Source organism: Falco rusticolus, chromosome 1, assembly GCF_015220075.1.
Source record: "Falco rusticolus isolate bFalRus1 chromosome 1, bFalRus1.pri, whole genome shotgun sequence".
Lineage (NCBI taxonomy): Eukaryota > Metazoa > Chordata > Aves > Falconiformes > Falconidae > Falco > Falco rusticolus.
The window spans coordinates 79,273,630-79,345,074 of NC_051187.1; the positions used below are offsets into that span (position 1 = coordinate 79,273,630).

At 39.0% G+C, this 71,445-nt stretch overlaps 1 protein-coding gene across 2 annotated transcripts; it reads right to left on the minus strand.

Moving 5' to 3' along the window:
• Window positions 1–10,634: 10,634 nt before the first annotated feature.
• FAM193A (family with sequence similarity 193 member A) lies at window positions 10,635–59,883 on the minus strand. 2 transcript variants are annotated; one of them, XM_037386342.1, is made up of 21 exons: window positions 59,819–59,883; window positions 56,890–57,135; window positions 55,711–55,877; window positions 55,271–55,438; window positions 52,612–52,846; window positions 49,237–49,361; window positions 41,815–41,959; window positions 36,889–36,966; window positions 35,184–35,296; window positions 34,794–35,036; window positions 32,691–32,844; window positions 32,410–32,589; window positions 29,118–29,369; window positions 26,460–26,658; window positions 25,003–25,275; window positions 24,382–24,664; window positions 21,972–22,158; window positions 19,842–20,072; window positions 17,127–17,970; window positions 14,291–14,372; window positions 10,635–11,516 (listed from the first exon to the last, which is right to left on the minus strand). In XM_037386342.1, exons 2-21 carry the CDS (start codon window positions 56,977–56,979, stop codon window positions 11,423–11,425), a joined length of 4,143 nt encoding a protein of 1,380 aa, XP_037242239.1. In that variant the 5' UTR covers window positions 56,980–57,135; window positions 59,819–59,883; the 3' UTR covers window positions 10,635–11,422. The 2 variants fall into 2 exon arrangements, with proteins under 2 accessions (XP_037242239.1, XP_037242229.1); XM_037386332.1 differs by lacking the exons at window positions 36,889–36,966; window positions 59,819–59,883 and having other exon boundaries at window positions 56,890–57,089.
• Window positions 59,884–71,445: the final 11,562 nt, after the last annotated feature.

Genomic DNA, 71,445 nt, shown 5'->3' on the forward strand with positions numbered 1-71,445 from the left:
TTGGCCACAAAGCACACGAACCTCTGTACTGGTCACGTGGCTCTCACTACGGCCAGAGCATTTCCTTTCTGAGCAGCTTCTCCATCAAGGGAACAGTAGAATGCCACTACAGAAGGCAGCAGAAGTATTTCAGCAACTCATTCTAGAGAAGAAGCAGGACATAACCTCCACGCTCCAAAAGGACAGAATCCACACAAATTATTTTTGTGATTCCCACCAGTGAAATTCAGACCTACTGTTCTGAAACTCAAGTTTCCAATGACCGAGCTTCTGCTTTAGTTGCAGACGAAAGGCAAACCAAATTGCACCTAAATGAACATTACCCTCAAACAGCACATTAACCTTTCAGGTTAACCTTTGAATCTAGTCACCACTAAAAAAGTTACAGCTTTTGTAATCCTGGCGAGTTCACTTTGGCTGAAACACAGCAAGTGATATGTTTCAATATTCTGCAGATTAAGGCAAATATTAAGTGATCGAAATCTACCAGTCAGTATCCTGTCTTGCTGGTTAAAGGGAAGATTATTTTCTCATCTGAAGACCAAATCACTGGAATTTTTTTTTTTATTTTTTAAAACAAAGTGTCAGATTTCATAGTCACTTCTCAATAAAAAGCTTTAAGAGGTAACTTTTCATTCTATTGGAATAAAGCCATCCCACCAGACCAACGTGCTTATACACACTTGGCCAAGCTCTTCACATATACCTGGTCTCCTTCCCCAGGTTTGCACAGCAGTAGATGATTTCAGCTCCCTCTACACTTCTCACAGGAAGTGCCAGATTTAGTACTTCAATTAGATGAAACCATTCTGTGCTGATCATTGGAAATTAGCCCGCTCCCATGCAAATGAGTACATCTGCTATGAGACAAGGATCCGCACTCAATGCAAAACCTGCTGCTGCTGCTGAAAGCTCTCAGTTTCTTTCTATTAGGAAAAGTAAGGTGAACGAAGTCATGTGCTTTCCTGGAAATTCATGTCTAGTGAGCAGAAACTATCGCCATTCTATACAGCAAACAATCACTGCTAGAGATCACATTTATACCATAGTTGAACTACACGAGTTGAACTGTCTTTAGCATTTAAGCATTAAACATGTAAGCCAGCTGGTTCACTTCCTCATACAACAGGAAGGTGATATTGCACTAGGTAGCGAGTCCATTCGATGCTGATCTCAGAATGTAACCTACACCATTAATTAGCATTTAATGGTCCCATCACCCCACTTAATAGTTGCTGCTAAACTTCTGCATGACATATTTCAGACGAAAATTCCCCCCACATGCCTGTTCCATACTCTGAAGACCAAGGATCCTTCAGGAGTATGAAAGTAGTGTTTAATAACCACTAAACCATCTTTCAGAAGTACAAAACTGATACTTGGTTTCGGGGTCACTTCACAGACCCTGCTCCCACAAGTAAACACTGTCACATGTGATAGAAAACAGCAACCAGATTAACCTCATACCCTGACAAGGCAAGACAAATTTACTAAAACCAGAGGTGAAAGTGACCCACAGAAAACTAAGCACTAAGTGTCTGGATTGCAGTCTGATCACAGCCGAGCTACCTGCCTCCCAATTTGTGAGAATCTACCAAGACAGATTACAACAGACCAGGAAATCCACAGCTCCCATCCATCCCAGTGACTGCCTCTAGCACAGGACATGCTGTTACTGTGCCTGGAATGAATGAGCTAAGAAACACCAGATCCCTCCTCCTTCTCTCATCCAACACTCTTAAGAGAACAGCTAAGAGTTTTACTTCCCTCTGACCCTACCAAGCTCGGTTGCAACATGGTCTGACTACAGCACAGGGCACTTCATCCGTTTGCAGCCTCACAGCTGTCCACACATGATAAGAAACACTACTGCGTGATGGTGGCATTTCAGGCGTGCATGAGATAACAGTTTAACAGAACAAACTAAGCTCCCGGTATTAATTCCTAAGTTCTGCTGTCAAAAAGCCTCAGGAGCACATTACAACTTATACAACGCAATCACTCCAGTATTTGCAGGGAACCTCAGCCACAAGACCTGTAGCAACAAGAAGGATCAATGAGATGGTCTGGGATGTGGTATGAGTAAACAGATGAGGAAAACATCTAGTGCAAAAATCATCATGAAGAGGCTAATGCTTCACAGTGCTTCTCTCTTATATCCAGGGGTAGTTCTTGCATAAATCCTCATGACATAAGATTATGTAAATCAACCATGGACTCAGGCCTCTGGATAACTGGGTTCAGTTTCCAACTTCATTTCAGACTTTAATGGTAGCTGGGGCAAAGCTGCTTCATATCTGCGATGATGCCTCTTCCGTAAAATGGAGTAAAGTCATAGCTGCCTCACATCTTTCCTGCCACGTGTATTCCAGTTGTACATTAGCGTGGGACACCAGTGTCAGCTTGGAGACAGCTTTACCACAGTTCAGATATCCATTAATAAACCTCCTAAGGAAAGACCAGCTCTCAGTGCAGTGATGAACTGATGAACTGCATGGGTAACAAGAAACCAGAAATACTATGAGCAGGTTAAAGCAAAAGCTATTTAAGAAAACAAGTGGATCAAATCAGTCCTTTACCAAAAGGAAGTAACACATTTCCTAAGAGCTGCAGGACACAAGAGTTTGCACTAAAGATTTAGAACAAACTTCTTTTACATGCTTTACAAATCAAGTTAAAACGCAAAAAAATTAAATAATTACTAAAGACCTTCGGATGAAGAAAAAGATATCTTTTTTTTAAAAAAAGTACTTTAAAAAAGCTATTTTCCCCTTCTTCATTTACCCACAGCTACCTAGTTTTGGTTATCACAGAAGATACAATGACTGACGTCGTGCAGAGCACACCACTTGCTCAGCATGGCCATGAAATGACACAATTTACAGAGTTCAGGCCTATAAAAATGTTACCATAACAACAAAAAAAAAAATTAAAGAGGAAGTAGAATTTTAAGAAGTCATCTCTGTGCAACATTTAAGATTTACACATTTAAAACAATGTTGCCTTTAAGGCAAGTACCATTTTAGTCCATTACACATTACAACAGGGCATCCATATTTACACACATAACTGAAGTAACACACTTGTTCATTCTTATACTGCATTATCTCTTGCAATCTAAGACACAGAATGCATTCCAGTGTATACCCCAAAAGAATTAGAGGTTTTGTGTTGTGTGGTTTGTTTTTTTTTTTTCTTTCCTCCCAGTCATTTCAAAACACTATCACTTCCACAATTTCTCAGCCAGCTGCACTGTTTCCTCATTGGGCTACTTTTGTTTGGGTGATTCTATATTACAGCAACATTCAAGATTGCTTAAATTGCAAATGGCTAACCATTATAAAGCGTCAATTGGCATAAAAACCAAATCCAGAGTATAGATGATAATCCCCCAGATTAAATACATTAGTATTTGGGGGTGTGTGTCTGTGTGTGTTGGTTGGTTGGTTTTGCTTTTGAAAGAAACTCAGCAATAAGGAAAATAAGCCAGCCTGGAGACTCTGATCTACAGCTGTATTTGTGTTTCAGCTGTTTTTAATAAATGCTTCTCCTACATCATACCATGTCATGCTAATATATTGCTGGGATGAGAAAAGGGAAATGGCAGCAGGTGATGCCAGAGCTTATCTGTCCCTACACCACATCATTTTAAGGGTTCCAACCCAAGGACAAACACACCTTTGTATGGGTAATGACTTCAGCATTTTAAGACTTCTCTTCCACATTTAGTCTATTGGCATGCATCACGCAGATTATCACATCCTAGTTTAAGGCACTGCCACAGTCTACATCTCTGCCAATGCCTAATCCATTCAAGCCCCCGAATCCTACACCTAAGATGTTCCAAGGCATGAAAAGATGATGCTCCTATTGCACAAGTGTAGGTTAGTGTCCAAAAAAAGGCATCTGCATGGAGAAAACCAGGCTATACTGGCTAGCACTGACAAAATCAAAGAGACTAAAGTTCAGATCACATGAGAACATGCCAACTCTCTCCAGTAACTCGGCTCTGACCAGTTTGGATTGCCTTCTTGTTGAGATGGGTTAAAAATGGGATTTCAGAAGAGCAGTTACAATAATGATCACAATTGGTGGTCTTTGTTCCAAAATATTCCTTCAGTTCATTCAGAGTAACAGTTCTGATGTATTAAGATGATTATTTCTCACACCACATAATCAGTACACTGACCTGCTTAATTCCTACATTTCCACTTGTTCACCTCACTATCTAGCATTATGTCCACAGCTGTAGATCAGCAGAGAACTTCAAAAACAGCTGAAGCTCTTACACCTTTACACATGCATTCACCTATCTCACCAGCACTCAACTGCCAATTATGTTTTCGTACCACTTTACAAAGCAACAACACACAGTACAGAGTGGGTAATGTACATACAACTTTCTCTGGCAGGTTGTTCAGTTAACTACTTTGCTAAGTGTTAAACAAAAGTCCTGTAATATGAATAAGGAGCAACACAGATTTAAGCCTTTTGCCTTCTAATTCTGTTCTTACCCAGTCAGTTTATCTTCACTGACATTATGCCAGCTCCTCCCAGAATTACACTTGAAGTCCACAGGCAGTCCTAGATTTATTTTTTTAAAAAAAAAAACATAGACCAGTCAATACACAATTTCATGCCTCTTACGTAAAGAGCATTACTCGTGATACAAAAAGGATAGAATTTTTTCAAGACAACTTTCAGAGAATTTCCTCACCTGGTGAAGTATGTAAAGTATGACCAATGTAAATGACACAAAGGCTCAGAGGCAACTGGGGACAATGAAATTTCATTATAGAACATAAAATGGCTTGTAACTGCGGTGCATGCCACTTGCCCATTACTGAAAAGGTTCATTAATTCTTTAAAGGGGCTTTTCAGACACGCACTCTGACTCTGGGAAGGAAAGAGAAATCTTTTAAAGCTTATAAGCTAGACTGATGGCACAGAAAGGAATAGTAGAAGCCCCATATAAGAGCAGCAAACTGCATTTTCATTACTCTTCAGATGGAAAAGTTTGTTTACTTGTTAACTAGAAGATGAAGACTTTAGCTGCAGACTGTTACAGAAGGTAGGAGTACGCCCAATTAAGAAACCTAAGAGATGACCTTGCATGAAAGGATAAAGGCAACAATACTGTTGCTATGTTCGGTACTAGTGTACTAGGACACTCTCTTCCCCTCCCACTTCAAGAAACAGTTCTAGCAATGACATCTTTCAGTCACCAAGACTATACAACCATGGTTCTGCTTCCAGCCTCTAGAATTCACTCAACAGAGCAAACAGCTCATACCCTGATATAATCAACAAATGCAAGTGAAGAGGCTGATGTAATGTTGCTTAAACTTGTCTTTCCCTGTTAGTCTGTGAAGACTGTCTTCAGACAGGGGTCCTCAAACTTTTTAACCAGGGGGCCGGCGTGCGGATGCAGTGGCAGGATGTCATCTGCGGCTGCTTCATTTCCCCCCCCAACCCCCGGCAGGGGGTTCTGTAAATAACGGGGGCCGGACTGAGGACTCTGGGGGGCCGTATCCAGCCCACGGGCCGTAGTTTGAGGACCCCTGTCCTAAGAGGACCTCTCACAAACTGGCTACCTCTAATTTGCCCTCAACATAAAATAAACAAACCAAAAAAACCTTGAAAACCTTAACTGCCCTTAGCAATACTGTGCAACCCATTTAGTGGTCAAGCAACAGATGGGCAAAAACTTGTACAAGGTCTTGAAGACAAGAGTGCTTGACATATAGTATATATGATTAATTATCTGATTTCAAATACCTTGATTCCTACCTTTTTGCCCCCTTTTGGAGGAAAAAGGTTTTGCTGATTATCTATTTCCAGATACTATAGAACCACTCTCCCATGAGCTGACACTGAGTGGCTGGCAGCATGAAGTCTGTTGAAGCAACAGCAGGCAGCAATTATCTGGTCTGATGAGTTCAGCATTCCAGCTTTTCTGCTCCAGAATGCAGGATTAAAAATCTTGTATTTCAGTAACAAGCAAAACAACCTTAGTCAACATCATGTTGCCTGAAAGCAAGCCCCCTCCCAAACCAGTGCAAAACACTGTACTAACTTCATTTGTGTCCATAACCTGTTTAAAGGCTGGGAAAACTAGTCTAGACATCTTTCCCTGTGAAAAAATCTAACATGTATAATAAGCTGGTTCAGTGACATACTTGGTATGGAATGCATGTTAGTTTATGCAATATAAGTGTCCTAATTATACTGATGCACTCAGAAATTGATTTTTATTTATTCTTCGATTTAATACTAAGCATCAGTTTTTCTTCATGACATCTTTCTTCTACTCCATCTGCCCTCTCTCTACTCTCTCCAAACACGGCAAGCTGGACATAAGTATTATTTGCAGAAAGAATATTACCTTCTCACATGTTGCTTGTCAGTTAAGAATCTGAAATTGTCAGCTTATGGGTATTACAGCATTGTCAAAGATACGTCGGTTTTACTTTTCGGTTCAGCTTCCAGAAAAACTGGTGAAGAAAATGGAGGTTAAGAGTTGACAAGAGATACCTGAACGCTCATCACTGGCAGAGGTTTCCTTTGGCCAATTTCTAGAAAAGAACTGTCCAGCAGATCCCTCTTCACACATTGCATCTATGCAGTTCTGTGGATTGCTGTACTTCTGGAACACAGCCACACTGGAAGAAAAACTGAGGTTAAACAAGCATCTAGACTACAGACAGTCTGATCTCCTGGCAACTCTGCCTGAAAAGCCACTAATGTCACAATAAAACTACATATTTCTGATCAAATAATACCTGGTGAAACAGCAATGTTAAAGGCTATGAACCTGTGATTGAAGAGTGAAAACATGCTTCAAGCCATCCTAAATCGAGACATTCAAATAGTGGAAGGGTTTGTATATAAAAAAAAAAATTAAAAAAATCATTAAGGAAAACGTATCAGAGGAGACACAATCAATATATACCTTCTCTCCTTTCACATCTTCCCCAGAGATAGAAATTGGACACCACCCACTTCAAAATCCCTTTTATCTTTATAAGCAAACCCCAGTAAACCCCCAAAAGTTACATGAAAACCCATGTTTAGCTGGCATGTTTTTCACCAATGTATGTAGATCCATAGTGTACCAATAGGTAATTTCTTCCACATCTGTAAGCACTGGGCTGGGAGAGCCCCACCTGTATAGCTAAAAGCAGCAGCAGAGCTGAAACTGGACACACAGACCTGTGAAGAATACAAACGAGGCCCTAAGTTGCATATTGTTACTGCTTTGCTCAACGGGAAAAAGAAGAGAAAAACATCCTTCTTTCAATGACAGTTCAGTTACATAAGCTGCCCGTAGCAGCACTTAAGATACAACAATTTTATGATCATTTAACATTTCCAGTCAATGACTTACAGGGCAACACAGGACAGACATGTTGCTGGCAATTAGGAAGGCATTTAAAATTTGGAAAACTGGAATTTTGAAAGGTTCTTTCTGATGGACAGGAAGAGGAAGGGAGACATTCAATCAACACTTTTGTGACTTCACTTCAAAGAATTCCCCTACCAAACATTTCAGTCTCCAGATTTCCTGGAGGTTTAAATACAGAGAAAGAACCAAAGACAACAAATATAATGTACACCTAATCTTGCTCAGATGTATGTTACAACATAGCAAGCACAGAAAATTATTTTTTTTTTCAGAATAGCTTCTGCAATTACAAGTTGCACACCTTCATTTGTACTGGAGATATGTGAAATTGTAATAATTAGTGTAAAAATTTATGCTAGTAACCCTTAATTTCTCCACCATGATAGAACAGGATCCACACTAAAGGTGAGCTAACTTTTCACCAAAACAGAAAGCTACTTGCAAAGCCTTTTTGAGCAGCAATGAGCACACAGAACTCCTACACATTAATTAATAATCTTTAACATATCAGTCCTCTCAGGCTATGGCGAGATTTGTGTGGCCAGCATGCTCAATCTCAGCTACACAGTTTTAAGTACCGACGATGCCACATGAAAAATGCACGCTGAAGACTCTTGAATTCTGTTGCCTTGGAAAGCAGCAATAGTGAACGACAAGCAGAGATGAGACAACCCTGTGTTAAGAGATGTCCTAAGAGTCTCCAATATCAACACTGTCCAAGATACAAAACTGCAGTGCAATTATGCCCTCTTCCATTACGAAAATGTCTGAAGTACCACCACACACTCAGATTCAGGAGCACGGATATCAGACAGGCCTAAAACAGATAATGCCACTAGCCACCTCCAGAGCTTAAATACTCATCTTTCACACAGGTTACGATGAGTAAGGAATAGGAGGTCAACTTACACTACAGTTAAAGTGACCTACTCAAAGGTGGAATTTTTCTCCCTTCCAAATCTTCGGAAGCATTAAAATTTATTCAGTCATGATGTTGTTATTTATACAGGTCTCTTCTATTCAAAGTTACCTTTGAACCTATTTATCTGGATTGAATGCATCTGAACTACACAAATACCAGTGTTAGACCATTTGCACTTCCAATAGGTTATAGTGTTGCACCTAAGCAGGCTCCACATCGCTACTTACGTTTAGGCATTAAGAAACATGCTTATAATTCCGAAAACGCTTAACAAAACCATTTAATGAATGGAGTAACAATAACTAACTTATTTGCCCAAGGTCAAAAAAGTGGTAGAAGTAAAGCCAGTACTTTCAAATCTCCTGGCTCCCAGACTAATCCACACTTAACCTCACTTAATTATGAATTTATAAAAATACGACTTGCCTTTAAGTTCTCACCAAGGTGCAACAGCAGATCCCTAGAGACTCATCCTTCATGCTTTCTGTGTAGTGTGTGGAATCATGTCAGTTGAACTAATACACCATGATGGATCTTAAGGCATATCTCTGAAGGATATTACAAATACATATATATATATATATGCAAATACATATATATATTGCAAAAGGATTTCTTCTGTAGTCTTAACCCAGGACTTCAAAATAAAGAGAAGCAGTCATATTCATGTTAGCTTTGTTAGTACAGAATAAAGTCAACTTTCTTCCCCATTTACTAGTGAAAACAAACGCTATGAAATGAGTTTTCTAGCACCGTTAAATATCTCAGTACTTTCAAAGCGTTCCTACTCTAGAGAGGCTGGGATCTGCACCAATATTCACCCATGTGACATCAACTAGTTTTTCCATCCCAGGACTCAATTTGTTGAGATCAATGACGTAGAAGTAACTAATGATGACATACACTGCCATCTTGTGTTACGGTTTAGAACTGAAAAAACGTGAAAAGGATTTCACACAAACATCAGCTTGAGCTATTTCAAGAGCTTTTTTCCCCTCCCCCACAGCCACTGTCCCACATGAGAAGCCTCTCCACTTTTACAAAACTAAGATCTAACTCAGGCTGCAACAGATGCAAGCCTTCATGATCCCAAGAAACAAAGTTCATTCTTCTCCACTAACTGATGCAGGCACTTTCAATCGTACACAGTTTTGCAGAGACGGTTTGTGCTAAGTGGCATAGATATTACCTTTTATGTTTGAGATGTTATTCCTCCAGCACAAGCAAATAAATGCACAGGCTACAGTACAGCATTGACAAAAAAGCAAGGCTAAGCTATTAATCCCTTTCTCAACCTGCATCTGAAGAAGAGTAATACAAGTTGTCCGATATACATCCCTGGACTATATTTTGAGAAGTACTGTGTCATTCTCTCCTCTACAAGATGAAACTGAGGGCTCTTACCTACAGTGGCTGGGTGTAAGCCGAGCAACTATATTCTGTGTCAGCAGCACACACTGGGGTAGGAGCTCCAGGACCAACAACAGGGATGTGAAGTTGTAAATATCTCAGTGGTCTGTAGGCAACCCAACTCTACTGCTAGATCTGGGCACCACAGAGCACATGAAAGCATTCATCCATTAAACCTCCTCAAGTCCAAAGCTAAGTGTAACTACACCGTGCCTTGCAAAGCAGTCCCAAGCCCAGTGGGTGTATCACAGAAAAATATGTGTTAACAAGTAGAAGAAAGAAAAACGTGGAATGGTTCTAGAAAAGAATGTTTGTGGGCTTTAAAGCCATACTGTCCTTTTAAATACATGCTGAGTGGAAGACTGCCGTATAATTTTGGTAAGCACGGTCATCTGGAAGTAAGAAGAAAGCTTCTGATGTCTCCTTTTCAATAAATAGCACAGTATCAGGAAAACTTCTACAACGGCAACATCTTTATACAGATCAAAATCCTAAATCAGCAGTTTTCTTCCACACTTCCATTCTTCCACATCACTATATCGTTAACTGTTTACATGATAGCAGCATTGAGCCTACCTACTTCATTTCTGCACTGACATTAAACTGGAAATTTTTGTACTACCTTGGCTTTTACAAGTTACCTAAGGAAATAGAAGCATTACAGTAATACACAGAATTCACAAACTTAATTCCAGCATTCAGCAGGAGTCTTTCTTGCTCTAGCAGATAGCAATTTTTCCCATCAGGTGAGCTGGTAAACAAGAAATATGCTAAAGTTAGGTAGCATTCACTGACTGATTTTGACACAAGATGAAATTTAGTTTAGAAAACCGTTATTTTTTTGCCTGTTTCTTTTTTCCCTTTCCCCACCCAAACGAAAAAAGCAAGACACAAATCTTCTGCCATACTAATGTATTCCATCTTTCAAAAAGAAAGACATGATTTTAATATTACTTAACAATATGTTAAAAAAGTAGCCAGTTAGGCTTCAGTGTTAATACAATTATACACTCTATAACAGATTTGATAGTGTGAGTACTGTTCTTTTTTAAATTTTCTCATTCTGCAAGTATTCTTACACAAGCTGGCTACAAGTCAGGAAAAAAAAAATCAAAACACAAATAGCGTAACTTGTACACTCTTAAACAGTAGATTGTGAAAGAACTGAGGAGATACTTGTCCCAGTAAGAGCCTCTTTTTCATGAAGTCATGTCAGGAGAATTCTGGAGCAGATGAAAGCACAACTGACTAGGTCCATTCCTTTGTCAGGAGTCAGAATGACAAAACATAGCTAGATGCAGAAGTGACAGGAGCCACTGCAGATGATGCAAACTAGTATTTTGGCCTCCACCCAAGCCTAAGCAATTTAAAGTCTTTGAGGCCAAGGCATTCAGAAGGAGATGGAAAAGAGCTATTGTTCCAACTCCAACGGCATACAGCTACAATCAAGTAAGTCTCACTCACAGACTACAAGCACACAAGCTAACAAATTCAGGTAGAAAGTGGCAATTTTTCAGTCCGCAAGAATTATCAGGCCAAAGGGTTCAGTGCAGATCCACACAGCACTGGGGACAAGGCAAGGCAGCACTGGCTCAAGACCAGATAAGCTCTCAGCACAGCAGGACAGGTAAGTGGAGTTGTCGTTCATTGATTCCTGCAGGGTTCCCTCCCCATATTGTGTCATTTCAATGTGCAGCAAAGGTGGTTTTTTTCAAGCTAAAATTGGACCAGTTGATGGAAAGTCTCTGCCTTGTCTGTCTGGCAGAATCCAAGCAGAATCTGAAATGAAAAAGTTAAGAGTGGAAGTATAAATGATATAGTGAAACCAATACACTTAAAATCTAATCACTGGTGTTATCCCTCTGTTTTGAAGAGCACCTCTCATTCAGAAAGACAAAACCTCCTAAAAAAAAATACCTAAAAAAAGAAGTTACTTGTCCATCACTCAAATACATCATAAACCTGTTACTTTAAACACCACTGCATCACCAAGAGTGAGTGAATGAATTAGCAAAGAACACTGCATATTTAGCAGCACAGATACTAGCTGAATGTTAACTAGAAACAGAAGACATTGCTGTATTTACCTAAAACCTTGTTAACAGTAAGAATGAGGGGTAGGTAATGTGTAAAGCAGAAGCCCCAATAGCATGAGACACTGCTGCTTCTCTTCTAAATACAGCAATGTTTGAGATATAGGGAAAGGAGTTTTGTTTATAATACAGCAGATCAGTAGCCCACATGCCTGGAAAAAGCACCTTTAGAACGAAAATTCACTTGTTCACCATCACTAAACAGAATTTATGGAAGAACTTCTGAAAGGTTGGCATGTTCAAGCATTTCAGTGACAGTTCACACTGAAGAACTTCATCGAGGCAACATGTAGCTTGTTTAAGCTAAAGGCTGCATGACAGCATCAAGGTAGCGCATACCTCTCTCTGCAAGGTTAACAGCTTCTGTAACAATTGAAAGCCAAAAAAAAAAAGGGGAGTAGACGGGAAGAGTGAAAGAGAAAAGGTACTGAGGAAGGTTAGAACAACGACACTTGTTCTTTCCATGCCAAAGTTACAAGTAGCTTGCAAACTTAATTCTGAAGTCAGGGTGTAATTAAAAGTATCCATTTACTATGCCCTACAAAGCAAGTAGAAAAGCTGATGAAGTAACAAACTACCAGTAAACAGTATGCCTGTGGAGCTCATTACCATGGAAGGTTACTGAAACAAGTGATGTTGCTAGCCTTCTAAATACTATGTCAGAAATTATCAAGTGATAGAAAACATAAGCATTAAAGATGCCTTCACAACATTAAGTAGTTGTTATTCCCCCCTAGAAAAGCACCTACCAGGGTTTTTCAGACACCTTTTCTAAAGAGACATACATAAAAAATATTGGACAGTTACACATATTTCCTAACATGTGAAATTACAGTGAAGAGTAGATGGTACCAATTACTGAATTAATTACAAAATTAATTTAAAATAATTACAAACCAGTACAGTTAAAAGTGTTAAATCTTCATTTGGAATCATGTTTGACAAGTTGATCGCCAAACTTCAGCTACACTTCTGCAAATACAAGACACTGCTGCTTCATTTATGCTATCTAGAGTAGGAAATTGGTGAAAAGAGCTTTTCTATTGTTACAGATGCTGCCGACTTGAATGAAGCAACGAATATCCCATGAAACCCCTAACAAAGGCTTATGCTAAACCAACATTGGTACTAATATATGACACATTTCGCCTATAATAACCTACATTCTGATTTAAAAAAATCCTTTAATTGGGAGCCCTTAGAAAAATGATTTTTAAGGGCAGATTGTCCTTTTGAAAATTTCATCATCTAGTGCATCGTAACTCCATAAATAATCACAGACATATGCATTCTGTATAGTATTATAGCATGATAGCAGCATTGAGCCTACCTACTTCATTTCTGCACTGACATTAAACTGGAAATTTTTGTATTTTGTACAGCAGCACAGAGAAGCAGTTGCACTCTGTTCTTTCCAAGACTTAGACATATATTAAATCCCAGGCACACAGACTATGAAAGCTACATAAATTTAGAAAAGAAACTGAAACCCATACTGAAAGCCATTTTTTTTTTAAAGCCTGTAAACAAATTGATTTAGTTGTTTTTTGAAATACTGCTCTTGATTCCTAAATTATTCAGTTGCACAAACTGATTTATTTATAGCATTTCAGATTTGGCTATCATGATGAAAGGCTTACTAGAAGTATTCATGGGACACTAGCACACCCAGCCACCATCGAAGAACACAAATTTGAGTAGATTTCAGTATTATGGAAGAACATGTACTACATTATTTAAACATGAGCTGTCTGCTCATATTTGAGGAATTAAAGGTAACTAATAGTGATTTGTAAATCCCAAAAATAACGAATGCACAGAAGAAAAAAGTTTCACAGGCACAGGTTCGTATTACTCTTTTTACTGTCACTGCACTAGCATCAGCGTCCCCTTTTGTTGATTAACATAAGCGACTATCCCACAGTTATACCATCTTTACTCCATGTACAGTATAAAATTCCAAACTAATAGCTCTTATAAACAAGGAAGAAAACATCATGTACAAACCTTTTTGAAGTATATGTTCTGAAATTTAAAAAAAAGTTTTATTTGTTCAACATTTAACACCTAACATCGCACCTTTTTAATATCTTATTTTTTAAAACACTGATAAGCATTTGGTCTGCGTGGATAATAGAAGAAATATTAATGCAAACTTTGCCTATAGAAGAAAAAATACGTAACTAAGGATATTCTGAAAGCCTTGATGAGAACCTGAGGGACACACAGATGATTCTGGCACTCATTTCTGTATTTGTGCTACTCAGCTATGATTTGTGTCCACAGATCTACAGCTTTCGTGATTGTTACAGTATTCAGAATGTCAGCTGTAACAGGATTTGCTATGTTACAACACAGGCTCTCCTGCTACAAGTTAGTTAATACGTTGTGGGGTTTTTTAACCCATGGAATATGGGAAGAAGCAAAACAACTTTATCCGAAGGGATTACAGCACCTTACCTTTTAAAATACTCCACTTCTCGCTCTGTTTCATCCATTTCCACACTGTCTAGATCAATGTCTTTGGGAAGAAACACATCATCTACAAAGGAAAAAGGATAACACAGTATTAGATTCCATGGGGAGGGAGGAAGGAGAGAGGAAGAAGCTGCATTAAAGATCTTTTTGGAGGACTGCCTGAACTTGGTGGACTATCGATTATTCATGTTTAGACTGAATTAATATAAACTGTAATTAAGAAGACACTTCTTAAAAACCCCATGCTAGTACATCTGCTCAAGCTTTAGGTAGTTAGGAACAAGGAAGAGATGAATCAACAGCAAATTTACTCATCACATGGGTTGCAAAGGATGCCATAAACCTGGAATACACAGGAGAATGGTCAAATTACACAAAAGGCTCAATGATTCAGATAGATTTCAAGTAAACAATACTCATGAGCTGTTTGCCTTACTAACAAAAGGACAGCTTTAGAAACATTTTAAAAATGGTTTTTATAAAGAAAGTGTAAATTTTTGTAGCAACCAATTTGAGTATTTTCCCCTTGAAGTCTCATTTCTTACTACATATATGCTCCAATCTAATTTCTGAAGCAGCTTCATAACACATTCCAAAAAGGGCAAGATGAAGAAACTAACAGAAAACACAGCAGGACTCTCCATAATCCTTGAGATTATGGGAACAAATGACTTCTGAACTACCAGGAATGCCTTTAGAGAAGTTGCATGTCTTTGCTGTGCAACTTACTTCTGAAGCAGCAGAAAGCCGTATAAACACGGGGCTTCTCTATACCCCTAGTTTTCTTAAGCCTCTTCATAACAAGGAGTTAAAAATTACTGGCAGAATAAACTTTCAGAAACAGAACTCACACCAAACCCAATAAATTTCACTGCCTTAACACTTTACTTAAAAATTCACTTAAAAAAAACACCAAACTTTGTTAGCCTCTTTTCATGTTCTTTCATTTACCCTAGTTCTAATTTTTTTTCCTTAGTTCTTCTTTTGTGTCCTAGCTAATTTGGTACATCAACTCTGTATCTTTGAGAAATGACAACTAAAAGAAAAATTGTATATTATAGTATTTCTCTTGTAGTTCTAAAGTCAGAACTATTCCAAGTAGCAGTCCAGTCCCAACTCTTCAGAGAGCAGCACAATTATCTCTTTATAAATTCAGACATATATCGCTGGTTTTTCCCATTTAAGTATTAGTCTTCAGAAACTGTAACTATATTTGATTAAGCAGCAGAAAACAGCAGTAAGGGGCAGGGAGGAGGAAAAGATGCTGGAAACTACCTGCATTCTCTTACAGTAAAAACCCTCTACCACCCCCCAACTCCCTTCAACGCTTTCTCCTCCATAATAATAATAAAAAAATACTTTATTTTAAAGCTGCAGGAAGGCTCCAAATGTCTCTAGTCTTCTCTTTCTACTCCTAATTCTAGATTTTTGTCTTGCTCCAATGACTGCAGCACGTTCTTCTCAGTAAATTAAAAAAACAACTAACAAAACCCAAACATGCCACAACACAGTATGCACAAGAACTAAGGTATCAGAGAAAAGGGTTCAATGCTGTATCATTGCTTCATTGACATGAAATCGAAAACTTTGAACATAAGAGCTAAAAAGAAAGACTGGGCTGACTCAACCCAACCAAGAGACCACAAAAATAAAGTTGGGCTCTACACCTAGCACTTGCAACAACCATGAATTCAGTCTACATTTTTTATAACAACACTTAATCAACATCTTAAGTATTCTGAAACCCTGGCAGAGACTACAGAAGGATTAAGGTCTCTATTTCAATGTACTTACCAGACAGAACAGCAGTGAGAATTGCAATATTAAGTCATTTTTGTGAATGGACATTTAAATTATTTGCTGTTACCACTCAGCTACCAGGTGATCCCAGGGAAATGATCGGGTACTCCAAGCAGATAGATGTCCATACTGCACAAGTGCCATCCCAGCTGGCAGTTCCATAAGGAACCAAGCATGTGCAGGGAATAAACTTGTGCCCAAGAATGGCAGTTTGGTTAGGGTGCTGACAATGCCAGCCAGCTAGCACTGCAAGTGCTCCTCAGCTCTATTAGCTGTCAGATGTTTTCAGGAAAACAAAAAATATATGTTGGGAAGAAAATCATGCAAGTGCAGCTTATCTGAGGCAACTCGGTCTTCTAAGGTTTAATTTCTTCTGTCAGATAAATACTAAAGATATCTTTACTAGCACAACCTAATAGTCACGTGGAGAAAACACTCAATATTATCAACTATTTAACATCCCACTAAATTTTCACTCTGACAAATAAAAAATTAAATTAGTTTTCTTATTTACTCACCTACCTATTAATAAATGTAAGAAAGAAATAATTTGCACTGAGAAAATGCATATTTATGCATAAATGATCATTCTTTGGCTGCAAAATCCCCTTATTTTCCTCGCTCAAAGAATAAGACCAACTTTAGACCATACTCTTAATGCTGTGAGAGAAACTATTGCTTTTAATAAGGTCCAATATGGATTTCAGCACATTACTAAATTATTTATCTATTTATTTAAGCAAGATAGGCTTTACAGGAGACTGGCTTCCTTAACTGACACAATCATCATACAAAAGCAGCAATATACGTAAGTTCATTCATTCATTCTTTAAAAGAATCCTGCATTTCTTTACTAAAACTACATGCATGTCCTAACTGTTACAATGACAGTGAAACTGGTGTCAGGAAAACTTGAGCCATTGTTTCCCTAACTTACACTGGCGGGAATGACCGAAGATAAAAATTTCAAACAACGGTAAGAAACAACCCAACTTCTTAAACTTTCTTACACACTTACCAATGGAATTGTTGACTTTGTCCCCTTTTTTCTTCTTGTTTTTCTTGTTCTTGCCTTTTGGTTGAGGAGAATCTGCAAGTATTAGCTTATTATTTTGTTGCTGTTCACTTGGTGAGGGGGATTCACTTGTTACGGGTGCCTTCTCTTCCTTTACATGGTTCAACTGTTTTTTGTTGTTACTGTTTAATTTCTTCTCCTCTTTTTTAGGTTCTGCAAATGATGGGGGCTCTGCTGCTTTTGCTTTGGATTCTATTTGGTTTCTGGTTTTAGTCTGTATTTCAGCTGCTTTGGGGGATTCAACAGGCTTTTTCACTTGTTCAGCACATGGTTTATTTATCTGCTTTAATTTCTGCTTGCTATTTCCTTCTTTATGTTGATGCATGATATCAAGCAGAAAAGAGAGGGGCTCATGCTGCTTTACATTCCCCTCTTTCTGATAAAGCAGCTTTGAGTCTCTAGTGTTTACAGGATTGGATAGTTCACAGCCTGTCTCTGAAACCGGTCTCTGTTCTGTATGATTCGCGTGTCTTGACAGTGAAGCAGAGGAGGTTTCTATCTTTTCTGATTGCTCAAGTGTACCGTTCTGAATGTCTTCGGGTGCGTTTGGGACAGTTTCCTTCACTGCCTGGCAGTTTCGAGTAAGCATGTCCACCTTCTGACAGTCTTTACTTGTCCGTTCTTTCTTCTTTTTCTTTACAGCCCGCAACTGCTGCAGTTCTTGAAGCCGTTGTAATTCTTGTTTCAGCCTCTCTTCTTCTTCTTCTTCACGCCGCCTCTGTTCCTCAAGCAACTGGTGATGCTCCCTCTCCCTGGCTTCAGCTTCAAGTCGAGCTTTTTCTTCAAGCTACAGAACAATAAAGGTTTATTGAAAGTGACAAATATTTTAGAAAGTGAAGTTTTAGGGATTATTAATACTTTTCTCTATGAATGTTATAAATCCTAGGATGTTAACATATGAACATATTTAATCCACCAGGCCATACAGGAAGCAAATAACTATTTATACAAAAGCTGCCCTTTAAAGTACATAAAAATAATTCAGTATTTGTATTGTCTATGTTTCTGTAACATATTTGACTGTTGTTCATACCAACTCTTGGTCTTCTATTTGCTACTGCTAAACCTAACTCCACATCAAATTTTTCTACAACCACAAAAACCAGCTGATAACAACACATTGAGCTTAATCCTCAACAACCGCATGTATTACTAAGGTAACTTGGGTTTGTATTATGTTGCATGTTTTACCTGTTCTCTTGCTATGGTAGCAGAGTTGCGCTGTTTCAGTGTTCACAAACATTAGGAAAAGCAATCATTAAAAACATTTTACAGCAAAACACTAAGCACATTAAAGTTACACTTGAAATTGTCAAAAATAATAAGGATGGTATGGTTTTCTACTGTCAGTTTTAAGTTCATTAACCACATAAAACAGACACAAGGGATTTTTTTCCAACCATTATTGCAAATGCCTGAAACTTTGCTGTGCAGCATAGATCTTGCATCATTAGCAAAATGAAAGGAAGGCATACACTGAGAACTATCATGTCCATTTATTTTCTTGCACATTTAGGAGTGCTTGTATTGGATTACTTTTTCAGTTACAGAACACACATAAAAACCCTAAGAGAATCTTCCACTTATGCTCTAACTGCATTGCAAGAGCAAAGTGAAATTTGCATTGTGAATTTTACTTATAAAATAACTCACTAAGTCCTGAGGTTGCTGAACAGTGCTAAAACATGAACATAAAGAACACAACTTGTGAACATCAGGTCTTCCAAACCCACGGAACAGTCTGAAGGAGTGTAGAATTAGTGCCAGCAAGGAAATCCACAAACAAGAAGTATTATAGTGTGGTCACACAAACATGCTTACCAGAACTCAAAAAACATTCAGCTACTAATCTCATTGTGCCTTAAGTTTTATACCAAAGGCTGATACTGAACTGCAGTACAAAAAGTCAGTTTCCTGCTTGTTCAACTTAAAAAACCCAAACATATTTCCTCTATTAACTCAGCAAATACTGGTGTTTTTTAAAAAAAAAAAAAAAAATAAATCACTGTTACACATTGGAGTTTTTAATAAATCTTTTTGACCGTTTCTATTTGAAAGCAACCTGTAATTTTTTCCTCCCTGTCCCCTCTCTGCAGCTTGCCACTTCACTCCAGCTTGGGATAGCCCTTCACGTCATCACGTGGCACAGCACTTAAACTCTTTCAGTGAGGACAGCAAGGTGCCTGCTGCAATCATTCTAAAAATACTAAATCTCTACTATTCCTTTCTCTTAAAAGCACTGACCTTACGTTTCTTGGCTTCCTACAGAGATACTTTATCATAACCTTTATACCAATACAGAAACACTAAGTTCTCTAACTTCCACCGCTGTTATATGTCAATTCTACAAAACAGTCAAATGCTTAACATTTCTCAACACTTCCAAATAGCTTTCTAAAGTGTAGGAAATTCCAGTACAAATCAACCAAATACATGATAATGACATTGTGAGGAATCTTCCCAGTCTACTACATAGATTCCTCAGGTAGCATCAGAACAGGTAGAGCTAGCTGTGTATATACAAACGGGCGGTGTACCACAAACTACACAGAAGCCAATTATACCAATATCATAAAGTCAGTGTACAGCACTATACTTACAGAGTGCGCACAGATTCAAAAACATGAGGTCTAGGATAAATCTACTTTTATGTCTTACCTTTCTTTGCTTATGTCTGGCTCGTTTGGCTGCCCGAGAACTGCTTACTGGTTTGGTTTCAGAGCTGTTTATAAATTGTAGCAAGTCTTCCACCTTTCGATGGTCAACAACACTTTCCCTTTCAGAGATCTGATCTGGTTTCTTCGGCTGTTCCTCCTTTCTTTTTGTTAGACGTAAACGAAGCTTTTCTCGCATCTCTGCATAATTTCTGCTGGTTGGTGCAGCTGGAGGCTGAAGGACAAATATCTAGTGATTAAACTATAAAAATTTCACTGACTTAATACTTTGAGATTTTGACATTTCTGACCTGCAAATAGCTGGGAAGGTCTAAACCTGAATAACAAACTCTTTATTGTTTGTATGTGTACCTAAAGAGAGGCAACAGAACTCATCAGACTTGGTGCTAGCTTGTCAACTGTATTTTCCAACCAAAAGGATGTCTCTTCTTGCAAGGGAATGACAAGTAAGAAGACAAAGTTACCTCTTTAAAAGCAAAGAGATTTCCATATTCTCTTGTGATTGGTATACCACATTTGAAAACTTGAAGGGAGCAGGCATTTGCTGCTGTTTCCATTTTATATTAAGTCTGTTTCAGAGTTTGGGCTACACAGGCCTCTGGGCTGTAACTGTGAAGGCTGGATTACCCTGCACTGAAGCATGCCAGCATACCCTCCAGCAGAGTCGCATCAATAACTTGTTAACACTGCTGCAAGGCGAATCCTTGCGTCTTGTTTCATATCTGTATTCCCAGCCACTGCTCCTGCATCTCAACTCCTCATTCCTCCCTCACTCCTGCTGCCTTACCCTCTCCCCTCCTGCACCAGATCTAAAGCCCATCTGTTTGGAGCTATACCAGTTCAACTCATTAAACCAACAAAACTAAGCCTATTAAAAAATCCTTAAAAGGATTTTAACAGGCCTGTTGCCTGTTAAATATGGCTTTAGGTACACACACAAACTTAAAAATCCTGTACTATTCTGCCACTTCAGCAAAATGAGTAACTTACTGTGCCATCAGACAACTAACAAAGACAGATCAATCATGGACACATCCCCTCCCTACCCCTTTCAGCCACAGGGCAGGGGCTTTTAATTCACTTCAGGCCCTACGATGAAACTGTATTTGTTCAAATACAGGGCCAGTAAGTTAAGCTTTTACTTCAAATAAGAAAAAAAAAAAAAAAAAGGCCAGATACACATTGTACTAGTTAACTGATTATTAAAACGGACTACACAGATTTAGAAATGAGGCCAGCAGGAAAATTAAATCTTAAGTTAAGAAAAAAAATATATGTGGCCACTTAACAGCTTTTAGCATTTCATTTGTGCAAATGAAAAGACATGATTACAAGAAGTCACTAGACATGTTACTAGTATGAAATTAACTTAAGGGCTATACGAAGTGTTAAGTAGTAAAATACAGAACATAAAGGAAAAGATTTTGTATAACCTGCATGCTTTAGAACTTAATAGTTTCTTCAAAACACCCTTTAAATACAAATACAACTGAGTGCCTATCAAGATGTACCAGTAAAGAAAATGCTTTGCAATACTGAAGACAGGGAAAATGTAGTTTGTGTTTTCCTCTGATAAAGTGTAATTTAAAATTACACTGCCTAAGTTCTAGGTAAGAATAGTTTCTTTTTTAAAAAAACAACAAACAACATAAATACTTTGAGGATTGCTGTTTTGACAGATGGGAGAATGGTTCATAAATTGCCACAAACATTTTAAAAAATGTCCTATATTAAATGTATTTTTACCCAGATTTGTGGCTTATTCATAATTACACTACTACAGATGACTGCATGAATTTTGAAAAGTTATTTAAATGGCTCAATGTCCCTGTTTGCAGTTTCAATCAAACATGGTATCTACTAATCAAGTCAGTTGCTTCCTAAATCTTTTAGTAACTTTTATTACTGTTGAACTGCATTGAAGTGGAAAGGTTTGTTCCAATTCTCCAATTCAAAGAGGAAAATTATTCTAAGCAAGCTCCTTTTTACTACTTCTGTTGAGTAAACTCCAATGCCACCCCCCCTTAATTGCAGTCTGATAAATCACATGAAATCAAGGATGAGTAAACAATAAAGAAATCACATAAAACCAATTTAAAATCCAATAACTTACTCCTCCATGGCCGAAGAACTCACAGTAACAGCAGTCACAGTATTTGCCTTCCTTCTGATTTGTGGATGTTGAGGTACTGGAGCTATGCTCTGAACAGCTGTCTTCATCTTGACTCTCCTCTCCATCATACTGTTGATGATCATACGTGTTACTGTTCTCACAACGATGGCCCTCACAATCAGGATCACTATATTAAATTAAGAAAAAGCTTGTAAAAACTCTAATTATAATCAGTAAGAGAAAACTGAGAAAAACATATACAGTTATTGTACATCTACCAGCAACAATGACTCTCAGACTGGGCTATAAGCCACAAGTGATGCATCAGATCCTTGCAGATGCATCCAACAGCTTGCAAATGGACATGCTCAAAACCAAGCAGCAAGAGAAGATTATACATGGGTAAGTGATTTATAAGAACTCATTTAGTGACTCACTGAACAAGTAGCCTAGAGAATGAGTTTCACAACTGTTCTGCCTGAATTTAAACAGGTAAAACAGTTTCAGAGGTAGTGATTCTAGCTTTTTTTAAATGAAATGGTTTTGAAACTGGTACCCATCTCATCACTTGCGGTCTGAAGAGAGCTCTGCAGTTACTCAACTAATTTCTAAAACCTCCTGGGTTTAGGTAAGATTTTCTAGCTCTTGGCTTAAATAAAAAAATTCAAGGTCAGCTAAAACCGAAGTGTTTCCATTACCCTGTTTGCACCTTTGTTTTCAAGGGGAAATACTAGTGCGTCTCTTAAATACACAGCAGTTTATTCCCTCCATGGCTCTGTGTAACTGTGCACTCAACATATCTACTGTCCGGTTTTTCAAAAACTGATGTGATCTTGCTTCAAAAGAAAAAATATTTTTTAAAAAAAACATTCCTCTAGCATTAGTATTTCTTTCCTTTTATGTTAGAAAGGTGAAAGCAGGCCATAATCTGTCTTATCTGCAAAATATATGTGAATCTTCTTTCTTGATCTTGCTTCTCTCTCCCCTCCCCGTAAGTCTTTCAAGAATTAGCAACCAGGACAGAATGAAAAGTTCTGCAACTTCAGTATCCTAGTTAGGAAAAAGGCATGCAGAACTGTTGCACATAACAGGAGATACCACCAGTCAGTACAAATGCTCTGACTACTCAGTTTGAGCAGCTCTTGCATCACTGTTTCTTGCCTGTTGAGAGTTAGCATTACAGGGCCCAGCAGCTTGGTGGCACACTATGTGCTAGGGGCAACAGATACAATCCCATAGAAATCAAGGCTTCATTAACTCTGCTGCTCAGTCACTACACAGAAAGGCTAGAGCACAAAGCAGTTTTTCCCCATTATAGATATCACTGATTCATGTAGACTGCAATAATTGCTTCTGGGTTCTCTCCCAGTTCATTCCTTATGAGATAATGTTACCACGTTAGCACCTGGAGATGATGACAGAAGTTGGATTTCTATTGTGTTAAATAATCTATATTAAATTCTCTCCCTGCACTAGGTAAGAAAGTTTCTTTACGAAACTGCAGTATTTCTGAAGCATGAAAGACCAATTACATGTTTTGTGTTATCAATAAAAACAGTTGGTAACAGAAATAAGGATATTCTTAGAAGCACTTCAGGTATGCAGTTACAGAACTCTGCCTAAATCTCACATCATCTTCTGCTAACTACTGCAATAGCCAGGAGACTACACTCGTAGCAACCATGACCACAGGCCTACAAGTCACCAAGTACTTACAGCAATGACTTAACTGCTCTTCTGTTATACCTGCGCTCTTCAGACATATCAAAGAGTTGGCGCCATTGTCAGTCTGCCACAATACATAACACTACCAGAAGACAGCCCTACCAAGCTCCTCCTAAACTCCAAAACCTTTGAAAAACTTCGGGTATCTGAACACCCTTCCACACTACAACCACTGGTGGGACTAATGCCTAAGAAGTCTTAAGTGTAGTCCGGAAAATGTGTTACTATATGTCAGATTTCAAGACCACACATGACCTTTTTATAGTTTGAGCTAAACCTGTCTACAGACTCTTTATTTTCACAGCTTTTCACTCCTACTTGCCATGTAATGCCAAAATGACAGAAAACAGATATAATATACAGCAGGTTTTTGCCTCAGCAGCAGCAATCACTACTGGCAATGACAGAGTATGAAAGAATAGAGCCTGACTTACTTATCCCAGGTCACATTTCTACAAGTGAGCAAACTTTTGTTTATAAGTCTCTAAACTCAGCAACTAGATTTTGCAGCCGAAATCGTATTTTTGAAGTTTCACACCAAGTTACATACTAAGTATCTGAACTCTGTCTCACTTGCTGAGCACACATTTCTTTCACACTACAACCACTGGCAAAAGAGAAGATGCATACGTATTTTAATTCCCCTTCTACTGTAAAAAAAAACAAACAATAACAACAAACTCACCTGCAGACACTTGGTGGGGCACTTACAGAGCTGTCTGTGGTTGAAGTAGGAGGCGCAACTGTAGTAGGACAAAGACCTGAATGAGGATCCACAAATCCAGGGGCTGTTGCAGCAGTTTTGGGGAAAGAAGGAGCAGCAAGATTTGGAAGATGTGGTGTAGAGGCTGGAGACAGTGCAGCAGGAGAAAGAGAAGGAAGGGATGCTAAACTGGTAGGACTATTTCGTGGTGCAACTGGTGCTGAATGTCTATGGTCCTCTTTATTAATATTGTGGAACACTTCACCTACATTGGGGGAAAAACAAACCACTTAAAATCAATAATAACTAATATATCTGCAATAACTACCCAAACAATCATACGAATTGCTGGAAGTTCTCAGCTTCAGTAAAAATCAGCAGTATTTCAACACCTTTCTATTACTAGTTCCAAACCCTAACATCAAGATATTTTACAAAGTTCCTTAATCCAGGAGTACAGAGACTAACTCAAGAGTAAGAACAACAATTAACGAAAACCACTAAGACACGTAACATTACTAAAATAAACAGACATAAACCTTTATGGTTAGCTACCTGTACTTGGGGCAGTCACTAAGCTGTATGTGAATTACAAATCCTTACCTATCGATGAAGGTCTCTTGGATGATACTTTGAATTGGTTGCTGCTTGACTGCACTGTAGTTGCTGTGCAGGAGACAGAAGAAGTGGCAGAAGAGGTTGCCATGACAACTTTATTAGCTTCCATAAAGGCATCCTGGAAATTGTACAGACATTTCTTCTTTGCAGCATTTTTTTTCTCCTTGCTATCAGTAACTGCTGTTGCTTCATTGCTAGATGTAGTAGGAAGTGCTTCGGGTCTTATTTCTGAGAGTGCTGGTGCTAATATATCACTCCCTTCAATTGAAGCACACACAGAAATTAAGAATCACAGAATTACAAAATTTTCTTTATGGCATTTAGAATTAAACGTTCAATAAGTTATATGCCGACAAGCAAGGATATACTGTTAGTGTTGGCTTTGTAGGATTAGTGATCCTTCTTTCCCCCTCCCTCTCCCCAAAATAACATAGCTGTAACAAGGTGCTAAGAAGTCTCAGAGCAGAAGTCACAAACTTGAAGTTAAAATTTTAAGAACAGTATTGTGTTAACAAGTAGCAAAAATGCTACCGATAACTTCATCCATGTATCATTTTAAGATTAAAATCAGTCCACCATTTACATGTTAAGTATATAAGCTTCAACATCTTAAGTCCAGGTTAGCTGTGCAACAATTACAAGCAGGAGCAACATAGCTTTTGGAACACCTATCCCTAACTACATTAGTAAATGGATGAGCTGTCCTACTGGGGAAGTTTTCTGGATGTTTTTAATACTTTTCCTTTTAAATATCACTGTAACAGCATGACACAAGTTAGCAGCAGATCAGTCTGAAAAAAGCCAACACACAAATCTGAGCTTCCTCTTTCATTCAAGTAAAAAATAAAATAAAAAAAAAAAGGTGTTTTCATCTTTGCTACATTGCAAATGGAAAGATATTTCTCTCTCCACACTGTTGTTTCTCTTCTATTCTCTTTCACTTTAACCACTAGTGTTTTCAAAGGCTTCCTGGGCTAAAGTAATCTTTTGCTCTATTTATGCCTGTCTTTTTGAATGACAATGCAGTTATCTCTGCACGTTATAAGACACTGCAGCATGGAGTACCATGTGACCAGTGCTCTTACAAACCTGTAGAATAAGAGCAGGCCTTTGTGGCAGAAGATTAAAAGTTATTTAAGTTTCCCCTTAATTCCCATTTCTGTGCAAACTGGAACTTCTGAAGACAAAAATACCTCTACAATGACTGTAGGTGAAAAACAGCATGCTATTCTTTTGCCTTTAGCATCCCTTCTCCAATACCTAAGAATTTATTTTTCAATTTTCAGCCCCACTGGAGTAGAAATGGCAGCAAATCTCTGTCAGAATCCCATCTTATAAAACCATGATGATGAAACCTACCACTCCTGGAAACAAGTGCTACAAGTCCATTTCAAAACATAAGGCTTTTAACTAGTCAGTGTGAAGTAGTAATAAACCCTCACCAGGAACTGTATCAGGCAAAAACGTAGCAGGATTCCAGTTCTTGTCATTCATCATCTCTGATCCCCAAAGACTTATAAATTTAGAGCTATTCCAATCTGGAGTGCTCCCAAAGCAGCTTGGATAAATATGATCTTGGAGAGATGCATTGAATACTTGATGCTTGTTTGTATGATTCTGAACTGGAGCTGGCGGTAATGCCTATAAAAAATAAAGTGTGTTTTCCTCATTAATATTCTGTTTGCTTACACAGTCACTCCAACAGCAATATTCAAATCATAGTGTTTCAATTGTGAAAGGCATTATAAAAAGCATAATAAACAATATTTCCCAGAGTGATATAAAGACTGGTTTGTTGATTTTTAAAGCAGATAATACATTACGCAGATTGTATGTACATGTATATATTTTATAATCACAAACACTGCTTTGAGATTCTGCTGATGAATACAAAAAGTGTTCTCCAAAAATACTTGGATTAATATCTATTGATATTGATCTATCATCATTTTTAATTAAAAACAGTATTTGTATGAACACAGAACTTGTTAGGAATTATTACCTTTCAAAGCCTAAGCTGCCAAAACCAATATTCTGTGACATGATAATTCATTACCACGTAAGACAATTGTGATAAACGGTTTATGAATACTTCAGGATTGAAAATAAGTACAGTAGAAAAAGAAATAAAACACATTATGTGAAAACATAATTTTAACATTGATAATATTCTTCTGCTTTTTCATCTCTAAGTATTAACAGGTTCCTGACTTAAAACTTAACAGGCAAGGAATACACCCTTTTACTTTAAAAATTGGGGAAAAAAAACCCAACCCAGGAACACACACTTTTGCTTGTTTTACAGAGGCAAGTTGTACTGGCTTACCCCATTTCTCCTAGCTGAAATATTTTATTCACATTCTAAAATTAACTTTCTCCTAGGGACCTTGTGCAATGCAAACATTATATTCAATTACTGTCACCTTTAAAAAAGCCAAGGAAAAGTGAGTTCTATTTTCACACTAGATGTGGTGCAATGAAAAGCTACACAGAAGTAGATATAGATATTAAAAATATCAGCTGAGTCCAGTGACATTTCAGACATGAAAGTCTAAACACTCATGGCCAAGCAAGCTACTTGCATACCCCTGTCTCCTTTTTCTATACAGAAGGATTTTCATTATCTAACTAATGGTGAAGGTGGGAGGGGCTGGAATACCCTGCCTTAAAGAAAACTCATATACATGAGTACAAAGGAACACTTCACAGGGCAGAACAGCCTATCCATGATGAACCAAGCCTGATCCAACAGGGCTGGCTTATTAGCTCATTCACTACCAGCTCTACTGAATTCAGCTGGCTCTTTAAAGGTGAAAACTCCCTAAAGCTTCAGCTTCCACATATGTCTTTCCAACTCCAGCACAACATAAACACATGGAGCTCAGCTGGTTCAGGTGCTGTGCCGGAGTTAATAGGTCTGGCCTGCATTACAAAGCCACTCTAGTGCTAGCAACGTGCTACTCTGCATGGGGCTTCTGGTGCAGCCTTGACAGCGTGCTGCAGATGTTCTGCTACACAAAGGTCTTCTGAAAGGGAAGACAGCAGAAATCAGGAATGGGAGCTTGAGTAGACTGCTCTAAGAGATGCAAGAGGAGATCTGGAAAGATGGCAGAAGGTAGGTACAGCAATGAGGGGTTTGGAATGCCATCCTACAGGAATGGCAGTAGGCTGCTGAGAAACGGCAGGCTGGCATACTGCACTTACAGAACTGATGCACTGCAACAGAGATAAGCAACAGACACCAATAAGACAGGAAAAAACTAAGTGAATGTTAAGGAGGACAGTAACAGTAAGTAACAGCCATCTTCGTCAACTCTCCTTGCAACCACAGGACCACTGGACCACATGGAAGGGAGATGACAGGAATATGTATATAGTGACCAAAGGTTTTGCTGCTTTCAACAGCACCCACAGTTTGACTGATTTAAATAGTATGTGAAACCACCACATTAAAAGTATTTCTTGCAATTGACTTATACTTCTGAACAGCTGTCACCTGGTCCTAATCCTTCTTCCATATCTTTCTCTTGTTTATTACTCACGAGTTTTGGGTCAAAACAATTTTGCAGAACCTGCAAAAAAGTAAGTTCTCTCAAAGCACAAAAAACCCCCTTACAGATTCCTACGCTTCAGTTCCCCCCCCCCCCCCAAAACTCAAACAAAACCCCCAAACCTCACAAATTAAAATCACTACCATTTTTAATTAGAAGCCTCAGAATATTATTGCCAAAATGGAATATTAAATTTTGACCTTCAATAGAAATGAAATGAAGAGTTCATTAGTCCTATTACACTGACTGAAGTCCTATCACTGCTACCACCATTCAAGACTCATTTGACTCCACATGCTTTCTAATCCCAGTAAGGAAATGATCAGTCTTCCTGACAAAAGCTACCCTTCGCTCTCCTGTATGAACCTTCCACCAGTTCTGAATCTGTCCTGTTCCCTACCCATCACTATTCCCTCCAAGAGAACTACTATAAACAGACCACAACTTAAAGCAATTTTCATGGTTTCACTGATACTTGGTCATGCTGGTTTATACACACATACAGTATTTTTCCTGGGATGTGGATGCATTCATCTCCATCAGGCTTACCTTATTGTGTGTAAAGGGAGAAGCTGTATACAAGGTGGGATGGATAAGGGGACGAGGCAGATGAGGAATTGTATGCAATGGTATATGTCCATGGATATGAGGATAAAGATGAAGTGCAGGATGCGCAGGTTTTTCAGGATTCATAAACTGGTGGCCAGCAGGCAGGCGTCCAGTTGCAAGTGCAGAGGCTGTTAAACCTGAGGCTTCTTGTTTGCAAACATGACATTCACAAGCATTTGGACCTTGGTCAGCCTGTAAGGGAAAAAAAATAATTCAATCTACTCTACAGTAAAATCAGCAATTTCCCCCATCCTTTTTTCTTAGTAATCATCAGTTATTTCATTTTGCATACATCAATTAATATTTTCAGAGAATGCACCAATTAATATTTTCAGAGAATGCACAGAATTCTTTCATCTAATACAAACAGAAAAACCTTGTAGTGGAAGAGAAGCACTATTGGAGGGTTTTTATCTTAGTTTAAGAATGCCCTAAAGATTGACAACATTTCATACTATACAGACATTTAACGTCCACTGTCGTTGACAACAAGCAAGATACTGATACAAATAATCAAGAACAGACAGAAATAGGAACCCTGACAGTATTTGATCGTTACTAGGAACTAATTACCCCTCTACAAAAAAATCAAATGGGATGATTATTTCCCAAACACATGGATAAACAGTATGAGTAGAAAATAGTAATGTGTTCATTAGCTGATAAACTTGGAAGCAGTCCTGAATGGCACTAGGCAGAGCCCTGCCAGCAAATCAAAGGAGGTGATCTTTCCACTCTGCTCAGCACTAGTGAGACATACCTGGGGTGCTGGGTACAGTCCTAGGCTGCCCAGTACAAGAAAGACGTGGTGAGTCCAGTGAAGGACCACAAAGATGGTTTAGTTCTTGGAGCATCTATTGCACAAGAAGAGGCTGAGAGAGCTAGGACCATTCAAGCCTCAAGAGAGATGTCTCAGGGGGATCTTACCAGAGTGTGCTTCCTGACTGGGCAGGGAAGAGGAAAGACGACAGCCAGACTCCTCTTAGTGGTATCCCATGAAAGGACAAGAGGAAACAGGCAGACTGAAATACAGGAAATTCCACTCAAAGTGTTTATTTTTGAGAGTGGTTGAACACTGAAACATGTTACCCTCAGCAGTTCTGGAGCCTCCCTCCTTGGTGATACTCAAAAACCTGACCAGACAGTGCTGACCAACCTTCTCTAGATGACCTTGCTTTTAACAGGAGGGCTGAACTAGACTGTCTGCAGACATCACTTCCAAACTCAAATATTCTGTGACTGTGTGAAGCAGACATTTCTCCTGACAAATTTCATAATCACATCAACCATGAAAAATTCCATGCTTTCTTAGAACTTTTTACTGCTCTCAAAGTATCAATAGCCTCTGTTGTCTCAAAAGGATTCAAGACTTTGGAAGAAAAGCAGCCCAGGAACGAGCAGCTTCGCTTCCCTCTCCCAACTCGGTACTTCTTCCTGCCATTGTCACCTGACATTTCAGTGGAAGATAATTTTACCAGAAGCAACACCAGGAACAGTTCCCAACAGCTATTTTTCCCAGCAACGTGGAAGTACATATTTTTCCAAAAAACAACATGAGCTAACTTCTCTTTCTAGAAAAGAACTGAGAGGTGGTATTGTTCTATAATATGCCTTCCTCTCAGAAACAAGTAACTCTTCATTACCACTTAAAAGCATTACAGCCTTTGACATAAGACATACTTTAACAGCCAAAGACTTCATTAATTCAATCATTGTATTTGATTTACTAGCTACACAGAGAAGAAAAAAACAACTTTCTCATTAAAAAATTAGCATTACCAGGAAACCAATACTAATCTACTAAGAAAAAATGGGAAGGAGACATCAAACAGTATGGTGAGATTCAACATCCAATTCTGAGAAACGTTTTGGTACTGAGCACGCAAGAGATCCGAAGAAAAAAAAAAAAGATACCAAGTAAATGAACAACACCAACAGATAAAGTGAAAAAATCTCAAATGCACATGACATATACCAGTGAAATCAATCACTTGAATGCAGTGTTAAAAGGTAGACACTCAGTCTGAGAGAAAATGGAGATAAAAAACAGAAAATCATTAAGAGTTCTTCAGAACACCACCGAGAAAATTCTTCTTCTCAATGAATACAAAAAAGAAAAAGTTTAAATACGACTTCTTACCTTGCGTTTTAGCTGGCATCCCTAAGGCAAGGCATAATCTCATTTGATTTTCTACAGTAAATGCTGAATCTGTTCACCAGTTTCAAACTAGTCTGACTAAGGTCTTGGCCCATATAAGTATTATGCCATTGGTCAGCCACACACAGGAAAAAAAAAAAATCTCAACATACTCACTGAAAGAGAAGTAGCTTAATACTCTTAACACATGAGAAAATACTTCCAGCGGAAGGCCTTGCAAACTTCCTAACCACAGGGGAACATCTAATGGGAGTTCCACCTGACCGTTGTCTAAGCTCTCAGAGGTACCCCACCTGATGTGGCTTCTTTTTACAATCAGCAACAAAAGCAACTGGTATGCTCTCTCTCAAAGCAGCAAGCCCGTGTTGTAGCTGCAGGGTAACTCAGAATGACAGCCACACAGTGACAAAGACAAGTCCATCCGATGCTTTCCTTTGGTGTTCAGTTGATAAACCAAACACCGCTACCTGCTGAGCAGATACTCTAAGCATGGTTCTCTGGGTGGTTTGGTGACCTTACAGTAAGGAGCTCAATAACATCAAATAAATTATTTAAAAAAAAAAAAAAAAAAAAGAAGAGAGATCTAAATCAAACACCAAGACCCGGGCCATAAGTCATGCAATAGTTTTAACTACAGGGTTTCAACAAGGAAAGTTACTCTTCATATACAATATTAAGAAGTACCCATTAACTAAGTACTTAGCATAATTCTGCCCACTCCACCTCCTTAATTTCAAATAACATTAATATTTAACAAAGACCAAGCTCAAACTTCCAAGCAGAAATGGTTGTTAGTTTCTGCTTCTCATTCATACTCGCAGGAATAAATTTTTTCCCCTTTTACTGAAGACACCTTCAATATAAATAACATATCTCAGGTTCTGACTAAAGGAAGATATTAGCCACAACGATAATACAATTGGCTGAAAAATATTTTAGGTATCATACCTACATACTGATAACTTCATATATTAAATGTTAAATATTTAACTGAAGATGTGAATGTATTATCATTCGAGCAGCCACATTACAAAAAATTAGTTGACTAAAAGAGTTGCTTTTAGACTACTATACCTGTTGACTAGGATAAGAAGGTGGTGGACTATCTATTTTTGCTTCATCTTTCCTTAAGGCCCTTTTTCCTAGAGACATTTCCTCCTTTTGAGTCCCTGGTGGTTCACCACTGCTCTCCCCATCTGCTTCTTCATCATCTGCTTCTGAGGAACTGCTGCTAGTACTGCTCACCTGAGGAGACTGGACAACATTAACTCATTAACACAGAGGTGAAGGACAGGCCTTTCTCCAGCAAGCACATCCAACTGCCAGAAAAAGATATGACACTGTAAATGCTGTACCTCATCTTTCAATGCCATATTTTCACCTCCGCCGTTTAGCTCACTGTGAATTCCATTCATGTTGGCTACCACCTCTGCATCATCATAATTATTCAGTGGGTAGATATCAGCAAATTTTGCTGGTAATGGTGCAACATCTTCATCATCACTACCACTGCAGGGAAAAGAGGCTTAGATAAATCACAGTGCTCAGTAATCTGTTACCGTGAAAGCAGGTAGAACACCAAAATGAAATAAAGTTGAGGGCATCCCTTGTATTAATGTTCCAGTTAGGAGTCAAAGAATTCTCTTCTAAGTCGTTAAACTGAACTTTCTTTTTCAAGCAAGTAAAACCAAGCAGCCTGCCATATAATCCTATTGAACATTAGCAGCTGCATGCCTGAAAACCAGACTGGATCGAAAATGGGATTCTCTCTATTTCTGTGTAAAATAATTTTCCACCTCTCTTTTCTGACCAAGAATCTATGGAATTAATAATGACAGGATATGGATGACCTTTAATTTGGTGAAAAACAGCCCTATGCCAATGATTTCCTTTACAGAAAGCGTGAAGTGGAAAAAAGTACAATATCAAAATGAAGTTTTTTCCATACGTTAAATGTCAAACCAGTAACAGTCAGTAGGGAACACTGAACACATCACAGTAACTCTTAAATTTCTCAACAGCAATTAGTTCCTAGACAACCTCACATCTACATGCTTTTCAGAATCTGCTCTAAAATACTTAATGGACATTTTTTCCACACAGACAGCTAGTAAAAGAACATGCATGTTTAATTACCTGCTCTAGGGAAGTACTGCAAAGATTGGTTAGTTCATGTTTCTACAGCAATCCAGAGCTCTTAAATTGTGCACTTTATCTTTCCTGCATTCTGTGAGATACTGTGCCAAAATTTAATTACATGATGGCACCATTAAGCGTATTTCAAATATGCAATGAGGAAATAAAACACAGCAGATATTTTAAGACATAAAATGGCCCTTCCCCAAGGAGCAATGGTATTTCCCTAAAAATAGGCTTCTTACACTAAGTAGTTCTTGGATTCAACTGAACTAGCTTCTGAAGAAATAAACTGAACAATTTTGGACATTTCAGTACCAAAACTGGTGAGACTTTACAGAAATTTCAAACCACACATTTAAGTAGCTAAACATACTGCCATATAATCTGTTTTCAAGCACTCCTCAAACGGGTTCAGAAACTAAACTCCTGTTACAGAAGATTAAACCACCAATGGTAGTAGATGCAAAGGTAAACATTTAGAAGAACATCAAACTTAGTGAAGTGATATTCATCAGAATCAGTGATATTCATCAGAATCATCACACACATCTGCACTGTTCTCCTTCATCACACCACATTAACACAGAACACTAATGCCAATTTCCTTGACTGTACTGACAACAGCTATTTCATCAGTGTTCCCACCAGTACTGAATTCAGGTTTTTTTGATTATTTCTTCAGAATACCACATAACAGAAGAGACTGCTTGTTAGTTGTACCTTAAGCACATACAGAAGCCAGCCTACCAAGCATTTTTAACCTCAGAATTACAGAGGGAACAGAAGTCTACCATTTGACTAATGCCTCAAATCTGGTAAAAAAAAAAAAAAAAAAAAAAAAAAAAAAAGAGCAGCACATACTCCTTGATAGGGACAATTTTTGATGCAAGATTTGAGTTGACTTCAACAACCCTAAAAAACCTCCCAACTAAAGGCTTTTCTGGAACTGATTCATATGAAATGACAATTCCTCAAAGAAAAAAAACAGCAGCTCCCTTGCTCAGTCTAAGAAAATACGATTTTAAAATGATGCTCTGAAGTAGATCAGTATCTGATGTCTTTGTAATCACAAAGCAGGAAAATACATCATACACTTCTAGCAATACTGTTATGTCAATATCTTCAGAAAATTTTAAGAAGGATCTATTTATTTATGTTTGCACAACATATAGCACTGGAGTTGTGGTCTACTGAATACAGTGCATTTTTAATTAGTTTTCTGAAGTAAAACAGCATTACATGATGATAAGTCAGCCAATACAACTTGCCTGCTTAAGTTCAATTCAGTACAAAAATTTAAAACAGACAAAAGAACTTACAAAGTTGGTGCAGAACCATTATCTGCAAGGATCAGTCTGGGATGTTGCTGAATTGTAATAGGCGAGCTGGAACCTGATCCTGAACTTGCCGAAGACATGCTGGGTGGGCGGATCTCAGATAGATAATCCGGAGCAGAATCAATTTGTAGCGGTAACTGGTTAATGTGGATATCATCCGTTATAGGAGAATCCATGATGCCACATGTTAAAATGTGTGAAAGGCTGCAGTCATCACAAGTACATCTGTTCAAGAATTAAGATTACAGATTTTTATAACCTTATTGAACTAGTATTCAAAGTAATACTCTTTATTCCAGTAATATATCTCCTTTTTCCTCAAACAAGAAATTAATGATTTATTTTGATTTCATATTAAAAACATCAGCTCACCTTCTTCTATAATTACAGTTCGGACAGTCAGGCATGCTCAAACGTGATGACAGCATGTGTCTCATTGTGTCTGTGAAGTTGTTCTCCCCAGCTAGTGCTTTCTTGTTATTAAGCTGAAGTAAATTATAAAGGCAGTGTTTTAGTAGTGCAAGTCTTTCCATTAACAATTCAATGGCACATCATGATTAACAAGCTACATAATGAAAAACGGTTCTTTGGACAAAATATTTCAAAAGCAGAGTAATTCACAGTAACTTCATGAAGGTGGTGTTTTGATCATGACTGAAAAAAGGAAGTAACAAACAACAAACATTTGGCACCAAAACTCCTCAAAGATAAGTATGTTTCTGCTATGGAATAGTAAAGTGGCCAAGCCCATCTCCTTGACTCATTACTATGTGCATCTTGCATGGTATTTCTGCTGATGCACTCTGAACTTGAGCAGTTCTTGTCTTGTTCCAAGGTATTCGCAAAAGGACACTGCTGACAAATGTAGAGAGAATGCAAATTCAACCCTAGCTTGCAAAAAAGAATTAGGACTAATTCTGTAGCAACAATGGGATAGATCCCAGGAACAAAGTAGCTTTCCAAAACAGGACCTGACTGCATTAATGAAAAAATGTAATTCAAATAACCTCCACCTGGCAGAGACCTATAATCCTGAAAGCACCTAATTTCATTAGATACAAACCTTAAATTAAACAAGGATGTGGCTATGCTTCCACTTCTACAGATGCCCAGACCTGATTCATACTAGAGCAGCCATGGACTTACAGCTCACTTAACCTCAATTAGGATCAAGGAAAAAAAGAATTCTTCCTCAAGTCCTCTGAGAAGCCCTGTATACCAGATGTTCTAAAGACAAGGTTAACACAGGCTTATGTTCCTTCTAGGTAAAAGTACTTACTGATGACTGCTTTCAGACACTGCCAATTTAAGCTTCAGTTTAAGTTTATTAAAATGTACTGTCATACTCTCTCTGGCTCATGACTATTATTTCCTTCTGCACAGCGGTAAAGGAACAGAGACGTTCCCCATGCTCAGACTTGACTCTGGCCAAGTCGCACTGTACTTTTATGGAAAGCATGATACATATTCCAGCACTTCTAGGCTATAAAAGGGAGTACCATGTCTTAAACTGCAGATAATTTTATAAAAGTAGGAACTTCTACTGGCCCCTCTCTGGCTACAGCTTAAGAAAGGCAGATAGTTCTGCTCAGCCTTTTCCCCACAAAACAAATTTAAGAGCCATCTCCAGAGTCCTAACGGATGCAATCATGTGCCCTGCTACTGTGGCTTAACACTTCCCAGCTCTGCACACACAAGGGAATATGTTAAATTCTTGAACACAGTATTCTCTATCATGTACGTCAAGGCAGCTCCATACTCAATGTATTGGCTGTTTCGGACCCCAGTCTAAGGCATCAAAAATTCCCCTTTTATTGTATAAAGTATTTTAACAACTGATTTTCAATCCTTAGACTATGGTGCTTACGTGTTTACCTTTTAGCAACTAAGATTACATACTATTATATACTCATCTTGGATTTTGCTTTTCTGTGTCTTAGCTGACCAAATTTCATGCCTGGCATAGTTTAGAATTATATCACATAGAACTAGTACAATTACTACACTCATATGATTGCATCTTACAAATATACATGAAGCATTAGTATAACTTAGTATGGTACAAAAAAAAACCTACCTGCTCTTCAATAAAACGCTTCTGCTTAAAAAATTCCCAGTCTTCCTTTAGCATGCGTTGTTTTGTTTTCATTGCCATCTAAAACAGAATTTAAGAATTTAAGGAAAACTCATTGATTTAATCATAGAAAACCTATGCTGTTGTCAATCGGTCTATCAGTTTCATTAAACCTAGCTTGTCTATACTATTTTGAAAGTACTTACATACTTAGTCAATATGAAGCATATTTTTTTTGCTAATCATTTGATTTGAGTCACTTAAACGTAAGATATTAATATTAGTTTACATTATTTTTCAGCCAGATTTCTCCACTGTTATTCCTTACATTAATAATTCTTCTCATTAAATATTTTCATAGCATTTTCAATAAAATATGACTGGCATTAAATCCTCAACATGTCAGATCCACTAAAATCCATTTAAAATCTAGAAATACAGGACTGTCATCAAGGCCTTAACACAGGCTCAAGTGCAAACTCTGATGTCCCACATGTGGAACTAACCACCCAATCAAAGAGTCAAAAAAAAAATAGTAGTGACCTAGACAAACACTATTTATCACTTTTGTTCCTCAATGTATTTCATGCCCATGGAAAAATATTTTGTAATCACTCGTCCCTGTATCACATCACCATAAACGTACATAAAGCCTGTAACCTTTTCGTACACAAATAATATTTTTTCTTATCTAGTAAAGCAATTCGCTCAGAGAAAGCGAAAAGCTTCCATGAATTTTAACACAGCAAAATGCGAGAACAGATCCTCTCTTGTTGTACCTTACAACATTTTAAGAGCACTACTTAATCAGTGAAGAAAAACTGTTATCTAGGCTATCTTTTACAGTCCTTCTTTTCAATTTACCTAATTAATTTTAAAAAATCTACCACCTTATAGAATATAGCAATTTGCTTCATAAAGATAAGTTAGTGACCCGAAGTCCAGTAGGTCATGCCACTAGCGATTTTTTTTCTTCCTTCAAAAGCATGCCTCCAGAAACTCATACTTGATCAAAAGTTTAAAGTCTCAGTGTTAACCCAAGTGTATTATTGCTATTATCATTACCTAACTTGGGAAAACAAAATTCTAAGCTGGGGATTTGAAACAGTATTAAATGGTAAAATTTTGCCTAATGAATTTCTGAAAGTCAGCAGCATGCAATTATAATTACTACTGTGGATTTTGGTTTCCTTTGCTCCAGTGAGGTTACATTAACTACAACAACAAAAAAAGGAGTTTATCATGTGCATGTGTGTTTTTTTTTAAATAACAGCATACATTAAATACTCTTGAACCATTGATGCCATTTCTTAGACACACTAAAAGGTACTGCAGAGCCTGTGGCCAACAACATCAGAAATTCCACCCTGGCTATATTAGCAGTTTCTGAGAAACCTTGAGTTATATTTCAATATGGCAACACTCAGTAGCTTAGGTGCCCTGCCACCTAGCTAAATCCTCACCATCAGAGACAGCCACCTATATTTACTACACATTATAAGAGAAGACTTTAATGCCAAAGAATGACTTTTAAAACAGCCAGTGCATTAACTGGGAGCTGCCTATTCAAGCCTGCCAAGAAACTGTCAAATAAAACAGCATGGTTTAAGTCTTGGTACTCTTGAGTATTAATGGTAGCAGGGGCTGAAGCTAGTTTTCCTACTTCCAGCTTCACAGTCTCTCCACTATCCCATGTCTGCAAGTATATCAAGTTACTGATTCCATAAAAAATTGGAAATCACTTCTCTCCCTCTTTCTTTTCCCCAATGAATACTTATTTCAGCAGAGCAAAGCAGCTGCAATACAAGCTACATCATTCACGCCCAAAAATTTTGCTAGCGAGTGGGAGATAAAAATCAAATGCCATAAGTAAAAATTTACATTTCAGTCTTGCACATCTGCAATGAATACACTACCACTGCTACCCAATGGAGAAAAGAAGTCCACTAGCACCCTCTTTCTTCCTCCCTGTTTATTGAAGACCAAAAAGTATTTAAGATCCATCAGACAAGACATAGTAAAAGTGAGACAGACAGGTGAACAAGTACTTCCCATTCTAAAATAGATTTCATCATGCAAAAAAAGCCAGCAGTTTTGGTCAGAACTGACACATACCACTAGATCACCTATGATAACTGTGATGTTCATACATACATCACAAGATGCTTGTTGCTTCCAAAAAATACCCTGTATAGAATGTGAATAGCATATTTGAGCATCCCAAATTACACCTGTCAACCTAATCTATTTTCCTACCCTGTTTCACTAGAAATAATAACATTAACTCCTCTTATCACAAACTCTCAAGCACCCAAAAATAGTGAGCATTTCAATTATTTATACAGTCACCATAAAGACAAAAAACCATTATGGCTGTACAACACTTTTTTCTATTAAGTTGTCCAGGACTGTTAAAAAAAATAAAATAATCACACACAAATATGGAGAGACAAGCAAGAAGCTCTTCGTGGGCTCTTGTAGAGCTGGGCAAAGCTATTTCTATATCCCTTTCTTCCGTGGGAGCCAGCAGTAAAAAAAAGGAAATACTTTCACACATATGACTATCTAGCCACTACTTATAGAAATGATCCAGATATACTTAGGACCTCCTAAGTAAAATATAGTCTAAATTTGCCAAGAGAAACAGGATCTGGAGGTACAAGCTACATACATTTAAACTCTCTGGTATTCCAGATACCCTAAACATCTTCCTCAGATTTTAACATGTGATGAATACACGTGCTGATATGAATGAATTCTTATTCTGAATTTTATTACAGCAGCGTATCAAATTACATGTCTGAGCATGACGCAGCTGTCTTATGCAGTCTTTAAAAAAAGGTATTGTATTGCTTGCAAAAGTATTCACCTTTTTCTCCAAGAAGTAGTAACATACCATACCATTCCGGAGGGTCCATTAATTATCTCTGCTGATGCCCTGTCTAAAATTTTGGGTATAGTTCCACAGCAGATAAATGAGGACCACTCTTAGGTTTTCCTCTGTGATGCTCTCTCTTTAAACCTTTGATACACTTGCAATAAAACTTCACAGTTTTCTTAAGCCAAGAGGCAGCAAATAATGAATACACATTCACTGTTAAGATCTACAGTTTCCATAGTAGCCCAGCTTTCTGAATTCTATCTAGTTGACAAAAATATTGCTTGCAAATTCAGGTAAATGGTCATACTGAATCATGTGTTTTTGATCAAGAGTATAACCACAGGTAATAATCAACATGGGGCGTAAAGCATGACTGTGAAAATGCTTTTTCTACATGTAAATACCAATATAAGTATCAGTATCTCCTTTAAAATCTTATAGTTTAAGGTTTGGAATTGTTTCTCCTACACAGCCCCCTTGCAGTGGTGGGTTTTTTTGTCATTAGGAAGAAGTCATCACATTAAGTTTCCCCAAATGGTAAAAAGGTTTATGTTTGCATCAGGATGCAGGCTTCACTGAGCAGATAAAATGCTCCAAGACAGTAGTTGTGGTAGTTGCATGGTCACTTGATACAGAAAAATATGAAAATAAATCAGTTAGAAGTTGATTTTGAAGTGGTACAGATCAACCAGTCAGAAGCCTGATATGAATGTGACTCTACAGAAATTCCATCTTTTAGAAAAATAAAGCAAATGAAGTGAACTGGGCTCCCTTTCTTACTGTAGACGCAGTATCAGACAGCCACGACACCCTGACACCATGGGGAAGGTTACTTCTAGTAGCAGAAAATGTGAGATGATGAAATTTTACTGAGATCTCATCAAATATTTAGGTGCATGAAAGCAGCCAGACCAAGAAAAAACTTGGTTTTCTGTAACTAATAGCTCACAGATGCAGACTCCAAATATAGAACGATCTCTAAAAGTAAGATTAGTTATGTCCTGTCTCCATCTTGAGGGTACTGGAATTAACAGTAAAAGTTCACTTACATCTTCATCACAGGGAACAGCTTCTGAAAGGCGTTTACAGTGTACTATAAGACTTCAAAATAAATATGTTATCTATAGGAGTAATGTTGCATTACTAGGTCTCAAATCGGATCTCCATACTCCTAATGCTCATAAAACTTCAAAATTTAAGAATAAGGTCTATACAATTCCGTATCTTCAGATATTTCAGAACACATTCTTTCTTCTACTATACTTAAGATAAAATTAAAGAGTTTTCAATACCTTATCCTGAGGTGTTTTAAAAACAATTACTCAAGTGCTTTAAACATGAAAGAAAAAGCACATGAGCAATTTCGGAAGAGTATAAACAACCACTTGCAAAATAAACAGCTATTTTTCTGAAAATTAAGCTCTTGATAATGTAGGAGTCACCAGAACAATGCGATTATTTTCTGAAACACAGCACAAACTCAGAAGAATCAGCTATCAGTACCTATACTTAATTAAAAAAGGATAACTTCAGAGGTTGCAGATACTTACGTAGTGAGACTCCAGAGTTTTGATTTTGACACCTGTACCAAGGTCATCATCACACAACACAACATGCAATAGCTTTTAAAAGCAATCTCCGAATTTCATTTAGTGCAGTTACTATTTTGGAAGCTTAGGGATTTTTATGGGGTGGGGTGGGGTTTTTTTTTTCCTTTTCACAGTGACATCTACAAAAAAAAGTTTCAGGTTACTGTGCTATGGGTAATTTGCAGGCCAAAGAAATTAAAAAGTGTTCACAGAACCTCTCTATATGATGGCACAACAACCTGCTTCAACGATTTGAAGATGTTTCTGTAACAATCATCACTACATATTGGTACGTTTGTGTTCTTTCCTATTCTGAAAGACTGACATCAATGAGAAAGTCCCATTTGTTGCTTCAAAGCTCTGGATAAAACTACCACAGAAACTCTTTTGCTGGAGGCACAGGCTTGATTATGTAGGAAGCAGCTGATGCAGTCTTGAGACTGTCTACATGATTCTTACCTGTTCATCAACATAATCATCTATTCTTTTCTGGCATTCAAGCCATGCTTCAGCAACTTGACCCATTTCCTGTTCCAGCTGATGATACCTTTGTAGCAAGGTACTATACATATCTTCACTACAGGAATCGTGTGTTGTTCCAAGCCTGAAAGTTCAAATAGCACTTGTTACAGAAGAGACATTTCACTGACATTTTGCACACTTTTAAGTTCTACCAGCCCAAAAAGTGTTGTTTAAGTGCAGTTACGGATACAGCTAGGCTCATATCGCTGCTTGTATCCCAAATATGAGTATTTTTAGTAGTTTTTAAAAAAAAATATCCAACAATTACTTGTTCCAATGTTCTGTAACCAGCAATAGCAATAATGTGGGAAGTGCAACATTTCTAGAACCTCTTTCCCACGAGCAACCAGATGTCAAACCTACTGGGCTGTGTTTATTCAAATTTTGTTGCTTGAAATATTTATCCTTCCAAATTCTATGGGCTAAATATACACGTTGACTATTTACTGAAGAACTACATAGTAAAAATAAAGACAGAAGCTTGTTAATCAGAACTCTCATGATCAATGCTAAAAAAGATTACTACACAAGTCACAGCTCCAGCTGGGATAAGTGCTGTAGAATGAAGCAAGTGAGATAATTTGGTTGCATGCGGTTATCTACCATGACTTCAGCAGCATCAAGTTCAAAATGTGGTTATGCCGTTCACTGATGACTGTCTCTGTAAGGAACTCCAGAAATAGGAGACTGCCCTAAAACAGATCTACCTCCCCTTTCTACTACCACATTTTTCTATAGCAAATTCCTTTTAAAAAAATCTATTAAAGCACATCACGATTCTTAAGTAAATAAGCAAACCCACAACATCTTGACTTCAGAAATAAAAAGACAAAATTCTACTCAAAACTGTTCTATTCAATTCTATGTGTGTTTAAAGCACATTGAATTGTAATGACCTGTAAATTGACACAAATAAACTGAAGCTTTTCAATATTTCTCATACTTGGTAATTAAGATGAAACTGGATGGTAGTTAATCAGGCACACAGAGGTTGTATAGCAACTCAAAGCCAGTACCAAGAAACAAAAGTTAACCATCTCCAAATTTTATATTTAAGCCCAGTTCCAGCATTTTAGGGAGGTCTGTTACAGATTTCCATTACAACAGGAAATCAACCTAAGAACTACACCGCTCTGCCTATCATCTGCCAAAGAACTGAGCCCTTAATTTGAATGTGGCAATTAAGTATAATGAAGAGCTAAGCAAACAGACAACTCAGTAAGCATTAAAGTTACAGCTGTTAGCATGAGGATGCCAATAAATTCAGTTTGGTTTGTTTTGTTGGTTTTGCCCAGAACCTGCAACATAACCACTTCAGAAGGGTGCATAAGCAATTCTGCACATTAAAGACTTGGAAAGTCCCTGTTTGGTAGAATACAAAAAGCATTTTAAGGTTAGGATACAACACTTCCACACTACTAGTGCAAACAGTGTCAATTCCTGTTACTAGATCACAATTTACTACTTGAAGCCTGCATTTTTGGTATTATGCAATTATGTGAAATACTGATCCCTACTGTACAAAAGTCAAGAACTTATTCTCATAACTGCTGCTGAGTAGTGCTATTGTTTCAAACACTAGTCATGCACAGAGTCTTTTTTCAATGCGCTCTCAAGTCAGAGGCAAAAGAATTTCACTTTTATAAATTTAGATTAGCAATACAACAGCATTTATGGTTTCAATTTTTATTGTGTTGAACATGCTACTAATAAACACACTTTCACCCCCCAAGGCAAGTACAAAGCAACAACCTAGGCAATATTTCAGTCCTGTAAACAGAGATGGAATATATTCCGGGACTGTACCAAAAAAAGGTTAATAAAAAGCATCACATACAGAGAACTTAAGAATTGCTTACTTGACAGTAACCAAATCTTTCAAAGCATACCTGTTGATATAGATCCTACTGCATGCCTGCATATCTTCAAATCACAGAATCATTTAGGTTGGCAAATACCTTTGAGATCATCAAGTCCAACTGTTAACCCAGGACTGCCAAGTCTGTCACTAAACCACATCCCTAAGCACCACATCTATACCTCCAGGAACAGCAATTCCACCACCTCCCTGGGCAGCCTGTTCCAATGCTTGAATCACCCTTTCAGTAAATAAGTTTTTCCTAATATCCAATCTAAACCTCCCCTGGTGGAACCGGAGACCATTTCCTCTTGTCCTGCTGTCACTTCTTATCTGGGCGAAGAGATGGACCCCCACCCACCTACAACCTCCTGTCAGGTAGCTGCAGAGAACAACAAGGTCCCCCCTGAGCCTCCTTTTCTCCAGGCTGAACACCCCCAGTTCCCTCAGCCACCCTTCATCAGACTTGTGCTCCAGACCCTTCACCAGCTCCATTAATTATCTTCTTCGGTGGAAGTTACCTTCCACACACTGCAGGAGCCTCCTAGACTGTTTCCTCTCCACTGTGTTTTATTTCCAGCAGACAGCTGGTAAGTTCAAGTCCCCCATGAGAACAAGGGCTAGTGATCTTGAGACTTTTCCCAGCTGCTGACAGAGTGTTTCATCTGCCTGTTCATCCTGGTTGGTGGTCTATAACAGACTCCCACCAGCATACCATCCTTGTAGGCCCTCCCCCTGATTCTTACCTATACACAATTCTGCTGTCACCATCATTCACCTATAGGGAGTTGAAACACTTCCCGACATACAGAGCTACCCTGCCACCTCTCCCTCCTTGTCTATCCCTTCTGAAGGGTTTGTGGCCATCCATGGCAGCATTACAGTCCTGAGTTTACCCACCATGTTTCTGTGATGCTGATTATGACCTGGTCTTCCTGATACACAATAGCTTCCAGCTCCTCCTGCTGCCGACACTTCAGGCATTGGCACCAATGCACTTCAGCTGTGCTATCAATCTCACCTGCAACCCTGGCATGCCACCCCCAGGCTCACCTCTAATGAGCTTGGTTTTATTTCCTTCCCCCTTTGAATCGAGTTTAAAGCTCTCTTGATGAGTCCTGCTAACTCCTGACCTAGGATCCTTTTCTCCCTTTGAGACAAGTGAACCCTATCTGTTGCCATCACATCTGGTGCCATGTAAACTGACCCATGATCAAAAAAAGCCCTGAAACACAGCTGTTGACGCTAGGCCCAGAGCCAGGTATTGATCTGTGTGATCTTCTGATGACACATCCCATCCTTCCCTGCAACTGGCAGGATAGAAGAAAACACTCATGCTCTTGATACCTCAACCAGCAGCCCCAAGGCCCTGAGGTCTCTCTTGATTGCCCTCAAGACTTCTTGTAATTTGGAATTCATCATTGCCCACCTGGAAGAGCAGTAATGGGTAATAATCAGAATGCCATACTAGACAAGGGACTTTTCTAGTAACCTCCCTCACCCACGCGCCAGCGAGGCAGCAGACTTCCCGGTGGGTTGGGTCTGATTGGCATATCCCTCTTCCTCTCAGAGTGGAGTCACCGATGGCAACGACCTTTCTTTTCTTCCTAGCAGAACTGGGTGGAATGTGTGGGGTTGACTGACTCACTAGGTAACTTTAACCTGGCTAGGATTTCATCCATATCATCATTTTCCTTCAGGTTCCAGAGCTGCCTATCTATTGTAAAGAGGTACCCAGAAAGGTCAAGTTGGTTGGGGGGTGATTCGCCTGCTGCCCTGAGCAGGGACCTGTTTCCATTCCTCCCCATCACTTAGGGACCTTTCCATCTGCCTGAAGGCGAGCAGGCAGGAGAGTCTGCTTTTTGTTCTGTGCCCTTCCCATTCATTTGTCTCAGCTATGGGAGTGGGCCTACCAACCTATCTCACTCTCACACTTCCTGATACTCCTTAACCTTTCTACTTCCCCTTTCAGCTCTGCCACCAGGCTGAGCAGATCATCCACCTGGTCACACCTCACACAGCTGTTACATCTGCTGCACTTTGGTAGCAGTGACAGGCTCAGGCACTCCCTGCTGCTTGTGACCTGGACAGCTGCACATTTATGTGGGAGCTCCATCTGGGTTGCCACACGCCTCCTGACACTGGTTTTTGGCCAAGTGGAAACCACAGCTAGGTTACTCCAGAGGGCACAGTGACCACTATTGAAGCTCACCTCTTTGAGCCATTAGTGGGACAGTGCCCTTCCTGCACAAACTGGCACACTACATTCTGTTTGTCTGCTCTGTTTGCTGTGCTTCTGGTTGCTCAGGCTCTTGGGGGGCTGCTTTTGTACATATGCAGGTTTAGCCATCTTCACTCCTGGTCCTGCCTGCTCTGAGTCCTGAGTCACAGCTGTCACTCATCAGGGTCTCAATGCTTCCTGCTGGGGGGCAAGGAGATGAACCACCCTGTCACAGCACTCTCAAAACTAGCCAGCTTCAACAAGGTCTTTTACCATCATATACCAAGTTAACTTCCATAAGTAGTTGGCATGCCTTGTCCCAACAGGGCCACCAATCCCCCACAAGGCCTCAAAGGTCCATCTACTGTTCGTGCTGTTTCCTCATACTCATCAAGCCAGTCCCTTTGCCTCTCACCCCTACTGCCTTCTCCTAGTCCCTCCTCATCCAGGGCACACTCTCTCTCCTCCCCTTCCAGATCTCTCTCCGTTGGCTGCTCCCCTTCGAGCTATTTAATCACTTAGCAGGAACTGGCCACAGCTGCACCTTATCTACATCAGCCAAACCACCGTCCCTGAAGCCAGCCCACAGCAGTGTATTATCCATGTTAATTAACCCACCTTCATTCCTCTACACCACCCCACTCCCCCCTCACTTCTCAGTAGTCCCTCTGCACATTCCTCCACTCCAGAGCACCTTTGCTGCAGTAGCATGCTTCACAAACTTCACTGAAATAGCCATCTTGATCAGGAACCCAGAATTTTTTGGTGAACAGCATATAACCAAAGCTACCCATATACCCTGAGCACTGTCCCATCCCATACAGGGAAAGCAAATAGGACAGAAAACCCCCAGGTATCAGTTACTTCATTACCAAACCCCAACAAAGCAGTCCACTGAATGTAGGAGGCATGCCAGTGGTAGGATGTAAACAAAAGCACCTTAACCCTAAGTTATAAGAAACTTTTCATATAGACACCTTCATTAGGAAGTACTAGTCACTAACCTATGAAAGGACTGGATTTCCTTACATACTGATTATAAAAATACAGCTTTATGAAATGCTGCATCTGATCTAGAAATCTCACTGATTAATCTCACTGATAAATTAACTCTTGTTAAGGATAGGGACAGTTCTTACAGCTGGTCTGCAGACTGTACAACTGAGTACGCCTCCTATACAAACCAGAGGCACTGACTAGGTAGCAGAACAAGATACAACACACTTAAGACCCTGTTAGTTTACCCTGAGTAGAAGACCAGTCCTGTGAAGAGACTTCAGACACAGCTGATCTCATATCAGTTAATAACCTTCATCCCCACAAAACTGCTATGTTTAAACCTCCCTAACTGAGCATGTCTCCTAGTCTGACATTGGATAAACACCCTTGGAAATAATCACAACACACCAACTATATATTTTCAAAAAGTCAGAGATACACAAAAGATTTAGTGATTTAAATAAGGGATGAGCGAAAGGGTGAACACCTCAGTAAGGCTGAGACGCCAAAATGCCATTTCACATTTCTTCCTCAGGAAAAGAAAACAACAAGGCCAACGCTCCTCTGTAAAGAAACTCTGGCAACACCTTCTCCGCTGCATGCAAATGATTTTCTACTGACCAAATGATTAGGGGACTAGGCTGATCCCTCTTCTCCATGTGAGGCCTCTGTGATGGAATGTTTCTCCACCAGTTCCCAATGGAAGTCAGATTATCCTTGAGAAAAATTTTCCAGGGAAGGCTACCTAATTCTCTTACTTCAAGACCCAGAGAACTCAGCAGTAAAATCCTGGGAGTCCGTGAAAACAGACATAACCTACGTTTACCAAAGAAAAACAAGACATACACTGTATAAACCAGAAACCATGGAACAGGAAGCTTGTGCTGAACCTCTCCTTTCCAAAACACTTATGTCAATCAACAGCCTTAAAGCTATCTACCATACACAGATGTATGGAAAATAAATTCCTGCAAGAAGAGATTCTGACTTCATATTTAAGCCTTGAAGTTAGCTGCCACTGCAGTGAAGTTCTGCAGAGGAACACCTTCTGTTGCTCAGACTTCAATGGCACTAGCACTTAAGAACAACAGGTAAATGAAAACCTTTTGTTAAAAAATGACCATACGCTTCACTAAGACATTCTCAGCTCTGCAGATGAAGGCAATATAAACTGTCTTGATATAGGCAGGATTGCTGGATAAGACGCAGAGAAGCCTTATCAGAAAGCATGGAGATGATTGAGGGATACTGTGTCAGTGACAGTGGTACTGGGAAAATATGCCACTGAAGAACATCCTACTAAGCACAGCAACAGATTTACCTGCCTGGAGAGAAGGAAAAAAAAAAAGAAAAAAGAAAACAAAAAACCCCTTTTCAGTACTAACACAGTTTCATGTAAACCAATTAGACAAATTATTCTGAGAGACCTTAGACTTCTTGCTGAGCTTGAAGACTATTAAGCTTTCTTGCCTTTTCTGGCTTTCCTTTCTAGTACCTCCTAGCAAAAGGAGAACTCATCAGAAATTTCTTTATTCACTGTGAGCAACATCTCTTGTGACAGACTTATTCAAACTGATCTTGCACCATGGAAAAACATGCAAGACAATACCTTTAGAACACATGTATACATGTCTCCATTAGAAACAAAACTGAGAGGTCAACACAAACCATCCATGACTGTACTTTACAAATGTTCAGACACTAGATAAAGAATAGAGTTTCTGTGAATTAATACGTCTTTCCCCAGAAAACCCAAACACTCTGCATGTACACAAATTATAAACAGAGCAACCTTACTAACAAAATACACATTCTAAAGCCCCAGGATACACAATATGCCATCAGACCTACAAGCATATAGCAAGGGATTTTGTTTCTTTTGCTTTCTCCAATAAAAAGATTACTTAAAACTCCAAATGGAGCTATTTGTGCGCTGTGACAAACATGAAGGTACTGAGGCTTTAATTTGCTTGTAGAGCTGTAAAGACAGTAGCAATGCCTGATAACAATACTATTCAGTCGTATCATCAGCACTTTCATAGGATGCTGTCATTTTACTAGGTGATCTACAAATAAGCAGATTAGTGCAGCAATTCTTCTGACAAGCAAGTTTTGACTGCTCAATCAACAACACTGTTTTCAAGACAGATCAACAAGGAATTTTACCTATTACATTGTAGAAGCAGCAGAGATTTTTTTTTCTGTTTTGTTTTAAAGGCTGTGATTGCAAACATGGCTTTTCATTTCTCCTTTAAATTACAAAAGAAAAATTAATCTCTACCTTAGCTGTGACACCAACGTTGGCAAGCTATTCTGCAGGAGTGGCTCAGAAAATACCAGATTTTCAAACAGATGCTTATTGTGCAATTCCCATGTCACCTGAAATTTCTTCAAATGCTCATTTTCCTGTAACAAAAAAAACCAATCAGAAATAAGACAGGGTTAGAAAATAAAAATAACAAATTCTGTCTAATGCAAGATATTTTTTTTTTTTTAAAAATAGTTTCCAACCTACAAGCCGGATTGTCCAGCTCAGTTCTTACCCAGTTTAAATACCCAGAAACTCAGAATTTAAGTAATTAATGACTTAATCATAGCTTCATTCCTTGTTTTTCTAAATTTTCATGGAGTAGAAGAAAAAGGAAAATCAGACTAAGCTGTTGAAAGCTTCCATTTGTTTCTGCAATGAAAAAAGTATTTTATCATCTGAACCAGTTATTCTCGGGTTTTCTTGTCAAACCATTGTCTGTCTGTGATTATTTTTCAGTTCTTCGAAATCATCTACTAACAGACATATAATTGCAAGCTATAATATTTATTCAAAATAGACATAAATTAAGTGAACAGTTCTCTCCAAGTACAGCTTCAAAAACTAAGTTTTCTAAACAGACGAGAGACCAAGATCCTACTTCTCTAGTAAGCAGAACGGTTTTCTATTTTATGTGATTTAACACATAATTGTATGTAATTTTACAAGACCTAAGACTCAAATCTATTATTGTGAAACCATAAGAATCTATGACAGGTATAATATTATCTCAGGTCAGTAAGTTTTCCCACATACAGCCAGTGGTATGCAGGTTTTCTGTACTAGGACTCCCACACACAGCAAAATTAAATACAAGTGTTCTGGCTATCCAATCAGCAAGTGAGCTCTATATACTATAACCCTGAGTACCCAGAAATATCAGAATACTCTGGAATGTCAAAGTTTTCTTAAGCATAATGGCTTAAAAACCAAATACATATTTATATCAGAGCTAAACACAACACTATCAGTATTCAAAAAGACAATCAAGTTTGGAGTTTTATTACTAGAGAAGGGTAGGCAGGGTTTGGTTTTTTTCTTGAGTTGCACAAGACACACGTACCCTTTCATTTTTAATACTATGTCTTCCAAATATTTCAAACTTCTATAAATGGCTAATAATTTTTCAAGTGTCAACACTGAGAAAGGTTGATTTTCTAAGCAATTTCAATATGCTGTGAACAGTCAACACATCTACAAAATCTTGTATATCGTATTGTGCAGCTTACTGTATTTCTCACAAAGAAATACCAGGCAAGTTTTCCCTTTCAGTCTGCTATCCTGTTTACTCAAGGGTTCTTCTGTACTGATCACAGTCTTCCCAGCTTGCTTTCAGTATAATCTGTCATTCCTTGGTGGGCACAAGGTGTTAGCTCCTGCTCTTGAACTTCACTAGTTAGAGCTGGATTCCTTTGAAAGGAAAGACAACTGTTCCTAATTTCATTGAGAAAGTAGCTCCTCATAGATGGAGGTTCAAGGCATTACACACCTCTGTACAGCATGCTCTGTGCAAAGATTTCACCTTTAAAAGGAAGGCTGCACTACGTTTAGAGATCTTAACTGCCTTTTATGTATTTCACCTGAAAAGATGCCTTCTTCCATACTGCACTGGCATCTTGAGAGAAAACAGCCACGCACACTGAAAAGGCTAGCAACCCTACTACCTGTACTGAAAGCTGTGACATATTTAATAACCTTTTTAATAAAAGGATTAGTAAGTCTAAGAAATGTATCATAAGAGTCAGTATCCCACGTTCTCACACTTCAGCTTCTGAATGTCAAAGCTTAGTAGAAAGAAGTTTTCAGTACTTAGTGGGCTTCATAAGGAAAAGGACAAGTTAAGTTTGGGGTATTTTGTGTCTTATGCTCCGTTTTTTAAAAGAGAATAGAAACACTGTGTAACTTTGAATTTTGTAAGAAAAGGAATATATTAGGGAGTTCAAAATCCATCTCTTCATGACCATTATCTCAACCTCTCATACCTGCCAAGTTTCTGTGACTACTAGTTCACAATAATAACTGGGGGAGGGGGGGAGAGGGAATTAAAATATTATTTCCTAATCAGCTATGCAATTCTGGCACTAATGGGTTCACTATTGGTAGATCTACTTTGAGAAAGGTAACATTTGTACTCTAATTCATCTGCTTTTCAGTTGAATAAATTTCTAAGTTCCAATGCGGATCAACCTGAAGAGCAATCTTCTCTCAAGCACCTTGTTAGAGGCTTGATGACTACTAAAAGCAGCCAATTAGCTAGAGATGGCAGTGACCTCACATTTGTATCCAAGTAATAAAGCTGGGGAAGACAATACAGAAGCAGCAAATGCAGACCATCGACAACAGAAAAAAGCATCAGATATGCTCAAGTTACTTAACAGTAAGATCTTCCTGCTTTGCCAATTCAATTGCATTAACAGCCCTACCTCAGTAATGACACTCTGATTCCCCTCCATTTTATGTTTCACCTGTAGCTATCATAGTCTCGTTACTGCCTATTCTTTTCTCCTCTTTATACACCTAGTGTGTCACTTTCAGCTAATTGGCAATAAACCCCAAATTTACCAGTTTATCCGCCTTTTTTTTTCCTTGCACAAAGTTTACACAAGAGAAGGGATGTACAGGATAAGGTCAGCAGCAAAGGATGAACAGGAAAGGATTATTAAAAAATCCAGTATTAATAACCTTCTCAACCCTTAAAACAGAACTACAGAATGTTTACTGTATTACTCACTCATGATAGACAGTTACTCCGAGATTAAGGCTACTGTTAACTTTCTACCTGACAATATAATCCCACATCCAACATCACAATCAGCTAACAAAAAAAAGCATTTAGTGAAGTCCAAGAATTTTAGAAGTAATAAATAACATAGCAGACACATTCTGAGGCAAGAGATCATTTTTTCAAGTAGCCATTCCTGCCTATAAGTGAAAAGAAAATTGAACATAGAAAAATTGAATTTAGTTGTACTCATAAAAGTCTGAGTCCTTTGAACATGTTGTCAAACAGACCATTAAAGACTAACAAAGACGTGTTTCCCACATTTTCAAAGACATTATCTAACATTTTGTAGATAGACATAAAGATTAGTTTCAGAACAGGTGCCAGAAACAGCATCCCACCTATTTCTTTACAAAGGATAATATAATCACTTCACTTTAAGAGATGCCTAATGTACATTCCTGAAGAATTAAATTTGCATTTTCAGAGTTTCCCTGTCTCTAAGCATGCACACACAAAAAAACCTTGCATTTTACAAACCACAGAAGACATCTAAGAAAGCCTGGAACAGCTCTGCTAGCATGACCCCTAGCAAGTAGAAGCGTATGTTATTTTTCCACTCTTACCAGAGTAACTAGAAAGGCGCTGATTGTACATGCTGCCTGACAGAGTGCACTGTATTCTTCAAGGAGGAGTGAGATGAACTGATGTGCCTGTGGTGGCCCTTGTATTGCTAATGTTGATGCAACTTTAGATCCCAGTGACAAGTGTCTGAGCAGACGAACCTTCATTTCAAGCACATATTCTCTAGCTTGCTGTTCCAACCGCTGGTAAAGCTGATATGGATCTCTTTCACAAAGCCTGTATTTTTAGAATATTTGTGACAAAAAAAAAAAAGCATATAACCAACAATTTTCACTTTCCTAAAAATATTTACCAGTTACCATCATTGTCATAAAAAAAAAAAAAAAAAAAAAAAAAAGGGGCTAGCGTTTACGTAACTACCTTAAATCTGGGAGAACACAGTCCAGTTCCCTACTTTTACATGGTGGAACTGAGCTCCTGTGCAGCTTTAGGACAAGGATGCTTGCACACCTGAGGAACAAATAAATTTAGGACCTTGGTATTTCACTTCAACTTCTGAGCTAGAAGTATCTTTACTCAATTTGCATACAACCCTACAGATACCTCGACTCTTAAGAGAGGCTTCTTTACAACTTCTCCACGTTCTTACATACAGTCCTAGTAAAAGTCCCAGCTGGAACAGCCAGACCTAGGCCAGACTATTATCCTGTAGAAGGACAGGCATTTACTTCAAGCCATTGAAGGAGCTTGACCCGCTAGGCAGCCAGAACATGCCTAAATACATACTGCACAGACTGGACTCGGTGACTGCTTTCGGGGACCCTTCTGTTGCTGGGCTGAATCGAAAGAAGACATTTCATACAATTACGAAGCTTTCAAGGCATTCATGAACCTCCTTCTCACCTACATTGAGAGCTTCTTACCCCAAACTACAGATCTTCTGTACAAGGGCATTTTTTGCACCTTTTATTAAAGCTGTGCCACTCCATAGCAGAGGTGTGGGACTCACAGGGCCAGAAAGAACATCCTTCAGGGAACGTGACTCAGGGCACTCTACTGTGGTAGCTCCTAAGTGCAATCACTACAAATGACTGGTGTATTTTTAAAATTTACTTTTTTTTAAAGTCTAGAATAGAGACCAGAATTTGGGACTCGCTTGTCCCCAGGATGCAGACTAATACTGAAGCTCCAGAACTGTATTACCCTCCATGCACTTCATACCTGCAAAACTTGTCGCTGTAAGACCCAGCTTCCAAGAGGGTCAGGGATTCCTGCTAAGGACAGCATACAGCTGGCCAAGCCTGACACTCTCCTGGAAGTGAGACATGGGTTTTTGTACCACCTCACACAGAAGAGAAGTGACCACGATGGTTGCTTTGAAGCGCTTTAGAGCGCAAATGTACTATTTAAAGTCCTGTGCGTGGACTTTAAGCACTTCCCTCAGTTTCTTCACAGCACAGGGAGGTGGGGAAAAAGAAAGGGATTACTTAAGTAGTTAAAGAGTTAGATGAATGGAAGTCTGCTGTTATCTACTCCCTGCTCTTCCCTTATCGCTCACAAAATAGAGTACTATCATATTGCCATAAAGTGCTCCAATATACAATATGGACAGTACCTGGCACCACTACTTATTTTCAAGATGACCAGACAGTCTGTTTCTTGCCAGCTGCATCTAACAGAGCTGAGCACATACTGCGTTTTGTTGAAAATTGAAGAATTTCTGCTTTCTAACATAGATTTACTTGGCCACATCATGATCTCTGGCGTGCCATCTTCATGATTTGTTTGGGGGGTGTGTGTGTTGTTTGGTTTTGTTTATCTACCTGTTTTGTTTATACACTTCCAATATCACACTGATTAGCTGTGTTAAAAAAAATTCTGAGTGATGTTAGCATCACTGACTGGACATGCTGGTGTCCAAAAGTTTCCTTATCTCACCAGAATTTCAACTACTAACTCCACATAAGAACTAACACGTTTGTTAGACTAGTCATACCTTGATATATTAAGTACGTACAGAACCAAGGGAGAGCAACTATTCCTTGACCACACATTCAGTTACAGAGAAACTGAGAACCACCTCCTGGAGCACTTTAAGGCCAGCCACACTATTCTTAAATGGAAAAAACGCCACAAATGAGGATCTCATTAAGCACATCTGCAACCTCACACCTAGAAAAGCTACAATTTCAACTTCTGAAATGCGAAAGAAGTTCTCCAAATCCACCTCATCTAGCTATCAATGGCTGCTATTATCTGGATTTTTTTTGAAGTGTATTCCAGCTGTTACAACTACAGTAAGATGCAAATACTATTATAACTCAGGTTAGCTCAACGTAAGATTTTCCTGTGGGACAATTCCAACTAAACATAAAAGTTATTTATAACTGTCTTAAAAATAACTATCTCAAAGTCTTTTGAAGAATAAGATTTTGGGACCTTCCCTAATTATACATTAATATTCCTATTGGAAACAGCATAAAAATGTAAGAGCTTCCCGTTATGTTTGGTCCAGCATTTAAAAATCCTTCATGAAACAGAACTGACTGTTCTGACTTTGCATTGTAGTGGAGAGCACTACAAGCAACCAGCCTTACAGATGGTAAATAATATTTATTAAATAGCAATATTCCAACCTACTTAAAAATTAATTTTAAAAATCCTCTTAGCAGTTAATAGATTTTTTTCAGAGGGCTGTACCTATCCACCAGATCTTTCATTCCTTCTTTATCTGGTACCAAAGACTGGTCTTGGTCATCTGCCAAAGGGGTCCCAGCTTGGCGATATATACACCGAACCATATATCTTACTTCTGACCAGTAATTTTGAAGCTGCTGAGGTTCACGTTCAGGCTCTGCTGAATTCTCTCTGAAAATAATGACAAAAAACATGACACACTATTTGTATATCACATAGGTGTACTGATTTCTACTACTCCAAAGATGCTCTTCAGGAAAAACAATATATATTTGAAAATGCCTAAAGTCAAGTATAAAACTAGATAGAAGCTGCCATCCATAAGTTGCTGTTATTGTCAGATAGCCCTTTTAAAGAGTTTAAGCATACATGGACAAATAAGCTACAACACTGCTGACACTGACTACAGACACCAAGCTGTTGAGTTTGAATTCATTTCTTACCTGCGCTCATTACAGGCCTCACAGTTGCATGCTATGTCTGAAGGAGAGGAATTGCTAAAATCTGCAGCAGGTACCGTCTGTGCACCAACAGTTATTCTTCCTCCTCCTACAGATTCCTGCTGTGATCCACTGTTTCCAAGAGGCATGTGCAAAAGGAAATCTTGGCTCTGAAAGAAAAGGAAAAAAACCACAGAGGCAGCCTTCAGTTTTTAAGATAGAAGTTTGAAATGTTAATAGGTAGGCAAATATTAATGTGGCAATTCTTAATGCTGAATATATTTTGGGAGGACACTCAACAAGGCACAAAAAATTTACCTTCAAAAAGCCTAATAAATGCAAAAGATGGACAGAGAAAACCAATGATACAAACATAGTTTCTTTTCTAATAACGGAAATATGTTAGTTGTAATTATCACCTTTATGTACTCCAGCATAAACAATGAACTAAGCTAAAGGAAGGCTTGCATCATCCGTGATTCATCATAAACTAGTAATATCTCCTCACTCCCTACTTGACAGTATGTTTTACTTTTGTAGCTTAACTACCCCTTTGAGCAAAAATCATTAAATCTCCCTGTTTATAACAGCCATACTACTTCACAGTAATGGATGTTAGAAGGCTGCTGTCATTGCGAATGGCTGCTATATCCTGTGTACAGCACTGTTCAGTACCAGCAGATGACACAAACCTCTCCCCCAGGGCTGCTGGTATTTTTGTCTCCTGTTTCTCTCCCTTCTCTGTGCTCCAGCCCCAGTACATGCCATGCTTCTCTCCTGCACCCTCCCCAGGCTGTCTCTGCCTGGTGCCACAGAAAGACCAAGGAAAATTCAGATAGTTAACCTCACAAAGGGGCGAATATACACAAGCAGACAGAGAATAGAATAAAGTGTAATGATTAAAGTCACACTCGTAAGAGTAGAAGAAACAGAATTTAAGTAAAGGGGGAAAGGACGAAGTATGATATCCAATAAATTAAAAGGGAAAAAAACCAACAAGAAGCAAATGCAAACCTTGCTCTACTCAGAAATCCAAAATTCAAAATCAGAACTTTTTTGGAACAATGTGCCTGCTCAGTTTAGGTCACAGGAAAACCAACTCAAAAAGCGGTTCCAAAGCACAAAGTAGCATTCAACCCACAGCCACATTTCTTCTTACTACACTAAAGTACTTCAACTTACCACAAGAGACTGCTCTATTGTAGCATGCCTCTCCTCCTTTTCGACTGTTCTTCGACAGTCTGGACACACCCACAGTGGAAGATGCAGCATATTGTTTGCTTTTGGAGATGAGGAAAGTGCTGTTTTGCTAGAATTTTTTATTCCGCTCTCTGAAAGCGAAGTATCTTTTCGTTCACTTCTACAAAGAAGACAATGCTCGCCAGTTGTATATGGTGCCCTTTGGCCCAAGCCAAAGGTAAACGGCGTCTACAAACAAATGTTTTGACAGACAAATGGTTATTCACAGAACATGTACCAGGAAAAGTTATTCTGATATTTGGAAAAAAAACCACAAAACACCCAAAACAAAACCAGTCATTATTAAATGGTGAATATGCGGAGTATCTCAAGATCAAATGCAGCAGTCTTAATATCCATGTCACAAACAATTCTGATTATGAATACACTCCCATTTAAAAAGTAATGTTTTCAGGGAGCATGGCCTACAGCCTTTCCCTCTAAAATAATTCAGCCTAGATGCAATCATTTACTAAGTAAAATTAAAGAGGGATAGTACAATTCCTTCTACTGCTGGCATACTTACAGATAAAAAGGAAAGTAACTGTTCTTGGAAGTTCTGTACCATCTCCTTTTTTAATACTAACTGAAACAAAGACACTGTCAGCTAAGCCTGTTAGAAAATAAAAGCTTAACTCAGTTTTAATAAAACCAATCAATCAGTAGGGTCTTAAAATCCACTACTAGCTACTGAATAAAGTAGACTTGGTAACTTATGAGGACAGAGGCAGTTCAAAACCTAATTCCTCTTCCAAGATACTACTGTGCATGAAATTATGGTTCAGCCATGAAACGTTGATTATTCACCAAGACTGATACTCAAAAATACGTCAAGCAGCACAAGCCAAAGAGAACCCAACTTTACAAGACATAAGCAAAGTTATAATGAATGGAATAAAACATCTTGTAATGGCAGAATCACAGATTTGTCTGCTTATATTACAGCTACTAGCTCCGACGTAATTAGCAACGTCTTCTACATAAGCTTCAAAACAGTTAAATTCTTTCTCAAAGGAAAGGCAAAATTTAAGTCAGTCATGCAAACATGCCTCTAGATACTGCTCCAGCCTCAATACTAACAAAAATACTACTTTAAAGATCTCGTAGGGCTGAACTGCACAAGCACAGGTGAAAAGTTCTTTAGGGCAAAGGACTAGTTCAAGCTGTAACACAATTCACTCTCTTGTCTTCAAAGCAACAACAATCCCATTCCCTATTGCTGACATCTAAAGAGAAACAACACAGCATTACAAACTGATTTTTCTGCTTTTTGCATTTATAAAGCTGACAGACATCGCAATATGGAGAGAGAAACTGAGAACTCTAGACATAAAAAAAGACGGAAAAAATGACTGAATTCCTCTGCAGAAGGATCTTCTTCTCTTCCAGAAGTTCATGAGAAATTTAAGTGAATAGATTTAGTAAGAACAGCTAATCTCTTTATCCGTTGATGCCACTTCAGGAATTCACACCTAAGCACTACGGCAAGAAAAAGACGACAATTTACCCAAGTGTCTATTGCAGGTTTTCAGAAAACATTCTCGTGAAGGAAGACTTGCTCTGCCTCATGAGAGGCTGGGACCAACCATCCCCTTATCAGCTCTATAATCACTAACAGATTTCTCAAATCAGACTTTCCTCTTGGCTGACCTGCGCTCAACTGCAGACATATTAATGTCTAAAAACCCTGCATGCAGGAGGCCACAGCTGCTCATTCCCTTACCCCTGAAAGTTTCCTGGCTAAAACTAATTTTTTTGAAGCCAGATTAATTCTGTTGGAATGACGATGACATCTTTATAGCTACTGCAGGCAAATCCTTACAAACATCATCTGTAGGACATCTTCCAACACAAACAGGAAAAGCAAGAGCAAAAATTTAAAAGTTCAGAAGCTAAGACAACCTGACACCCTTTTGCCTAGAACTTAAGACTTATGGATACAATTTGCTTGAAGTTGCACCACAATCATCACAACAGCCATTGCAAATACAGCAGGAACAACAATCTTTGATTCTGGCCAACTCTCAGACTCTAAAGCCCTAACAATCTCCCAACTAGGCCTGTATTTATGACAAATTTGAAGTTCAAATGAAAGCACTTGTTTCTTAGAGCACAGTATGAATCAACTGCTAAGAATGAGAATTCCTAAGCAGTTTATTTTTAACAAAACTGACAGTTAAAACCTCAACAAAAACTAGACCATAAGCATCTCATATTCCCATTATGGTTCCATTATACTAAAATGAAGCTATGAATTGCAGCTTCTTATTTATTTAGAAGATTATAAATGCAGTGACTGTTCATGTGACCATTTCAACACCGTCAGTAGACTCTTCCTGGATTAGATGAGCTTGGAATTAGGTCACATATACATTTATACATGTCTTCAGTGTAATCAGAACAAAGTGTACATTTTGAGAAAAGCAAGATATTTTTCCAGTAGTCAAGCTTCAAAAAATTGTGTGATGCATCTCTGCAAGTAAACATCCAGTCTCACTTTCTCCCTGAAACATGTTCGGATACAACATTCATAAATGAAAGCTGGAAGCGGGACAAGCCAGAACAAAAATAACTGCATCTCTGCTATGTATTTACATTTATTTCCAAGAATAACTTTATTACCATAAAACTGCATAGCTTTTTTTTACATCTCTGTCCAATTTCAAGCTTATTGTAACAATAACATTTCACTTTAGAAATAGTAGCTTTCACTGCTTTTTAAAGCTTGACTAGTGAAGTCATCAAAGTCCCAGCAACAAACAGAAATCTTTTTGAAGAGTTTTCTCTTGTACATCTAACACCATTGAATACCTTCTCCCATTAGTAAATAATTCTGCTAACATATACACCCACAAAATCTGGCTGCACATACCTGAGAAACACCTGTGAACTCTGATCCAACAGAACTGTCTGTAAACTGTGTACCATTTAGCGAAACCTGGGAAAAAATTAACAGTATATTGGTTACAATAGTTAATGCTAAAAGAGCATTAAAAACACTGAACAACAAAAGCTTCCCCTGCATCTGAGGGTTGGTAAAACAGCTTTTGAAACTTGAATGAATGTTTGACTGCAAAGATGGAAAGTCCCTTTTCTTTTGTAATAAAAGTTCTACAGATGCAAAAGTTTAAAATTTATTTCTTTTAAGCTTTTGCACTATAGATGTTTTATTAACAACTCTGAGATAAAAAATTGATAGAGAAAAAAGAAAAGTCATAAGCAAAATGGCATATTTCCTTCTGTATTTTATTGTTTGCATGTAGCTTTCAAACTCCATTGTGAATTGAGACAATTACCAAAGATTCTTGCCTTTTGAAAGCTGAATACAATACTGCTTAGAAAAATATGCAGTGTTAACCAGGAGGACTCTTCCACAGCAAGCCTCTAAATCACATTCGGCTATTCCGCTGCAGCAGCCTGCAGTGCCCCAGGTTATAATTCATACAGAAACCTCTCAGAGGTATCTTCTATACCTTGTTTCTCCGCAAGTGTTAAGAGAGATTACACCACTGTAAGTGATATGTCTTTCACAAGCTCCAAGTGTTTTTATTCAGCATTATTTGAGGACACTAAAACAAGAGTAAAGTTAAGACAGGATACAAATTGAAGTGACTGACAGTGAAGAGCCCTAGATCACACTGGACTTGAAGAAAAGGCATTTGATTTAAAGAAGAAAAAAAAGGGGGGGGGGAGGGGCAGGGGGGAATAAAGTCAGTCAACTGTTTTATTCTTTAATTTCCCCTCTTCTCGGGTATTGGCCTGTCTCTTGAATTCCAGATATAATTTACCTCATGCCTCTGTTCTACCTTTCATACACTTTTGTGCTCCAGTTTTTCACCTACTATTATCTGATATTAATATTTTTAAGAATACTCTAAAGACTGCAACAAAAAACAGTCTCTGTAACATAGGAACCCCTACACCTTTAGTGTTAGATGTACAGAGTTCAGGAAATATTTTTACCCTGCTACCAAACCAGAAACAAACTGGAGCCTCCGCCAACACAAAGGAGCATCCTTCAGTTTTATACATTCACAGAATAACTGACTGCTCAGTTTAGAAAGCCAGTGAGATTATTGCGAAGCCATTGTTTCCAGCAGTATTTTTCAAAGGCAAAGTAGAGGATAAAACACAATCTTCAAATCATTGTAGATAAGATACAAATCAGAAACCACACAACCTCGCTTACATACCCCTATGCTGACTTCCAAGAGTAGGCATTTAACAAAAAACCCCTCATATGCAAGCCAAGCATCTCAGATCTAAAATCATGGGAGCAAAAACGGTCATGTGGAACAAGTTCCCTATTTTTATTCAGCCAATTTCCAAAAAGTGGAAAAAAGAAAAGGTCTCTTGGATTAAAGAAAAGTCTTCTTCACCAAAAAAATAAATCCTCCAGTACTGGAGGTCCACTTGGTATTAGGATGTATAATGCATTCAATAACAAAGGAACTAGTAATAAAGTTTAGAATGAAATTGTTACCTGCAGCTCAAAAAAAAAAGTTTTTGAGACGAAAAAAAAAGAAAAAAAAGACAAGTTTATCCAAAAACATTACCTATTCATTAAGGGAGTACATTTACCTTTTTTTACATTCAAGACAACCATAATGAGAAATGCATGAACTATCACATTTAAACATGCAGATGTCCAGTGACCAAGCTGAAGGCAGTCAGAAATGTTACAAAGGGAAGACAAAAACAGTGGGAAGTTTGTTATCCACTAATATGTCACAGGATGCCAAGACAAAATACTGACCATCAGGACTGACTGCTTCATGGAATGAGTTTTCATGCTAACAACAAAAGAAAAGGCATCTCTTGATCTCGAACACTGTGCAGGATTTGGTTCAAAATATTAGTGTAACCCCCCCAGAATTTCCTAGTAAACTAAATATCTGCAGAAAGAACAAAATTCAAGGAATTTAAAGAAACTAGTTAGATAAAGGAGGAAACTTGAAGAGAATAATCAAAAATTGTCTATAGGCAATGGGATTTAAGAAATTTTATGTGAGGCTTAGAGCTAATACAAAAATCACAAGAAGGACTTAAGCCGGGGTGAATAATGAAATGGCAGGCAATGGAAGGATATGGCTAAATAGCATATTAGAGAAAACATTAGAAGAATCTTGTAGAAGCTGTCCAAATGAGGCTCGAACAATAGCAAGCTAAAAACAGACAGAGAGGAAAAAAAAAGAGACAGTCTCACAGATAATTTAAGGAAGGGGGGCGGGGGGGGGGAGTATAAAAACTACAACTACATTCTTTTTCAAGGCTCACAAGGAGCAAGGAGCAGTAGTAGGTAGCCTGTCAAGATCTGTAATGCTAACAAACAAACAGATGCATTAAAAAATGCTCAAACAAGCTAAGGTCATAGCAGAAACACCACATTTATTTTTTGCATCTTCATGTTACCTACAGAGGAGTTTCAAGTTATTTTCCCAGTGAAAAGCGTATTTATGGGAGATGCATTAAAGAATCTGTCTCAAAGCAAAGCACTGCTAGAATAAAAAGTATAGAGCAAATGGACCACTCAAAAACTAGCAAACCACCAAGAGTGGTTGACATTCAGCCAAGGGTTCTAAAGAAGCTCAAGGACATTATAGTTGCACTAATAATTTCAGTACGTTAATGCTTGCTTTATACTTCACCAGTACTAGAGAAAAATATGATTTAAAAGAATATATTTATTTACGAAACTTTCAAAAAAGATGCAGTAAACTGCAGTTATCCAAAGTCTGTGTCAGGAAAATGCCCAAGACTAAGAAGTTAAGCAATAGCACTAAATTTTTCATGTTACTAAAGAGACAGAAGAATGGCAGGACCTTACAAGATCTAGTTACTGGGCCGTATGTTGACAGATGTAATTCTGTGTGCAGAGATTTAAAGTAGAAGTAACAAGCTACACAGATATCACTTTTGGACAACCCTAATTTTTTTTTTTTCATTAAATAAAATTTATTTTTACACTCCTGAGTATCCTTTTTCATCATTTTTAAGTTTTACATTTTAAAAACCTGTTTCATGAAGATAAGGGCCAGAAGGAAGGCTGACATGGACCAGGAACATAAGAATCTCTGCATGCACTCTTCACCATAATGGGAAGGGGTGGGGGAATAAAAAAATTTCTGTTCTTGCTACAAATATCATTTACAATGGAAAAGATATATGGAAATACTGTTTTTCTTGCAAGCTGTTGTCACACTAACTCACCCTCTATAAAATGTTAGTTTTCTGGATAATACAGCATACACCACCTTGGCAGAGTATAATTAATACCAGAAAATATGAAGGAAGTGAGAATCACAGCTTAAACAATGCTCCTTGATTTCACCTGCATGACCTTGAAGAACTGGTTGAGCAATTAGAACAGAAACACTCAAAGACTGCCATAATTTGCCCCAATAGCCTGTCACTATCAAAATCAGACCTTCAGTGGGCTGAATGACATACTACTAGACAACACACCCCCATCTTTCTTGCAGCTGAAGCTGGTGAAGTCACACAAACATTATGGAAGTGAGAGTGATGCAACGTCTCAGGAGAGCTCAGGAAAAGAAAAGCACAGGAAGAAAATTTAGATTTGGCTCATCATCACTGAACCCTAACCATTTCAACAGAAACGCGATGCTCAAAAGGAATGCAGGATTTAATCAAATCTCTCCTGGGGGAAAACAGCTAGAAAATATTGCACTGATTTTCTCAGGCATGTAAGGGAAAATATTGACTAGAAAAAACTACAATGTTATCAAGAGACAATTAAGGCTACACTTTATTTTACAATGTCCTAATATAACAAAGGTATTGCATACCACTTGAATTAATTCCCTTACTTTTATATAGGGAAGTGAAAAATTAAAGTCTGTTAAAACATCTGAAACAACACATTTTCTGTGTCCGAGTAACACTGAGGACAGGTACTGCACTTAACCCTGGCTACTCCCCCCAAAACTCATCAAGGTATCTTGTCTAAGCCACTTAACTCTCCTGCCTACATTTTTTATGCCAAAATCCATTTGCCACAGCTGTTCTGTGCTAAGCCTTCTCTCAGGCGCTTCTAGTCAGCCAGCACACTACAACATTGCTCTGCAGCTTCACATAGCAGCTCTGCCTCGCTTTCCACCACTGTCGCCCAACACCGTTTGGGAGCCAGCAGTCTCAAGTTGCACTGGCTGGTGAAGACCTCCCTCCCCATAGCCCAAGTGAAGCTCTGACTTGGGTGCTCTCCAGCCACAGCCTGAGCTGTTCCTCTCCTCTCCCAGGCACAGCTAAATTGGTCACAGAACTACAGAACTGCTGCTGGCAGATGAGCGCCACTCACAAAATACCAAGTGATTTTCAGATATGAAGATTTCTTTATGCCTTCACAGTTCAAGAGGTAGGAAACGATGGGATTTCAGTAAGTGAAAATTTAGCATCCTTCCTTCCTCTCTAACCCCAACCAATACAAAGGATATACCACTGTGAAAGTCAAATGCATGGATGAGGGGAAAGAATAACGCTAAGTGCATGAGAGAAAGGTTCAACAGTAGGTAGCAAACAAAATCTGAAGAAGGCATCTCTGGACTGGTAAGACCTGGAAAGGCGCATGGGAGGACAATTATTCTACACATTCACCAGAGTTATCTTCTCCATTCATCTAGTACAAAGCACCAACAGACAGGACAGCATGCTGGCCAGACCTCTAGCACAGCAACGTTTTAGGATTTGTTGGCTTTAAACATTGCTCCTGAGCATTGTCACTAGTGACTGTAGTCTTTGCAGTAGCAACAGCCTCTGCAGATGGTATATCACAGCACTCAAAATATACTGAAATGTAAAAACCAGCAGTAAACTACCAACAGTTACACCTTCCTTAATCCCTTTAAGTCCATATTATACCTAGTTAACTATCTGGTATGCACAGTTTTTCAGAGGAAGAGCAAACTGAAAACAGACCTACCTGGCAGTGTCATTCCCCTGACCTAGGTGATTTCATGTATTTCAACATTATGATTATTTTTCAGCTGCTGTACTTTAAGAAACCCTTGCACATTTTTTAAAGCATTGGAAGAACCCATTCATGAGATGAAGCAAAGTACTGCCTGGTTTCTCACAGAAAAGGTTATCTTGGCTACACTCTGGACAGACTAGTTCCAAGTACCATATGATAGGAAGAACAAACTCACCAGAATAGTGTAAGCCCTGCATAATATTAACTACTCCAAAACCAAAGCAAAACAAAGCTTATGTGCCTAAAAGCAGAACATTACCCGCACTACAAAGAACAGTGAACTCCATTTTTTCATCAAAGTAGTTGTTATGGGTGGTCTAACACGGGGAAAAATATCATCCAGGGTGGTTCTGGAATCAGATGAGCAATGACCCAGAACTATATTCAGGAATCCTCTCAGAAAGGACCACCACATTACTAATGCAGCTACAAGTATATTTATCATCAATATCAATATGGCCAAGAAATGTAGAAGTGTCCTCTGACACAGTGTGTGCCTGGGGCTGCTGCACTCAGCCAGGGGCACCTGGGCTGGCCCAAGGTGACTAACAGTCCCTGTCCATGGTCATGAAAGTCTGACACCAAAGTGGCAGGTGAACAATATTTTTTTCTAATAGAAGATAAGACAGAGGTCTAAAGATTTCTGATGTCTCAGATAATCCCCCAAAGTACCAGAGGTGTTGCAGTAAGAGGACATGCCCTTTTAGAAGAGCATACTAAAATGGTATGTTAAAAAAACATCAAATGTAAGAGTTCTCCCTAGCGCTGGAGTATGAAGAATGCAAAATTAACATACCCAACAACAGGCAGGAAAACAATCAGCAATACACAACACATTTCCAGGTTCATTGGCACAGCTATACTCAGAAAACTCAAGGTGCTATCAGAGTTTATTATTACTGTTTTAGAAGAAAAAATTCTTTTTACGTCAGTTACAGAAAATTTAACTCCATACAGCTTTTAAGCAGTAGCCTGGAAATCGGTAAATGTTTAATTGGCAACAGTAAAAAGCTTGGAGGCTCCTACTTCCAAACATAGTTCACGTAGTCCTGGTTTAGCGTGATGCAGTAGCAAAACACAGCTTTGAGGTGGGGGGAATGGGGTGTATATGAATGAAGACCAGCAAATACTTTTATTAGCTATAATGATAAAAGATGAACAAACTACAGAATCATAGAATGGCCAGGTTGGAAGGCACCTCTGGAGATCATCTAAGTCCACCCCCTGCTAAAGCAGGTTCTCCTACAGCAGATTGCACAGGATGGCATCCAGGCAGGTTTTGAATGTCCCCAGAGAAGAAGATATCACAGCCTCCCTGGGCAGCCTGTCCCAGTGCTCTGTCACCGTCAAAGGAAAGACATTTTTCCTCATATTCAGATGGAACTTCCCGTGTTGCAGTTTGTGCCCCTTGCCCTGTCCCTGGGCACCATTGAAAAGAGCCTGGCCCCAGCCTCTTGACACTCACCCTTAAGGTATTTGTAGGCCTTGACAAGATCCCCTCTCAGTCTTCTCTTCCCCCAGGCTAAACAGCCCCAGCTCCCTCAGCCTTCCCTCATCAGGGAGATGCTCCAGTCCCCTCTTCATCTTTGTAGCCTCCGCTGGACCCTCTCCAGTAGTTCCCTGTTTGTCTTGAACCGGGAAGCCCAGCACTGGACACAGCACTGCATATGCGGCCTCAACCAGGGCAGAGCAGAGGGGGAGGATCACCTCCCTTCACCTGATGGCTGCGGTCCTCCTAATGCCCCCCAGGATCCCATTGGCCTTGCTGGCCATGAGGGCACACTGCTGGCCCATGGGCTACTTGCTGCCCACCAGGACTCCCAGGTCCCTCTCCGCAGAGCTGCCCTCCAGCAGGTCAGCCCCAGCCTGTACTGCTGCACAAGGACCTGACACTGGCCTTTGCTGAACTCCGTGAGGTTCCTCTCTGCCCAGCTCTCCAGCCTGCCCAGGCCTCGCTGAATGGCAGCGCAGCCTCCGGGGGATCAGCCGCTCCTCCCAGCTCTGTGTCACCAGCCAACTTGCTGAGGGTGCCTCAGCCCCTTCATCCAGACCACTGATGGATAAGTTGAACAGGACTGGACCCAGTACTGACCCTGGGAACACCGCTCGCTACAGCCTCCAGCCAGACTCTGTGCCGCTGATCACAGCCCTGTGAGCTCTGCCTTTCAGCCAGTTCTCAATCCACCTCGCTGTCCTCACCTGACCCACACTGCCTGAGCTTACCTGGGAGAGTGTTATGGGTGACAGTAGCAAAAACCTTGCTGAGGCCAGGGCAGACAACATCCACTGCTCTCCCTTCATCTACCCAGCCAGTCATTCCATCTTAGAAGGGTAACAGGTTGGTCAGGCATGATTTCCCCCTTGGTGAATCCATGTTGACTGTTCCCGATAACCTTCTTTTCCTCCACATGCTTCAAGATGACCTCCAGAATGAGCTGTCCCATCACTTTTCCAGGGATGGAGGTGAGGCTGACCAGCCTGTAGTTTCCTGGGTCATCCTACTTGCCCTTTTTGAAGACTGGAGTGACACTGGCTTTCCTCCAGTCCTCAGGCACCTCTCCTGTCCTCCACGACCTTGCAAAGATGACAGAGAGTGGCTCGGCAATAACATCTGCCAGCTCCCTCAGCACTCAGGGGTGTATCCCATGGGGGCCCATGGGTTTTTGAGTGTCAAGTCTAAGTTCTCTAACATGATGCTATTAGACTACAGGGTAACATTCCTTTCTCTAGAGTTCCCCTCTTGCCTCCGGGTCTGGGAAACAGCGAGGGCCAGCCATCCTACCATAGTATCCCTCCCTGATTTAGAACCAGGAGTGTTTTGCTTAAGAAATTGACATTATGAACATCTACATTTTTCATGTGATAATCCCACATCTCTAGTGACACTGATCAGAATGCAGTTATACTTACCTGCTTGCCAGGGAGTCTCAGTACTGTAGGAGACACATCAACAGAAAAAGTGATTATTGTTTAGCTGCAAACATCACCAACAGGGAAAGTTGTGAAGGTTTCTTACACAAGATCCTTCGTTTTACTAAGGATGCCAAAGTACCAAATAGAAGCCAGAGAAAGCAAAGACAAGAAGATAACTAAAATTCAAATATCCATATTAAGGCAGCCAACATTTCATCTGGCCAACTGATTAATTTTGCAGACTATTAATCCATTTTACACAGCATGCTATTCTGGGCATTAACACTCATGAAGTTATCCCTTCCCAGACCGGGCTGCATTATTCTAGTGTAGTTCACACTCTTGACATTGGAAAAAATTTCAACGAAGACAAACATATCCATAAACAAGTTAGTGATGCAACAAATCACTCCCTTGGTACTCCTTTAGAAAGCTACTGGACTACATGTAATTTCAGAGAACCTTTAAATCTTTATGTCAATTATCAGGGAGATAAAGTGAAGGCTGTGGAAGAACAAGCATTTCAAGGAGTGTTACAAGGCTGTCGTGATTCTCTTTATATCTGAAATTTGAAACATAAAACCTGAATATTACTTTCAAATATTTCCCACATGGCATCCTTGTCTAAACTGGAAAGACATGGATTTGACAGATGGACCACCTGGTGGATAAGGAATTGGTTGGATGGTCATACTGAAAGCGTTGTGGTCAACAGCTCAATGTTCAAGTGGAGACCAGTGACAAATGCCATTCCTCAGGGTTCCATACTGGGACCAGTGCTGTTCAGCATCTTTGTTTGGCACTACAAACAACGGTATTGAGTGCACCCTCAGCAAGTTTGGCAACAACACCAAGCTGAGTGGTGCGGTCAACATGCTAGAGGGAAGGGATGCCATCCACAGGGACCTTGACAGGCTTGAGAGGTGGGCCCATGTGGACCTCATGAAGTTCAGAAAGGCCAAGTGCAAGGTCCTGCATGTGGGTCAGGCCAATCCTCAGTATCAATACAGGCTGGACAGAGAATGGATTGAGAAAAGCCCTGAGGAGAAGGACTTGGGGGTGCTGCTGGATGAAAGGCTCGGCATTGCCCAACAATATCTGCTTGTAGCACAGAAAGCCAACTGAATCCCAGGCTGCATCAAAAGAAGTGTGGCCAGCAGGTCAAGGGAGTTGATTCTCCCCCTTTACTGGAGAATACTACCTGGAATGGTGTCTCAGCTCTGGGTCTCCAAACATAAGGACATGGACCTATTGGAGCAAGTCCAGAGGAGGGCCATGAAGATGTGAGGTATGGAACATCTCTCCTATGAAGACAGACTGAGAGAGCTGGGGTTGCTCAACCTAGAGGAGAGAAGGCTCTGGGGAGACCTTACAGCAGCCTTTCAGTACTTAAAAGGGGCTTATAGGAAAGATGGCGATAGAATTTTTAGCTGGGCCTGTAGCAATATGACAAGGGGTAACAGTTTTAAACTAAAGGAGGGTAGATTTACTTGAGGAACAGGTTGCCCAGAGAAGTTGTGTATGTCCCATCCCTGGAAGTGTTCAAGGACAGCTTGGACAGGGTTTTGAACAACCTGGCCTACTGGAATGTGTCCCTGCTTGTGGCAGGGGGACTGGGACTAGATGATCTTTTAGATCCCTTCCAACCCAAACCACTCTATGATTCTATGAAATACAGATAAACTACCTTTTAGATCTGAAATAATGAAGTAGCAGGAGAGAGAGAAGTTGCCAGAAGTTGAACCACAGCCAGGAGTAAGGCGCTAGTGAGAAACCTGGCAGAGGCTCCAGATGGCAGAACGCACTACACATCAATACAGCTAGTATGTCAACTCAACCCTTACTTACGCTGGTATCTAATACACAGCACATTGATGTTCAATAACTATCACACTTAAAAATCATTAACATCATACCAGAGAGCTCAGTCAAATATATAACCTTACCATACTGATCTGAAGTAGACATAAGGCAAAACTCCACTTGACAGTCAAGGAGCTAAGCACAACATGACTGCACACACACAATTGTCACAGAGTTCATTTGTGGAAGCAGATTCGCTGCAGAACATGTTAGCTGTGAGATATATCAATTAGCTACAACAACTGACAGCATGTTACTAAAACTGATTTATGTACACTCTTGTGTATATACATTTGGATACCACATGTTGGATGTCTTGTGACTGTAAAGCATGCTAGCCTATCATGTTACTCTCCCTCCATCATGCTTAGCCAGTGGGAATTATATACTGAAGGGCTAACCACAGGAAATAATCTATATGAAGGGGGAAGGAGGAAGACAAACAATGCTGGCACTAGAAAAAGTCAATTCATCTAGCTTGACAATTCACACTAATTTTGTTTGTTAAGACACGCAAAAAATAGGAAAATGCAGAGCAGATAGCACTGGTGTTGCACTCAATTACAAACCCAAATACTTGTTCAAGGAGCTAACAGGGCTATCATCAAGTAGGTCACTCATTTAGCCCTCCAAAAGGTGAAGTATGGTATTGCTTCATATTAGGAACAACATATTCATAAATCTATTAGAAGTTCTAAAGAGACAGCCATCACACTAGTCCAAAATTAGAAACTCACTATCCAAGCATCTCCATGGAAAATTCTTATGAGCAAAATGGTTTCTATCTCTTTTGACTTTTGATACTGCTAAAATATAGTTTGTGAGATTCCAGGTAAATCCCTCTTTAGCCAATACAAAAAAAAAAAATCCTTCTTTGTATATGAATAATGAGAAAAATTACAACATTGAGACATCAATAATTTTAGTTACACTTCTATTGCAATTTTAATCTTTACAATGTAATAAAGTTGACTCTCTGTGTCATTGGTTTCTTTATTAAATATAATCACACCATTACAGAACTTGACTCATCTGCAAGACAGGTTCTCCGAAGGCTTCCCTTTTTCAACAAGTCATATTATCATAACTTATCACTCTGATTTAAGGAAACATAACATCATATCTCCATAGTTTAGTAATTCCTAAAATTATTCCTAAAATAAATTGTTTATGACAAACAAGCTGACAAGCTGAGGTGGGGAGACAATCTAGAAAGCTCAATCTACCTTGCATATAGATAACAAAGCAAGTTTGCTATGAATGACTTAAAAATACAAAAATATTATTCTTCTCACCATACCCCAAACCTCATTTGCTTCTTTCCCAGCAGTGAAGTCCTTTAGGACCTTTGATACTAAGTCAAAACATCAAAGGAGTTTTCAGCATAAACTAAAATTATTTGAAAGGAAATACTTATTCCAGTTGAAGCCTTTATCATTACAGGTTTTCTATCTAGGGAGAGGAATTATAAAAAGTATGAGTAGCACAGATATACTGGACTTACTCAAAAAGATCAGTACTTTCTGGTTTAGCAAAAGTTATGAGTTAAGAGGAAGGGGTTGGGGGTAGGTGAGAAGGCTGTCCCCATCTCGCCCATTTTGGGAGACACCCTAAACCAGAACCAAAATGAAAAGCCTCTACCACCTCCTACTAAATAAAACTCAAGTCTAAGTTACTTGGCCAACAAGACCTTGTGCCAAAAATTTTTATAAGTTTTAACTATTTACAGGCTC

Excerpts from the sequence above, each read along its gene's own strand:
- FAM193A (XM_037386342.1), bottom strand. The coding sequence starts at position 56,979 with ATGCTGCATCTTCCACTGTGGGTGTGTCCAGACTGTCGAAGAACAGTC. Across the intron at positions 41,960-49,236 it reads ACGTTGGTGTCACAGCTAAG|GCTTGGAACAACACACGATT; the intron begins GTAGAGATTAAT and ends TTGAACTTTCAG. Across the intron at positions 36,967-41,814 it reads ATGATTATGTTGATGAACAG|ATGGCAATGAAAACAAAACA; the intron begins GTAAGAATCATG and ends ATTCTGTTTTAG.